The 72,089-nt window shown below is 34.5% G+C and overlaps 1 protein-coding gene and 1 non-coding gene across 2 annotated transcripts; one reads left to right on the forward strand and one right to left on the reverse strand.

The window, feature by feature from the left end:
* The first annotated feature begins 26,124 nt into the window (after positions 1-26,124).
* LOC133039082 (uncharacterized) lies at positions 26,125-27,312 on the forward strand. Its single transcript, XM_061117881.1, has 3 exons — positions 26,125-26,401; positions 26,547-26,878; positions 26,986-27,312. The coding sequence occupies exons 1-3, from the start codon at positions 26,125-26,127 to the stop codon at positions 27,310-27,312; spliced, it is 936 nt and encodes a 311-aa protein (XP_060973864.1).
* LOC133039538 (small nucleolar RNA R71) lies at positions 26,392-26,499 on the reverse strand. The gene has a single exon (XR_009688677.1). It is a non-coding gene; the product is annotated as a small nucleolar RNA R71 (small nucleolar RNA).
* Positions 27,313-72,089: the final 44,777 nt, after the last annotated feature.

Raw genomic sequence — 72,089 nt, forward strand, 5'->3', positions numbered from 1 at the left:
ATAAATATAGTTTCTATTCATTTTTATAATGTACTTTGTTTTATTTTTGGTTTTTGTAAATTATTTTTTGGATTTTTTTAATTTTAATAGTAATATTGTTGTGTTGTATGTGTATAGTGCTTGAATTTTTTACGGAATTGCTCGTCGGTTGGCGGTTATTTGGTAAAACTTTAAAGCTCAATATATAGTATATATATGTATTTTTATATTTTATTGAATATGTGTGTATATAATTTGTGTATATATTAAGTGTATAGTTTAGAAATAAAAATTTTGAAATTGAATTAGTGTGGGAAATAATTTTTTTTTTGAGATAATAGTGTGAGATATAATTGATTATATATATGTATGTATAATTTAGTAACTATGTAACTTGTTACTATTTTTAATAACTAGTTATAAGTAATGAAATAATTAATTTTGCAATTTCGCTGTATTTGTTTATATTGTAGGTTCGGCATAATTTTGTGTGTAGCGTATTTGAGCTTGCATTGATAGTATATACTTTAACTAACTTTTTCTTATTATATAATTAATTATCAATGCATGTTAGTTGAGTTTGAATATCTTAAATATTCATCCGTAGTGAAGTAGGTTCTGCGAATACATGTACTGCGGTCGGATGGGTGGATAAATTTTGTATTGTTGATCTGTTTTGTTTGTTATTTTAAGTACTTTTAAAATTTTTTGGAACGTCCAATTACAGTCGTTATGCTGCCGAAATTTCGGTAGAATTAGGATAAATCTTACTAAAAAAATATTAATAATATTTACATAACCCAAAGAACTAATTAATTATAACATAGTAATAAGATGTTAGGTCACGTAAAAAATAATCTAACCATTTGCTATGTGAGCTTACTAATCTAGTGAAAATGATGACCTCAATTTTTAAATTTCTTTCAAAATTGGAATCAAACATGTCCAAAAATTCATCTTTGCCATAACTAATGAAAACAAAAATAAATCCCAATATCATTTCAATCATCTTTCTTTTTGGGTATAGTTGATGACCATTGTAATGATTAGCTACATGGTCCACAACATGTTTAACACTTTACTAAAATCACAATCCTTAAGCTAAAAGCCATTCATCATTACACATAATAATAGTAATTAAAAAAAAAGTTACTTTAATTTTGGAAGAAGAATACAAATGCAATAACAAATAAAAATAATAAAAGTAAATTAAAGCAAAAAATACATTTCTTATGCTTAAATCATTGATTCATTGTTCTGTTAAACCTAAAATAGAAACCCAAAGAAACCAAACAAGACTTACTTCCATTAACTTGATATATTGCTTTAAATTTTGTTTGTTAATGGTGTGGATATGACCAACTCGGGATCAGGATATGATTCAGGCGCAGAGGCAGAGTGTCCAACAGTAATACCTACACGAGGGCCTACGCAGATGAATGAAATATCCAAACTAATTGATCAAGGTAAAAGAGTGGCCCTCGAGGTTAATGACAAAGGACAATACTGCGGAAAAAGCTATGCCAAGCTCGTATCCACTCTAGGAGTCAGATGTCGGCAGACGATAGGGTTGTCCTATAAAAACTAGAAAGAAGTCAACCCGACTCTGAAAAATAAAGTTTGGAAAGACATACAAGTAAGCTATTATTTGTTAGAATTTTGATTTATTTTTCTATTAATTCAAATGTTCACTCTAACCGTGTTTGTTTTCCTTCAAACTAGACGGGGTTTATTGTGCCGGACTCTTTCAAACATGATTGTCTCATCCTAGCTGGGAAGTTAATGAAAGACTTCAAGAATAGGATGACAAAAGACATCATAATGCCCGCTTTGCAAGAGAAGGATCTGGGACGACTGGCACAAGTCTGTAACACCCTAACTAACATAGGCGTATTACGTGATTTTTAAACATGCTGTGCAGCTCGTTGCTAATCAACGAGGTTTATGGAAAAACGTGATTAATTAAAATTTTTGCTTTTTAATTAAACTTATAAAATAATATTACAAAAGACTCGGGATCCCGATTATAAAATCATTTACAAAAAGATTTAACTGTTTAACTGATACACAAAATAAATGTCGCCTAGCGACCAGTTACAAAATCAGCCTCGCTGTCCCGAGGATCGTACTCTCCAGGCCTAACCGCCCCGACATGTACAATCTTCACAAGCTCGCTCACGGTCCATCAGCTTTAGCCTTGCCTTTACCTACACATAAACGTAGAACTGTGAGTCGACAGACTCAGTAAGAAAAGCATAATAATACTCATACATAATCCCGGTTATGATCAGACGCCCATACCCCTGATCATAACCCTAACTGCCGTGTCCAACACGATACTGAGTCCCGCTACTGCCGTGTCCAACACGGTACTGAGCCACTACTGCCATGTCCAACATGGTACTGAGTTCTGAACGTTCATAGGGACGGTACTATTGACACGTAACAACCTGATCGGTCGAACCGGTCATACTCCGGCTGCTGGTCATACTCCAGCCTGTACCGACGTGTTACTATATCCTCCTGATCGGTCGAACCGGTCATACTCCGGCTGCTGGTCATACTCCGGCTGTGCGACGGATACGTCAATAGTACGGAACCACCAACCAAGTGTCGGCTGATCGGTCGAACCGGTCATACTCCGCCTTGGTCATACTCCACTCGTACCGACGTGACAGGGTTGGATGGTTCGAAGCCAACATACATAACTAATGTAATCTAATAGGCTTCCTACATGCACGCTAAACATGTAATCTACATATGCATACTGTTATACTAATCTTACCTGGATTCCGAATTCAGGTGTGCCGGTCAACCTGACTGGAACTTTAGCCGAGCTTACGGACATGTGCTCCTAAACCATAGAAATCACAACACTATAAGTGACACGCTAAATCACTTCCTGGGGACTTAAACTAGGAACTAAAAGTTTCCCTATCGATAAAAAGCATGGCAATACCCCCTAAAACGCAAAAACGAGGAAAACTAGGGTCCCTGAATTTTCCCCAACCGGTAGACCGGTTGCCCAACCGGAATTCCGGTTCTGGAAAATTCAGAACCCTCATCCGGAATTCCGGATGCCCAACCAGAATTCCGGTTCCTCGCAGGCAGCAACAATCAAAAATTCATATCTTGCACAAATCAACCCCAAATTGATTCAAACCTTCCAGACCAGTTCTATACCTCCCCTAGAACATTTCAAAAGCATCAAACCTACCCAGAATGCACAAAAACAAAAATCACCATTGGAGCTCAAGCTTTGAGTTCTAAACTCAAACTTGAGCAAATCTAAACAACATGCATTCAAACCAGCTTAATTCTACTTAATCAAGCATAGAATAACTTCAGAAAACAATAACAAACATCAACAACATTCCAGCAACAAAACATAACCATTTCTTTCAAAAATCACATAATTTACATAGAAAAATCAAAGCTTTACTCAACCTAACTAACATGCTTCCAAAACAATTTAAATAACCCTAATCTAACAAGCTTTACACCTCTGAAATTAAGGACAAATTCACAGCAGCAACAACAACTATAACTCATGCATGCATCATCATCTTTTCACACATTTTCTAAAAAAAACAAAAGGAAAAGAGTTAGAAACTTTACCAAGGTTGAAGAACACTTAGAATGAAAGAAATTAGCTTGAAAATTCAGAAATTCCAGCCCTAGAATCACCCTACCAGCCGAGAGAGGAAGAGAGGAAAAGAGAGAGCCTTTTGCAATTTTTTTTCTATTTTCTAAGTTTGAATGAAAAATGAGTAAAAAGAAATCTTTAAACATTAATTTATTTCAGCCAAATAACAAATAAATAATCATTTATTTTCAAATAATAAAATCACATAAATCATACTAAAGGGGTATTTTTGGGAAATTCTAAATTCCCGGCCATTCCCGACATTCCCAATGTCTAATAACCCGCCCCAAGCAACTAACATACTAAGTTGTGATTTCTACTGAGCCAAACGCCGAGTTCCAAAATATCGGGCACCGGAAATGCAAAATATGAAAACTACTGAATGACATAGCAATGCATTTCTGAATTCCATAAATAACAGTATAATAAATTATTTAAATAGCTATAAATAATTTTCATAATTAATGATAATTAACTGCTAATTTCCAAATTAAACTAAGCAGGCTTTACAATTATCCCCTCCTTAAAAGGATTTTGTCCCCGAAATCTAACCTGAATAACTCTGGATATTGAGCTCTCATATCTGACTCTAGCTCCCAGGTGGCTTCCTCCACCTTGCTGTTTCTCCAGAGAACCTTGACCAATGCTATGGTCTTATTCCAAAGGACTTTATCCTTTCTAGCCAGGATCTGCACTGGTTGTTCCTCATAAGTCATGTCTGGCTGTAGCTCAAGACTCTCATAACTGAGTATATGAGAGGGATCTGAAACGTATTTTCTCAACATCGAGACATGGAATACGTTGTGAACTGCTGATAAGGCTGGAGGCAATGCTAACCGATATGCCACTTGACCTATCTTCTCGAGAATCTCAAAAGGTCCTGTAAATCTAGGGCATAACTTGCCTCTTTTCCCGAAACGTTTGATCCCCTTCATCGGAGATACCCGTAAAAACACATGGTCCCCTACTTGGAACTCAACATCTCTGCGTTTCGGATTTGCGTAACTCTTCTGTCTGCTCTGTGAGGCAAGCATTCTAGCTTTTATCTTCTCTATTGCCTCATTGGTCCGCTGCACTGACTCTGGACCAAGGTATTTCCTCTCCCCTGTCTCATCCCAGTGGATGGGAGATCTACATTTCCTACCGTATAACAGTTCGTAGGGAGCCATCCCTATTGTACTCTGGTAACTGTTGTTGTAAGAAAATTCTATCAACGGTAGATACTTATTCCATGAGCCTTCAAAGTCCATAACACAGGCTCTCAACATGTCCTCCAATATCTGAATTGTCCTTTCGGACTGACCATCTGTCTGAGGATGGAATGCTGTACTGAATTTCAGCTTTGTACCCATTGCCCGTTGCAAACTTTGCCAAAATTTGGAGGTGAACTTCGGATCCCTGTCCGAGACTATCGACTTCGGTACCCCGTGAAGTCTCACTATCTCTCTGACATACAATTCTGCCAACTGATCCACTGTAAATGTTGTTCTAACCGGCAGAAAATGAGCAGATTTCGTAAATCGATCCACCACTACCCAGATGGAATCAAACAAACCCGTGGTCCTAGGTAACCCGACCACAAAATCCATCGTGATATCTTCCCATTTCCATTATGGTAGGGTTAGAGGCTGCAACAACCCTGCTGGTCTCTGATGTTCAGCCTTAATCTCCTGACAAGTGAGGCATCTCGATACGAATTCTACCAAATTCTTCTTCATACCGCTCCACCAGAAGTACGGTTTCAAATCTTGGTACATCTTAGTGGTGCCGGGATGCAGAGAATACGGGGTAGAATGAGCCTCCTCAAAGATCTCATTCCTAAGTTCCACACTATTCGGAACACAAACCCTGGCTTTATACAAAAGCATCCCACTGTCTGACACTGAAAAGTCCTTGGCTTGACCAGCCAACACCTCATCTCGGATCTTCACTAACTCTGGATCTGTCATCTGAGCGACTTTTATTCTTTCCAACAGATCAGATTGCAGCGTTAAGTTGTGAAGCTGACCTACGACAAACTCAATGCTGGATCTAACCACATCCTCTGCTAACTGAGGTGAGATCTGAACCATACTAGCTACTTGCCCGGGACCCTTTCTGCTCAGGGCATCGGCCACTACATTGGCTTTTTCGGGGTGATAGAGGATCTCACAGTCGTAATCTTTCACTAACTCCAACCAACGCCTTTGTCTCATATTCAAATCCTTCTGAGTAAATAAATACTTGAGACTTTTATGGTCGGTGTACATTTCACACTTTTCCCCGTAAAGATAATGCCGCCAAATCTTCAATGCAAAAACCACTGCGGCCAACTCTAGATCATGAGTCGGGTATCGCTGTTCATAATCCTTTAACTGACGGGAGGCATAAGCGATGACCCGATCAGCTTGCATCAATACACACCCCAAACCCTGTTTGGATGCGTCACAATAAACTACGAACTTCTCCTTGTCCGAAGGCAAAGCTAGCACTGGAGCGGCAATCAACCTCTGCTTTAGCTCCTGGAAACTAGCTTCGCACTTATCTGACCAGATAAACCACTGATTCTTCTTTGTAAGCTCGGTTAGGGGCATTGAAATTTTAGAAAACCCTTCCACGAACCTACGGTAGTACCCAGCTAAACCTAAGAAGCTTCTGATCTCTGTCACTGTCTTCGGTCTCGGCCAATCCCTGACGGATTCAATCTTCCCGGGATCCACCTTGATCCCATCTTTGCTCACAATGTGCCCTAGGAAGGACACCTGAGATAGCCAGAATTCACATTTCTTGAACTTGGCATAAAGCTTATGTTCTCGAAGCCGTTGCAGTACCATCTGAATATGTAACTCATGCTCCTCTTCTGATTGAGAGTACACGAGGATGTCGTCGATAAACACAATCACATAGATATCGAGGAAATCCTTGAATACTCTATTCATCAAGTCCATGAATGCTGCAGGAGCATTGGTTAGTCTGAATGACATAACCAGAAATTCGTAATGTCCATACCTAATGCGGAAAGCCGTCTTCGGAATGTCCTCCTCTCGGATTCTCAACTGATGATAACCCAAACGGAGATCAATCTTAGAAAAGACCGTCTTCCCCTGAAGTTGATCGAACAAATCATCGATCCTAGGTAATGGATATTTATTCTTCACCGTCAACTTGTTCAATTCTCTGTAGTCGATGCACATCCTCATAGATCCATCCTTCTTCTTGACGAATAAAACCGGGGCTCCCCAGGGTGACACACTGGGCTGAATGAACCCTATGTTAAGCAACCCTTGGAGCTGAATCTTTAATTCCTTAAGTTCAGCTGGAGCCATTCTATACGGGGCTTTGGAAACCGGTTCCACCCCTGGTGCCAAGTCTATCACGAAGTCAATCTCTCGCTGAGGTGGTAACCCTGGAAGTTCTTCGAGAAAAACATCCAAAAATTCTCGAACCACTTTGATCTCCTCTGGCCGAATGGTATCTGCCCGAGTGGTGTCCACCACCACGGCCAGAAACCCTAAGCATCCGCCGTGCAACAATTCTCTAGCTGACATAGCCGAGATCACCGGGATCCGAGATCCCTGAACTGAACCAACAAAGATAAATGGTTCCTCACTTTCCGGTTGGAAGATCACCATCTTCCTTTTACAATCAATGCTCGGCGAATATTTAGATAGGAAGTCCATTCCTAAAATAATATCGAATTCGACTAAACTCATCTCTATCAGATCAGCACTTAACTCTCTACCATCTATCCTGATCGGCATAGACCTAATCCATTTCTTGGAGATAACCAACTCTCCGCCAGGTAATAGGGTTCCAAACCTTGATTCATATCTATCGTACGGTCTATCCAATTTACTAAAGACTCTGGCCGCCACATAAGAATGTGTAGCCCCAGAATCAAACAACACTGAATACAGCGAGTTATTAATAGAAAGCTGACCTGTGACAACTGATGGGCTGGCATCTGCATCAGCCTGAGTGATAGCGAGCACCCTTGCTGGAGTGGGTATCGCTGGAGCTCTCGGTGCCTCTGATCGGAGCTGGGGACAGTCCCTCTTGAAGTGTCCGGGCATGCCACAGTGAAAGCATCCCTGACCTTTGCACTCACCCCGATGGTGCCTCTTGCAGCTAGGGCACTTGGGATAGGAGAATCGGGTCTCAGTACCACCAGGACGACTCCCTCTGTTCTGGTTCCCCCGGAACCTCTTGTTCTGACTCGAGCCACCGGAAGCAGTGGGTGCTCTCTTCCTCTGATCAATGGCCGAACCACTACTCCCCCTGCTAAACCTGATGCAGGAGGGGTAGGAGCCCCGCCACTCACCGGAGTACTGGCTGACTCCGACATACACCCAACTGCGCCCTCAGCTCGCAGTGCCTTCTCCACCATCTGAGCATAGGTGGTGCTGTCGTCCGTGGTAATCATCAAGTCATGCCTGATCTTGGCATTCAACCCGTCCAGATACTTCTCCTTCTTGCTGAAGTTGGTCGGCACAATTCCCGAGGCTAACCTCGCCAACCGATCAAACTGAGTAGTATACTCAGTGACGCTCATATTCTCACGCTGGGTCAGGTGAGCGAACTCTTTCCTTTTGGCGCTTCTGACCGCCTCATTGTAGTACTTCGCGTTGAAGAGTTCCTGGAACCTTTCCCAGGTCATGGTGGTGACGTCATGGATCTGAGACACCATGTCCCACCAGACCAGAGCGTCCTCCTGGAACTGGAAAGTGGCACACACCACTCTGTCGTTACCGGTGACACCCATGAAGTTCAAAATCTTAGTAATCACCGTCAGCCACTGCTCGGCTTTCATCACATCCGGACCTCCCAGGAAAACTGGAGGTGCTTGCTTCCGGAACCGTTCGTACAGAGGTTCCAATCTATTGGCCGCCACCACTATCTCGGCCTGGGCAGACGGGGTAGGTGCCACTGGAACTATGGGCACTGGAACTGCAGGAGCACCCTGCTGTCTCAACCTCTGAATCTCGAGGTCTTGCTCTTCAATCCGGGCTTGCATTTCCGCAAACCGAACTTCCCAATTCTGGGCTCCCTGATCGGCTGGGGGAGCCTGGGCAGCCTGTGGTGGGTTCTCATCACCCCGACCACGAGCCCTGCCTCGGGGACCTCTACCTCGGCCCCTAACAGGTGGGGGAAACTGAGCTCCTTGTCCTTGGTTCGACCCTACTGAGTTGCCCTGACTCCTGGTAGTCCGCCTGGCGTCCATCTGATTAGAACCGCCTGCGAAACCAAGAGTTGGCATATCAGGTCGTATTCAAGGAGAGCTTACTAATGCCGCTTAATTTGGAAATTAAAACGAAACATGCGCCTATTCTACTATCAGGCTACTAACATGCTTCCTAACAGGCTTTTCTTTTTCATAACTGAATAAAATAAACTACTAAAGCAATAAAGGCTTACTGAACCGTGAAACGAGCTAACTGCTGATGATGATTGTACATGTCGTGACGATCTTCAGAAGACAACCCGCGCTACGATACCAAATTGTAACACCCTAACTAACATAGGCGTATTACGTGATTTTTAAACTTGCTGTGCAGCTCGTTGCTAATCAACGAGGTTTATGGAAAAACGTGATTAATTAAAATTTTTGCTTTTTAATTAAACTTATAAAATAATATTACAAAAGACTCGGGATCCCGATTATAAAATCATTTACAAAAAGATTTAATTTTTTAATTGATACACAAAATAAATGTCGCCTAGCGACCAGTTACAAAATCAGCCTCGTTGTCCCGAGGATCGTACTCTCCAGGCCTAACCGCCCCGACATGTACAATCTTCACAAGCTCGCTCACGGTCCATCAGCTTTAGCCTTGCCTTTACCTACACATAAACGTAGAACTGTGAGTCGACAGACTCAGTAAGAAAAGCACAATAATACTCATACATAATCCCGGTTATGATCAGACGCCCATACCCCTGATCATAACCCTAACTGCCGTGTCCAACACGATACTGAGTCCCGCTACTGCCGTGTCCAACACGGTACTGAGCCACTACTGCCATGTCCAACATGGTACTGAGTTTTGAACGTTCATAAAGACGGTACTATTGACACGTAACAACCTGATCGGTCGAACCGGTCATACTCCAGCTGCTGGTCATACTCCAGCCTGTACCGACGTGTTACTATATCCTCCTGATCGGTCGAACCGGTCATACTCCGGCTGCTGGTCATACTCTAGCCTGTACCGACGGGATACGTCAATAGTACGGAACCACCAACCAAGTGTCAGCCTGATCGGTCAAACCGGTCATACTCCGGCTGCTGGTCATACTCCAGCCTGTACCGACGTGACAGGGTTGGATGGTTCGAAGCCAACATACATAACTAATGTAATCTAATAGGCTTCCTACATGCACGGTAAACATGTAATCTACATATGCATACTGTTATACTAATCTTACCTGGATTCCGAATTCAGGTGTGCCGGTCAACCTGACTGGAACTTTAGCTGAGCGGCGGATTACAGGCTCCTAAACCATAGAAATCACAACACTATAAGTGACACGCTAAATCACTTCCCGGGGACTTAAACTAGGAACTAAAAGTTTCCCTATCGATAAAAAGCATTGCAATACCCCATAAAACGCAAAAACGAGGAAAACTAGGGTCCCTGAATTTTCCCCAACCGGTAGACCAGTTGCCCAACCGAAATTCCGGTTCTGGAAAATTCAGAACCCTCATCCAGAATTCTGGATGCACAACCGGAATTGCGGTTCCTCGCAGGCAGCAACAATCAAAAATTCATATCTTGCACAAATCAACCCCAAATTGATTCAAACCTTCTAGACCAGTTCTATACCTCCCCTAGAACATTTCAAAAGCATCAAACCTACCCAGAATGCACAGAAACAAAAATCACCATTGGGGCTCAAGCTTTGAGTTCTAAACTCAAACTTGAGCAAATCTAAACAACATGCATTCAAACCAGCTTAATTCTACTTAATCAAGCATAGAATAACTTCAGAAAACAATAACAAACATCAACAACATTCCAGCAACAAAACATAACCATTTCTTTCAAAAATCACATAATTTCCATAGAAAAATCAAAGCTTTACTCAACCTAACTAACATGCTTCCAAAATAATTTAAATAACCCTAATCTAACAAGCTTTACACCTCTGAAATTAAGGACAAATTCACAGCAGCAACAAAAACTATAACTCATGCATGCATCATCATCTTTTCACACATTTTCTAAAAAAAACAAAAGGAAAAGAGTTAGAAACTTTGCCAAGGTTGAAGAACACTTAGAATGAAAGAAATTAGCTTGAAAATTCAGAAATTCCAGCCCTAGAATCACCCTACCAGCCGAGAGAGGAAGAGAGGAAAAGAGAGAGCCTTTTGCAATTTTTTTTCTATTTTCTAAGTTTGAATGAAAAATGAGTAAAAAGAAATCTTTAAACATTAATTTATTTCAGCCAAATAACAAATAAATAATCATTTATTTTCAAATAATAAAATCACATAAATCATACTAAAGGGGTATTTTTGGGAAATTCTAAATTCCCGGCCATTCCCGACATTCCCAATGTCTAATAACCCGCCCCAAGCAACTAACATACTAAGTTGTGATTTCTACTGAGCCAAACGCCGAGTTCCAAAATACCGGGCACCGGAAATGCAAAATATGAAAACTACTGAATGACATAGCAATGCATTTCTGAATTCCATAAATAACAGTATAATAAATTATTTAAATAGCTATAAATAATTTTCATAATTAATGATAATTAACTGCTAATTTCCAAATTAAACTAAGCGGGCTTTACAAAGTCCCTGAAAAGCACCCCGAGATCGACACTGCTGATTGGTGCACTTTTGTTGAAAGTCGACTAACTCCTGAATTTCAGGTACGGTAATATATTAACACTAAGATAAACTCTTAAATACAAGTACATGTATCTAATGTATTTTCTTGGCATTGTAGGAATTGAGTAAGGTGAACCGTGAACGTTCCTCGAAAATCCAATCCAGACATCGAAGTGGTCGGAGTGGAATGGTGAACGTACGGGAAGCTGTGGTAAGTAATGCTTAAAATTTAATGTGCTATAATGTGCTATAAAATTTAATTGGTACTCATTTAATTGTTATAACGTGATGTAGAAAAAGGATCTCGAAGTTGCAGGTCCCCCCCGCCACCGTGTTTGGATTAAATCTCGCACCAAGAGTCAAAAACTTGTCACTGATTACGACAAGGACATTGCAGAGAAGATAGTAAGTATATATTAATCCTTAATTGAGTTCTACTCATGAGTTAGTGTATATAATTTATATACTATTTGCTTGAATATATGCGTGCATCAGGCTCAATTAGAGGAGAAGCTTAGTCAGGGACAAATTCAGGTCCAGGGCCAAAACGATATCCTGACGCAGGCGCTCGGGACACTAGAGCATCCTGGACGTGTCAGAGCTGCTGGCTATGCTATTACTTGAAATGGCAAATAAAATCATAGCTAATTTGCATTTTATGTTGAGGAGTTTATTTCCCTCAACGACCAAGGTCTCCTGTACAATTTCGATGACCATGCGGCCCTTAATCAGCAAGTACATCTCTGCTCTGACAACATCGACAACATTGTGGCCCGAGGGTATTTGTACGAGTATGTTGGTAAAATCACTATTCACTGCTTGGACTACAATGATTCACATGCCCGAATTCTGGTTTTGAAAATCCTGCAAGAGGACGCTGAAATCCCAATCCCAATTGAAGGGCTAAGATATGTTAGGGACGTATCACAGATGTTCCTTCCTTGGCCTAAACACTTAATTCTAACAACCGAGGTAACTTCTCTTATAAATTAATTATTAATGATTAGTGGAGTTTGAATATCTTCAATATTCATCCGTAGTGAAGTAGGTTCTGCGAATATATGTGCTGCGGTGGGATGGATGAACAAACTACTGTTATATATGTGTTATTTGTCGTTATACAGGGATGTTTAAAATTTTTGGGGGCATTCAATTACAACCGTTATGCTGCCGAAATTTCGGTAGAATTTGGATAAAATTTGATATATTATGTTCCGTTTTGTTTAGGGTCCACTCGCTCTGTAGCACCCCGATTTCCCGAGATGTCACATAGGATAGTCCGTATAAAACAATTTAATAAGATAAAGACAATCAAATACTTCTTTATTGAAAAATATCCAAGCATGAGATCACATTGTTTAAAACAAAATACTTTTAGTACTGTAAACTTAAATAAGAACTAGTTAAGTCAAAAAATAGTTCCAAAATGTTTAGCAGTTAAAAAAAAACATTAAAAGCAAAATACTGTGCCAGCCCCCTAACATGCGGTCCACGCCTCGAGCTCTTCATTCTCACTGCTTAGCCTTACCCTTACCTGCACACAGAGTACCCGTGAGCTAACGCCCAGTAAGAAGAGCTATGTAGGACATAACCCTCCTAACTAGTTACTTGACATAATTTACTCTTTAATATTAATCAACAGTAATTCACATTCCATAAATATATCCACAACGCATGTTGTTCTCACATGCACACATCAAGTCTCATACCACACATTATACTCACATACGATAATCAACTATTCTCTCATGTTGATCAGACATGAGGTAACCTACCCTGCCTTGTGTTATTCTCACACTTGGCATCCAACAGGGCAATTAATTACCATAAGTTGTACTCACCCATGATAATGTTATAACCTGCAAGTGTTATGCTCACACAAGCAGCAAGACCCTAATATTATTCTCATGCTAACGATGCTCACAAAATATAAAGAAATCACAACACAATCAAATTAAATAACAAACCAACCCAAGTTGTATGCATAACATACACCCTGTGTACAGATGTCTACTCTTCTTACCTCAGTTGCCAAGACCACACTTGCTACCTCGAGCACCTCAACGAAATTCCTTGTTGAGAACAAGATCCTAAACATTCATTAACACAATAATACACTCAAAATACATTCAAGTATGAATCTCCAAACTCATACAGAAACTTACGTAAAAATACGTAACACATAGGTCCATTTCACTTGCATGACACACCATACATAAGCATTTATTATTTTGATTCTCACAAACATATTGCATGCACTCAAACAAATATTCTTAACGTAAAACATGAATTCATACAACACCTTTTTACGTAAAATTTACTAAAATACTACTTATTCTCATTAAAACCCAAATAAATAGTTAATTAATCACCAATAATTATAATAAATACCTACAGCAACTAATAAATAATAAAACCTATTCCTTTTGATATCATAGGCAGTAAATGGTATTACAAAAATATATTTTACTATTTTAACAATACTTATCTATTTTTCATAATTAACTTAAGCATTAATTATGTAAATTCATGAAAAATACCAAAATTGATTAAAAATCGAATCTAACTCTTCTAACACAGTTTATAATCTGTACTAAGTCATAAATAATTTTCTTTGAATTTTCTAAGCAACCTAGGTATTTTTCATAATTAAAATAAGAAATAACATCAATAATTCATGAAAAATACATAATCGCCTGAAAATTCAATCTACCAATTTTATGACATTTTATATATTATAGCCCATCATATAAAATAAATCTAGATTTTTCTGAGCAACCTAAGTATTTTTCATAATTAATCTATGAATTATACTAAAAAATTCACAATAATTCCAAATAAATTCAGAAAATTATGAAACTTCACCAAGCACCTTAGAATAAAATAAGGAATCAAAATATACAAAAATATCTAAGAAAAACACCTTAGAAATGGTCAGAACACGGTCGCCGGCGTTCTCGTCGGTTTCGTCGCCGGTAAAGTGTAACTTTGTCTCCGATTGCTCTTGAAGCGTCCTTTCGATTGGGGAAGCTCTCCACAATGCTTAGGACCTCAAAACGATCAAGAAAAGTGGTCCGAGAAGGCAGATCGGGGTCGTCTTCTTCGTTGGCGGTGTACCGTCTTTAATGGAGTCAAAATTTTGGATTTTCGTTTTGGACGTTAAAGCTTCATTTTCTTACGTCAAAAACAATCCTTAGGGTCCCATGCACTCAAATATAACCTCCCTTGACCCATGAACAAGCTTAAACACGTTCGAATTCGAGTCCGTAACTAAGCCGCACCTTTGAAGCTTCAAAAATGGCGAATCTTAAAACGACAACTTCTGCCCCTTATACCACGTTAAAAAGCTTCCTTAGGTCGTATATAAGTGAGCCCAAACCCCCACGTTCACCCAGGTTGCGCCCCGCTTGAAGAAACAAAACTTTTCGGTATCGTATACGCCGTATATGTGCTCTCTCTCTCGCTCTCTCTCTCTCTCGTTGGTTCTCTGTTTTGGGTGTACGAAAATAGAGCTTAAAACCTAATTTCTATCGTGTTTAAACCCAAGAAAAATATCTCTTTGAACCGAAGTGGAGCGATTCCCATTCTACCAAAATAGGCGTTCTGTTCGTGTTCCGTTCGTGTGTATATATATCGCATATACGTTAATGTTAATAATAGTAATAATATTGATAATAATAATAATAATAATAATAATAATAATAATAATAATAATAATAATAATAATAATAATACGTTAATAATAATAATAATAATAATAATAATAATAATAATAATAATAATAATAATAATAATAATAATAATATACTCATATAACAATATTCAGACATAAATATCTATTAGGCATTATGCACATGCCAATAAAATTAAATATTATATCATCATAAAAATAATCCCATACATATTTAAATCCATAAATATGTAACTTAATAAAAATACTCTCAGCTAAATAAAATTACAAAAATACCCTTTCGGAGTTAGCGGATATTACAATTATCCCCCTCTAAAAGAAAATTATGTCCCGAAATTTTACTCAAATAATTCTGGATATTGTTCTCACATATCAGACTCTAGCTCCCAAGTAGCTTCCTCAACCACGCTGTTTCTCCATAGGACTTTCACCAGGGTAATTGTCTTATTTCTCCAAAATCCTATCCTTTTGATCAAGAATCTTTACCGGACGTTCATTGTAGGACAAATCTTCCTGCAAACCCAGTGTTTCATAGCTCAAAACATGCGATGGGTCTGACACATATTTCCGGAGTTGAGATACATGAAATACATTATGCACCCCAGATAATGATGGCGGTAAAGCTATTCTATAAGCTACACTGCCCACTCTATCCAATATCTGAAATGGACCAACATATCTAGGACTTAGTTTCCCTCTCTTACCAAATCTCTTCACCGAGAGTCCTTTTCGTGGTGTCACTCGAAGGAACACATGATCACCCACTTCGAACTCAATGTCCCTCCACTTTAGGTCTGCATAAGATTTCTGTTTGCTCTGAGCGGTGATCATTCTAGTCCTGATCTTCTGTATAGCTTCGTTGGTGTGCTGAACTGCATCTGGCCCTAGGAGTTTGTTCTCTCCCAACTCATCCCAATGCAGTGGAGACCTGCATTTTCTTCCATACAACATCTCATAGGGTGCTACCCCGATAGTAGACTGATAGCTGTTGTTGTAAGAAAATTCAATCAAAGGCAGGTATTTGCTCCATGATCCTTGGAAATCTATCACACATGCCCTCAACATATCTTCCAAGATCTGATTTGTTCTCTCAGTCTGACCATCTGTCTCTGGATGATATGCAGTGCTGAACTTCAATCGAGTTCCCATTGCTCTCTGTAAGCTTTCCCAAAAAGATGAAGTGAACCGAGCATCTCGATCACAAATAATAGAATACGGTGCCCCATGTAATCTCACAATCTCATTCACATAAAGTTCAGCAAAATGGTCCATGGAGTAAGTCATGCGTACTGGTAGAAAATGGGCAGATTTTGTATACCTATCGACGACTACCCAAATGGCGTCATGTTGCTTTGTAGTCTTAGGTAACCCAGTCACAAAATCCATGGAAATCTCTTCCCACTTCCATTCAGGGAGCTTCAGTGGTTGTAACAATCCCGCTGGTCTTTGATGCTCTGCTTTAACTTGTTGAAATGTTAAGCATTTGGCCACAAATTCAACTACATCCTTTTTCATACCAGGCCACCAATACAATACTTTTAGGTCATGGTACATTTTAGTGGTCCTGGGATGAACTGAATAAGGTGTAGTATGAGCTTCTACCAATATCCCCTTCTTGAGCTCATCATTATCGGGCACATAAATTCGTCTCTTGAACCGAATTAATCCCGTGTCTGATATTTCATAATCTTTGGTGTTACTATTCAAAATTTATTGCTTTAGTTCACTGAGCTTTTGATCTGTCGTCTGCCCCTCCTTAATTATTTCTAACAAAGTGAATTGAAGTGTCACCTTTGCAAGTTGCCCTGTAATAAACTCTATACCAGCTCGTTCCATGTCTTTCACTAATTCCCTTGATACTCCTTGTAAAGTGGAAACTAGTCCGGGACCTCTACGGCTGAGTGCATCCGCTACCACATTGGCTTTACCGGGATGGTACATTATCTCGCAATCGTAGTCTTTGACTAGCTCCAACCATCTCCTCTACCTCATGTTTAACTCCCTCTGGGTAAAAAAGTACTTTTAACTCTTATGATCGGTGTAGATTTCACATTTCACTCCATAGAGATAATGACGCCAGATTTTTAGTGCAAAAACCACTGCGGCTAACTCTAGGTCATGTGTCGGGTATCTCTGTTCGTATTCTTTTAGTTGCCTTGAAGCGTAAGCAATTACCTTCCCTTCTTGCATTAGAACACAACCCAACCCTTGTTTAGATGCATCATAATATACCGCAAATTGTCCCTCTTCTGTTGGTAAACTGAGGATTGGTGCTGAGATAAGTCTATTCTTCAACTCTTGGAAGCTTTGCTCACACTTGTCTGACCAGGAAAATTTTAGATTCTTCCTAGTTAATTCTGTTAAGGGTGTGGCTATCTTTGAGAACCCCTCAACAAACCTTCTATAATAGCCTGCTAAACCCAAAAAGCTTCGAACCTCTGAGGCGGTCTTTGGTCTAGGCCATTCTTTCACTGCAGCAACCTTGGCAGGATCTACTTTTATTCCCCCGTTAGTGACAATGTGGCCCAAAAATGCAACCTCGGACAACCAGAACTCATATTTTTTGTACTTGGCATACAATTGATGTTCTCTCAGTCGCTGCAAGGTCAAGCGTAAGTGCTCCTCATGTTCCTCCTCTGTCTTAGAATAAATCAGTATATCATCTATGAATACAATGACAAACTGATCCAGATATTCGTTGAAGACTCGGTTCATGAGGTCCATAAAAGCTGCTGGTGCATTTGTAAGTCCAAATGACATCACCATGAACTCATAATGCCCGTATCTCGTTATGAAGGATGTCTTCGGTATGTCTTCATTTTTGATTCTTAGTTGATGATATCCTGAACGAAGATCTCTTAGAAAACACCTTTTTTCCTTGAAGCTGGTCAAACAGATCGTCAATCCTCGGTAGTGGGTACCGATTCTTTATAGTCACCTTGTTCAATTCTCGGTAATCTATGCACATTCTCATAGTACCGTCTTTCTTTTTAACAAATAGAACTGGTGCGCCCCACGGAGAGTAGCTAGGTCTGATAAACCCTAACTTAAGCAATTCTTCCAACTGTATTTTGAGTTCTTTCAATTTAGATGGTGCCATTCTATATGGTGCGCAGGAAACTGGTGCTGTTCTGGGCACTAACTCTATCACAAATTCGATTTCTCTGTGTGGTGGTAACCCGGGTAACTCCTCTGGAAATACATCAAGAAACTCAGCAACTACCCGTGTTTCCTCCGGCTTTCTTTCAATTTTCTTGGTGTCATCAACCACATTAACTAGATACCCTAAGCACCCACGCTGCAATAGTTGCCCAGCCTTCATTGCCGAAATAATAGGAGTGCGGGGTTCTTTCCTACCCCCCTGAACTCGAAAGTCTCTCCATCTTCTGGTGTGAAAACAACTTTCTTTTGCTTGCAGTCAATTGATGCTCCATATTTGGTAAGAAAATCCATGCCCAAGATTACATCAAAATCAAATAAATCTAATACAATCAGGTCTACAAATAATTCTCTACCATCTATCCTGACAGGTATACCCCTAAGCCAACTTCTAGAGATTACAACCTCCCCAGATGGTAACATGGTCCCGAACCCCACAGTAAATAATTCACTCGGTGCATTTATATGATTTACAACTGTGCTAGCAATAAAGGAATGAGTTGCACCAGAATCAAACAAAACTTTACAAGTGGTGTTGGCCATAGGAATCTGACCTGATACAACCGAAGGACTGGCCTCAGCTTCTGCTTGAGTGATGGCAAAAACTCTGGCTGGAACATAATTGTCATCTTTCTTGGGTTCTGCTCTGTTCCCAGTCTGTCCCCACGGTGGGCAATTGCGTTTGATGTGTCCTTCGTTTCCACATTTGTAGCATGCTTTTGCGCGACACTCGCCGAGATGACGTTTGGTACATTTAGGGCATTACGGAATGTTTCGCCCACTTCGCCATTAAATCGTTGGTCGTTATCACTTTTGTACCTCTTGTCTTGACTTGGCTGCCCGGACTGGTCCTGTCCCCGTTTCTTGTGGTCATTAGAATTGGCTCCACCTTTCTTAGATTCTCTCCTGGCAGCATTTTCCTTCCAAATTTTGTTTTCACTCCGCTCCGCCGTAAGAGCCATTTCGACAACTTGAGCATAACTGAATTGGCCCCTTGACACAATTTCCACATCTCGAGCAACCATTGGTTTCAGGCCTTCCACAATCTATGCGCTCGCACTCTATCAGTAGGTACCAGATCTGGAGTGAATTTTGCCAATCTATCAAATTTTTGTGCATACTCAGTCACAGTAAGACTCCCTTGGACTAACCCAGTAAATTCATCGACCTTTGCTGCTAGAACTACTGAGTTATAATACTTCTCATTAAAGACCCTTTTGAAATCATCCCAGTTCATGGTATCTACATGCTTTGTTTGTTCCACCACCTCCCACCAGATACGAGCATCTTTTCTCAGCATGTAAGATGCACACTTCACTCGGTCATTCCCATCGACCCTTAGCATCTGCAAAATGCTTTCTATGCGACTTATCCACTGCTCAGCCACTACCGGGTCTATGCCTCCCTCAAACTCAGGTGGGTGTTGTTTTCGAAATCTCTCTGCTAACAACTCATGTCTAGCCTCTGTAGCAGGATATACCACTGTAGCTGGTGGGTCTCTATTTTCTGCATCCTGCCTTATTTGGACTGGCGGCTCCGGTTGACGTCTCAGCTAACGAAGTTCTTCATCCTGCCTCTGAATGATTCCTTCCAGTGCGGCAATGCGCTCTTCCCATCCCTGTGGTGCTTGAGGTGGTTCATTGATCCCTCCATCATCTCGGCCTTGGCCTTGGCCTCGACCTCGACCTCGACCCACTCTAACTAACCTTCTAGGAGGCATTTCTAAACTCCTGAACCACACAAACCAATACACATCAAGATCATTTTGATCATCAATTTTACATGAAAATAATGTTACCCTCTCGCATGCAAAAATTTAAGGCAACTTAATTATAAGTAATAACTACTTACAGTACAGTGAGTCGAGCTCGTCTCATGGCGGTGAACTTTACATGTTAGGGCTAACCACATTCTTTAGGACCGTATTGCTCTGATACCATTTGTAACGTCCCCGCTTCAAGCCTCCATTGGGCCCTTACACCCACGGACTAATGGCTCTTATACACGAGTACGCCACTCTGGCTGCTTCCTGGATTGATGACTGACCCTACAGACCAACACGAGTGTTTTCAGCGTGCTTTGTCTTCACTCACACACATCCTGGGAAAACTTCCCAGGAGGTCACCCATCCTTGAAATTGCTCCAGGCCAAGCACGCTTAACTGTGGAGTTCTTTCGAGATGGGCTACCGAAAAACAAGATGCACCTTGTTGATATAGGTAGTACCAATCAATCCATTTAAGCTCTCTTCAACTGTGTAGTCCCATACCTACACAGTCTCAGAAGCATCCCACTTGACCTTCCTCAGGAGATGTGGGATTGCAAAGCTTACCCGGTATTTCCCCTCACAGATCACGGGACTACTGACTATCACAGTAGTCCTCAAGACGTCATGCGTCGAAGGGGAAAGCTCCGATACTTTCTCGACAAGGCGATGGTGCACGAGAAGATGACTTGTTCTTGGAAGAGAAGATGGTCTTGAATCCTAATTCGCTAAAATGGATGATTCGTGAATTCCTGAGGCTCAAAGATAAATGTGATATAATCACAATTCCTGTCCCCCGAGGATTCATTGCACCGCGTACCCAGATCACGTTATCTGGAGAGGATTTGCAGCAGGTTGCTACGTGTGACTTCATCGGCAACCAGGGAATGCTGTTTGGAATGATGTATAGTCTTCTTTAATCTAATTAACCTTGTATATCAAATTCTAGTCAAATTATTATAAGACACTAACACTTTTTTTGGCAGGCACATCTGGGAGAGCATCAACGGTATGAGAAAAATTTTCAAGTTTTAAGACCCAGAGCTTCTCGTAGTGCATGGGAAAATCGATGAAGAAAAGAGTTAGTCTTTTGACGATGCGGCAAGACGATTGGCTGATTGGTTATCATTAATGAATAACAACCACCAAATGTTCTTTATTCCTTGGAATATCGGGTAAACCGCTATTTAATTCTTTAGTGCTAATTGTTCATTTCTATATTATGACTTCAAATTATTTTTATACTATCTTACTTATATTCCAATTTAATTTTTTAGTACACATTGGACGCTAGTGGTGGTTACGCCAAGGAAATTATCCATTTAAACCCTGTACGTGGCTGCCCAATTCGCGAAGAAATTACTCAAATGATCGGAAGGTAATAATTTAATGACTTCTTATGTAATAAATTTAAATTAAATAACAAATTAAAATGCTAATATAATTTTTTAAAACAGGGCATTCATGTATATAGGGGATGCACATGAGTATCTTGGCATGTGACTAGGAATTAACCAAGCAAACTGTCCAAGAGAACCTAAAAGCCAAGAATGTGATTTTTATGTTTTGAAATATATCACTGACATCGTCGCACGTGCAAACCCCAGCCGTTACATACAAGATCAAAAAGCGGTAAGTTTTAATTATTGATTATATTTATTATAATATACATATATATAAACTAATATAAATTTTTAATTTTTTTAACAGTTTGGGGGTAAGAAGCAATACGATCCAAAAATTGAATTGTTATCATTACAACGAAAGTGGATAGAACGATTGATGGCGGTGATTCACGGTGACGATTGAGGTTGAAAGGTCCAACAATTTTTCTTCATTATGTAATTTTTATAGATTAACTTGTAGTTAGATTTATTAACTCATTAATATTTTTGACTAATTTTACATTAGTGTTTGTGTAATATTTACTTACTTTTATGAAATGAAATTATGTATTTTACCCAAATTTAAATAATATTTAATTTACATTTTAAAAAATAAATATGTAATTTAAATTAAATAAAATAATATATAAATTAATAAATATATAATTAAAATGTAATTAAAATTGTATAATTAAATTAAAAAAAATTTGAAAAAATTGAAATGCTCTTGCTTTTGGCGTCGGTTGCTACGACACATATGGCGTCGGTTCATATAAACCCTTTAGCGTCGCTCTGATCAGTGTCGGTTGCGAATTTCGCAAAAACTGACGCTGAAAGGGCTTAAAAACTGCCTCTAAAGGGGGGTTTTTGTAGTAGTGTTTATTAACCAATAAAATGAAAGAAAAATAGAGGTTCCCACTCCAACTGTTGATGTTTTTATTGTAAATTCTTAAGTGATCCAAATCACTTTGTCATAATAATAATAATAATAATAATACAGCGTAATATAATAGTCAAAATTGATTAAAAAAAATGACTTGATAAAAAAACCCCTAAAATTTATTGATGAATAAAAGAAAAAAAAATTTCCCAACAAAAAAAAGGAAAAAAAAAAGGAAAATACACTAGTTTAATATATCGAGTGAGAAAAAAATTAGAACAACAATAATATTGGTGCAGATTGTCAAGATTTACATTAGAGTTAACTTAAAAAAAATAATAATTCAAATTAAAAATTAATAAAATTTTTAATTATTAATATTATTTTATTTTTTAAAATACATATATAATTAAATATTATTATAATATGTAAAAAGTTTTAATTGTATACAAGCAGTCCTATTGTAAGAGTATATACCTTCTATCTTAATAACCACATGATCTAAAATCAATGATCCAAAAAAGTTCCCTACCGGTAGGAAACTTTTGTTAGGTCCTACCATAATCTTGCCCTATTTATATATTTTAAACTTTAAAATTACTTATTAGTTTTATGAAAATAAGACATAAAAATAATTTTGTTTTTTTCTAATTTTACATTAATATTTTATATTTGTAAGTGAATTAAAATATTGAATGAATTACATTAATAAGCTTGTAATTTAAAAGTAAAAAGTATATAATATTATATGCTTAACTCAAAGAAATAAAAATGTGACAATCCATCCTTCCAAAAAAATATGACAATACATATACATTCACAGCAATATATATATATATATATATATGTAACAATATATATCTAATACCAATAAAAAATGTTATTAATAATTCTAAAATTTACTTATTTATTGTTTTTTTTGAGAGAAAAAGAATATTGAATTCAAAACTATTTTTATATAGCAAAAAAAAAAAAATAATGAACAAGACGGCAATAACTCGTATCAAGAATAGTTAAATATTTAGGTGGTGTTTGATAAAATTAATTTTTATTTTTAAAATTGGAAAAATAATAATATTTTTTAAACATATGTTTTATAAAACTATTTAATAATTTTTAGTTTTTTAATTGAGAATCAAAATTTTAAAAATTTTGAAAAAAAAAATTACTTTCAATATTTTTTTAAACAATTTTTTAATCAATATTTTGGACTCCGACCAGACCCAGACCCAAACCCGGTCCTGGCCCTGGCACCGAACCCAGCCCCGATCTAGTCCTGGATCCAGACCCGATTTAAATAAAGCAAAAAATATAAATAAAAGTGAACTTTACATTACATATTTTTGTTTTCTATTTTGAAATTTGAAAAGCAAAAGTAGTTACAAAACGCATTTTTGTTAAAACAAATTTTTAAAAATAAAAATTATACTTTTATTTTTGTGATTAAAAAATTAAAAAATAATATTAGTATAAAAAAATAATAGCAAAATTCGTAAGTAAAATTATTTTTCAAAAAATAAATAGCTATTTAAAAATAATTCAAATTAAATCAAAAAATAATAATAATTCAAATTAAAAATTAATAAATTTTTTAATTATTAATATTAGTTTTATTTTAAAATAAATATATAATTAAATATTATTATAATATGTATAAAATTTTAATTGTATACATGCAGTCCTATCGTAAGAGTATATACCTTATATTTAACGACCACATGATCTAAAATCAATGGTCAAAAAAGCTTCCCTATCGGTAGGGAACTTATGCTAAGTCCTAATATAGTCTTGCCCCTATATATATTGGTAGGACTTAGCATAAGTTCCCTACCGGTAGGGAAGCTTTTTTACCATTGATTTTAGATCATGTGGTTGATAACTCTAAGATTTAGAGTTATTTTGATATCTTTAAACTTGACTTTTAAGCTAAATAATAGAGTAATTAGTGTCTATATTATGTAATTGTGTTTAGTTTGTTGTGTCATTGTAATAAATGGAAATGTGTGTGTTAGTAAGTGTTAAATAGACTTATGTTGTTGTTTTTATGTGTATTAATCAGAAAAAAATACGAAAATAGGTATTTGGAAATGTTTGTGACAATAAGGAAAAGGAGCACAAAAAGGCTTATTGCTGACTGGCATTGCTATAGCAATCATCCCGTAGCAATTTGCCAGCCTAGTAAGTGTATTTTGGCAGAAAGTCGAGCTGGCGTTATTGAAGGAAAAAAGGAGCTGAGGTGGCGAAAATGTGGCCAATGACTCAACAAATATGTCGAAAAATGAAGGGCAAGTGGACCATGGCTTGGATTTCCAATTAGGATAAACTTTAGTACCCTAATTCAGGAGCAAAAAAGGAGGATAATAGAAAAGGGTGGCTGCACTTGAAGAAAGAGGGGAGTACGAAATTTCAGAAAAGAAGTACAGAGAAAGAAAGGAAAGGAAGAGAGTACAAAGAATAGAAGAAGAAGATTAAGAAGAAGGAGAAGAAGGCAACCTCCAAAGAAAAGATTTGAGCACACAAACTCCTTTCTCTTGCTCTCCTCTTCCATTTTGTATCATTTTCTACTCTTTAGTATTCTCTTAAACTCCATGAACATGTCATTTTCTGGTTTTGAGTTTTTAATTTCATCTATGAACTAAAATCTTTGAGATTTGGGTGGTTATGAACCCTTGTATGGACTAGTGCTTTGATTTGAATGATTGAGTAATCTTGTCTTTGTTCAATTAGATGTGATGAAATGTTAATTGAATGTTAATTTTTGGCCAGCTTTAACATTTAGAAAGCTAGATCTTACTTGGAAAAGTAAGACCTAGTTGAACCCCTCTAATTGATGCATGATTTTTAACCCTCTTTTAGGTGTAAATTAGTAGTGAAATAGGCATATTTTACTACCATGCATAACTAAAGATTTGATGCTATATTGGACTATTTGTGATCTAATTTGATGTAAGAATGCATTGTTGAGATTATGAATGGTTTATTTTAAGTTTTGGAAAAAGCTTGCTGGTTTTTTGAAATCCGTTAACTCTGCCAGGATTGCTGAGTCATTGCTGGATCATTGCTGTATCAACTGGGACATACTAGTGGAAATTAATCACCCAAGTCTATTTTCCAAATCTGAAATTATCACCACTCTAATCACTTTTAGCTTCTTATTTTTAGTTTATTTAGTTTAAAATATTATTTCTCGACTCTAGAATTTAGGTTATAATTTTTTCTGTTGAATTAATTTGTTACTTTGTTTTATTTTTATTAGAAATTTTGGAATTTCTTTTAGTTGATTTTGCATTATTTAGTAAAAACTCCATGTAGAGACGAACTTTGATTACTTATCATTGTATTACTTGTTTGTGATTGTGTACACTTGCGCAATTATAAATCAATATAAATTTTTAAAACAAGTTTTTGGCGCCGTTGGCGGGGACTTTAAGTTCTAAATTTTGTTTTATCAACTATTTGACATTCTAATAATTTTTGTGTTTTTAATCTTGCTGGTTTGTTCTTCAAAATCTTAGGTATCTATAGTGTATGAACCAACAAGAGGATTTTGAACTTGCTCCCATTGACCCCGAGATTGAACACACATTCCGACGAAGAAGAAGGGTTCAAAAGGCTAAGGGCCGAGACATCATGGCTGAGAATCTTGATGATGATGGGATTGCCCAACAAATTGTTAATCCCATGATATTGGCAGATGATCGAGCAAGGGCTATACGACAGTATGCAGCCCCCATGTTTAATGAGCTCAATCCAGGCATTGTGAGGCCTGAAATACAAGCACCATAGTTTGGGCTCAAGCCAGAGATGTTTCAAATGCTTCAAACCGTGGGGCAATTCAGCGGAATGCCAACTGAAGATCCTCACCTCCATCTCCATTCATTCTTGGAGGTGAGTGATTCTTTCAAGATACAAGGAGTGAGTAAAGAGGTGCTAAGGTTGAAGCTATTCCCATTCTCACTACGAGACCGAGCTAGATCATGGCTCAACACTTTGCCTCCTGATTCTGTCACCAATTGGAATGATCTTGCTGAAAAGTTTCTGAGGAAATACTTTCCTCCTACTAGAAATGCAAAATTCAGAAGTGAGATCATGTCTTTTTCAGCAACTTGAAGATGAGTCTACAAGTGATGCGTGGGAGAGGTTTAAGGAACTTTTGCGAAAGTGTCCACATCATGGCATTCCACATTGTATACAGATGGAGACTTTTTATAATGGTCTAAATGCAGCTCGAATGGTGTTAGATGCATCGGCCAATAGTGCTATTTTGTCGAAGTCTTACAACGAAGCATTTGAGATTTTGGAGACCATTGCAAGTAAGAACTACCAATGGTCTAACAAAAGAGCTCCAAGTAGTAGAAAAGTGGCGGGGGTTCTTGAAGTGGATGCAATAACGGCTTTGACAACTCAAATGGCTTCCATGACGAATGTTTTAAAGAATTTGAGCATTGGGAACTCTAAAAATATTCAGCCAGCTGTTGCCAGTCAAAGTGATGATGTCTCATGTGTGTTTTGTGGAGAAGGGCATGTGTTTGAGAAGTGTCCCTCTAATCCAGAGTCCGTTTGTTACATAGGAAATCAAAATTTTAACAGAAACAATGGGGCATTCTCGAACTCTTACAATCAAGCATGGAAGAATCATCCTAATTTGTCTTGGGGGGTGTCAAGGAGCAAGCTCCCGCACCAGCCCAAGGAAGACAAGAATATCCACCGGGTTTTTCACAACAATCGCGACATTCACAACATGCACAAAATTCTCAACCGAGTTTTTCGGAGAGTCTAATGCGGGATTATATGGCCAAAAATGATGCGGTGATACAAAGTCAGGCTTGTTCTCTTCGAAACCTTGAGTTACAACTTGGACATTTGGCCAATGAATTAAAAGCTAGGCCGCAAGGTTCTTTGCCTAGCAACACGGAAAATCCAAGGAGGGATGGGAAGGAACAATGTAAATCCATTCAACTAAGGAGTGGCAAGCATCTGAAAAAATTCTGAGGAGGAAATAAAGGGTAGTGGGGAGCCCACTTCAATACAAACCGACAAAAAATTGAGTAACAAAACTGCCAAGGAAATTGCTGAAACTAGCCCAGTTGATACAACAAAGGGTCAGCAACCTGAAAGTCAACAATCCGCACCAGTATGTTCTAGTCCTAAACAACCCCTTCCATTTCCTCAAAGATTTCAGAAACAGCAGCAAGATGGGCAATTCAAGAAGTTTTTAGAAGTGTTGAAGCAGCTCCATATCAATATTCCCTTGGTGGAAGCATTGGAGCAAATGCCGAATTATGTCAAGTTCTTAAGAGATATTTTGACAAAGAAAAGGAGGTTGGGGGAGTTTGTGTTGGGTTTTATGCCCTAATTAAAACTCATTACAATCTGATTAGTTATCAATTTAGAAGTGAAGTATGTTTACATGTATGTTACATGTTTATGGTTTAATACATATACTTGATATATGCAAAAAATCAGTTAAATCCAGAACATATAGTTATTCACAATTACAGTATCGTCAATACAGTGGAATGTGATTGTGATTATATGATTCAAAAGATTTGGTCCCTGTTCATCAGTGTTTTGGATTTACACTGATGTGATAATCAGCGATGAAGCATACTTACTCTTGGAGTAAGTGTTATGTTCTTTCCAGAACATTGGCAAAGTATACTGGTTTAGAATGCATGGAGTATGCATTGGACTAGACCGATATTGAACTTGGTTAAAGATATTGTAAACTTACCGTTGTATCTTTCCAAGTCAATGTCAGAAGTTGATCTTAGATTAAGAGAATCTAAATCCTGATATGCTTAGGCTCAATCTCAGGAGTGCTATTCTTGTTCTTTGATTTATTAGTTAAAGCCTGTTTTGAGTCAGGATAATACATATATTTTGGGAACATGATAGCATAACTGAATAGGGAGTGCTAAACATAAATATGGAAATCTATAGCTTCTACTGGTGTATAGAAGTAAAGTGATGATTCCTTTTGAGCTTAGTTAAATAGAAGTAAATGGATGAGCTCTTGTTTCACTGACTATATATTAGATCACTAAAACATCATTTACAGGTAACTAAGTGTTCAAATAGGCAAAATACATTGAGGGGTGTAAACGGTAAATTAGTCCCGTCTCGATGTAAATCATCTATATAGAGGATCTCTAAATCACATTAAGATTATAACAATGGTTAAATGAGATAGCATATTGATATCGTGAAACATATGATATGCTCTATATAAGTCTGAGAGTGCAATTCCAAGTTCTAAGAGTGGATTCAACGAGGAATTAATAAGTTAGGGATTTACTTGGTAAATCGGTTCAACTTATTGGAAGCTCAGAATATAGATCCATGGTCCCCATTCTAGTTGAGACTATACTATTTGTAGGACTCTATAATTGATTTATGATTAATCAATTATAATTCTAAAAGTTAGACTATGTCTAATTTGTGAATTCTCACAGTTTAGGGATGAAATTGTAAATAAGAGGGTTTCTAGGTTTAATTATTAATTATGAGACTTTGCATGTCTAAATTAATAATTAATTTTAAATGGCAATATTATTTAATAATCTATTTTAGTTATTAAATAATTGATTTTGGCATTTAAATGATTAGAATTGGAAAAATGGCATTTTTGGAGAAATAGAAATAAAATTGAGGAAACTGCAAAATCAATGTGAGGCCCAGTCACACCATGGCCGGCCACATTATTGCCTTTTCCCAATTATTATTTTTCAATTTAATTTGTCATTTAATTGCTAATCAAAGCCTAGTCTAAATAGGACAGTGGTGAATCACACTAAATAAGGCAGTTATTCAATTACACAGTAAAAGAGGAAACTGTTTATTTGGAAAGTTGTGGTCTTCCCTTTTCCTATTTATAGTAGCCCCTCTCTTCTCTTTGTATGAATGAATGCATGAGTTTGCTTGAGAAAACTTTGCTCTGCAAAGTGTATCACACGAAATCAAGAGAGAAAAAGAAGAGAGTGATTTCGAAATTCCCTAGTGAGAGAGAAGTGCCCACTCACATCATTCAGTATCTCATCATAGTTTGGAAGACTGTGAAGGATCACATCCAACTGAAGAACTTTCGGGCTCAGATCTTGATTATACTCTGCTACAGACAGGAATCAAGGGTTAGAGATCTGAGTGGAAGGAGACATTAATTCCGCTGCAATCACTGTAAGTTATTCTTAACTTTTATGTGTTTAGTTCATCGTTTTAGAAGTTCAATATTAGGTTGTTAAATCAATATACTTGCAGGGCCGGCCCAAGCATTGGGCAGCTTGGGCCATTGCACAAGGCCCCCATTTTTTTAAGGCCCAAATTTTTTTTTTTTCAAGAAAAGACTTATTTTTTTTTCCTATTATATACACATAAATAAAAAATTTATAATTGAAAATTTATGAATAAATTTTTAAAAAAAAGTTAGTAATAAAATTGTAGTTTTAATGTACACGGTTTTTTTTTTTTTTTAAAAAAAAGAAGGCCCAATTCTAAAATTTTGCACGAGGCCTCCAAAATGCTTGGGCCGGCCCTGTATACTTGCAAATAGATCTAAGATCCTGGATAAATATAATACCAACAATTGGCACCAGAGCCATGGTAATTGATTTGCTTGCAAGAAATTTGGACTTAAAACGATTTGCTTGTGATTTGGATGGTTTCATGTTGTGTCATATTGATGTTTGATTGATGTTTGTGAATTCTGGGAAAAATAATTGATTGTCTGTATCTGGAATTATTTTTATTGGATAGTTTGGAAAATTCTAAGCAATTTACCTTTTTACAGAACTCGATTTCGATTTAATTTGAATTAGTTATGAATTTTTGAAAATCAGGAAAAACCTAGGTGGTGAGCACCTCCCCTACGCGCGCGGAAATCATGCGCAGGGGTGCTTGCGCCCAGATTTCTGGGCTGTGGCTCCTCTCCCACGCGCGCGGACAGCATGCTTTGCATGCTGTCCATACCACCTGCTATTTTCTTCGTTTTCTTCGATTTTTCATGCTATTTCATGGAATTAAATTCCGATTTTTTGTGTAGTTTTGTATGTTGATTTTTGTTTTTCAAATTTCAAATCTAATTATCAGAAATAAATTAATTTTAATTTTTAAAATTAATTTTAGATATTAGTGCAATTTGATTTTGAAAATGGGAAAAATCAAGTTTTGCTTACCTCTTTTCTTATTTCCTTTTAAAATTTGATTATTTTATTTTTTTTTTAAAGTCAGATATTATTTTTTTTTTTTTGGTAACTTGACCTTAATTAAAATAAGATCATAATAATCATGGTAATTTTAAAAGAGGAAATAAGGTATTTTTGTTAACTTTTAAATTTTGTTATTTTTCAATTAAATTAAATTGTAAAATAAGAAAAGGGTATGTATTTACCATTTTCTATTTTATTATTTAATTTATTAAATAACATGAAATTTAAAAGGAAAGTTAATTTTGAAATGCATTTAGGTTACCCAAAACCTAATTTTTCAAAATGGTAGGTTTAATTTTAATATTATTTTTCGAAATATAGATTTAAAATTAAATAAATCCTACATCCAACTATCCAGATCTAACCTTGTTGCAGGAGTATGTGTTTTAGATTGTTTGTAAGTTTTTCTAAAACCTATTATTACTTGATCTAAATTGCCAGGGTTAACTTATTGACAGATCAAATGATCTGAGTTTAACCCATGGTTCAATTGATGATATATCAAGTAGATAATTTGTAACAGGTAATTTTTACAAACTTCTTTCATCTGTCTATGACCTAGTAACATGATAGGATCCATCCAAATCTGTGTGCCTGTGTGAGCCTATATGTTTAATTTCTATTATAGATACATATAGGTTGTTGTTGCTAAATAAAATGTCATAACCTGATAGATTTTATTTAGGCTCATTTAGTTAATGGGCCTATTCAATTAATAACAGTTGTTCATTTTAAGGTTAAATTCCTCTCTTTTGGGCCTTGTGTGAGAGTTGGGAGCCTTAGAAGTGGGTGCGACATACTGGACCCAGCTCCCCCTCACATGAACAACCCCAATTGTGAAGGCCCATTTGCCTGATTTGGATAACTGTGCTAGGTTAATTATATTAGTTTGACCTAATAAAAATTGAATAGAACATAATTAATTTCTTCGAAATTAATTTAAGAAAAACATAGTTTAATGAATTTCATTTCTGGGTAAACTATTTGTATTTTTCTTGCATTTAATTAAATAAAGAATTTTAACTAACTAGATTCTTTCTGAAACTTATTTTATTATTTCATTAAATATTCTTATTTAAGTTATGAATTAGTAATTACTAATTTTTTTAATAACTTAAATTTGAATATATTTTGATAATAATATTAAGCTGAGGAATTCTAGGAATTAGTTATTGAAGATTCTTAGAAGATATTATTTTAAGTTGGTTTTAAACTTAAAAAAAGGGAATATCTTTAAATTAGGTAGTCACCACCTAATTTTGATATTTAATTAAATGATGTTTGGAAAATTTTAAGTTAGTAAATTATAGATTCTTTCTATAATAACTTAAATCAGATATTTTTCAAATCTTGAAAAGATACTTAGTAGAATTGAGATATTTTCTAGATAGTCATTTCCATACTAATTATTATTTCTAATCTAGGAAAATATCATTGATTGTGAAATTAATTGGTTAATAATTAATTTTGGTACAATTCAATTAAGGATATTTTTCCTTGTATTAAATTGGAAATTAATGATTAAGCCTTCTCTATACTTAATTATTTATTTCCTGAATTTAGTACATTTAATTAAATTGAAAATTAAATGTCTAAGTTGATTTTCATAATGACACTTGGATATTGATATTTTCATGATATTTAATTAAGAAAATTATTTTAAGTTGGGTATTTCCATAACAACTTAAATTTGAATAATTTTCATAATATATTTTATTTATTTTATTAATCATTTTTCAAAATAGCATTTAATCATGCAAGGTGATTTTGAATTTATCTTGAAAGATAGATTGAAGTTGTAAATTAATTATTTTAATTAATTTTGAATCAACTTAAATCAATGATCTTTTCATTTAATGATTAATTTAAAATAAAGGGACTGAAATATATTATTAGAAATTGGATTAATTAGTCATGAAAATCTAGATAGATAATATTTTTTGCTTGAGGTATTTTTTCTAAGTAAAGTTTGATTTATTTTAAATGTATTTCAAAAATCGTGTATTTTTGGAAATACAATATATATATATTTGTAGAAAATTTTAATTTGAGTTGCAAATTAATTTAAATTAATACAACTTAAATTAAGTAATTTTCTTAATATTTGTTGGAAAATTAACACTAAGATGGAAATAATTCATTTTATTTTCTTAACCATCTAAGTTTAATTTTACAAATATTAAATTAAATTTTATTTAGATTCTATTCTAAATTTAAAATTTAATAAATATATATATAGATTTAAAATAAATAAATAATAGAAGAAAATACAATTTAAATAATGAGCTTTATTATTTTTGAGATATTCGATCTCCATTGTTGGTTTTACATAGCTATTGTTTTAGTGAGTAATCCTCCCTAATGGAGGAACGTTCATTAGCAAGTTAGCGCCGTTTAATCTCGAAAGATAAGTATGTTTGTAAGTGTTTTATATTAGTATTAACCACCCTAATGGTGGGTACTGTATAAGACTTACAAACATATGAAACAATGGTAGAAGCTCATGAAATAAGAATGACCTTGACTCTCGCCTAAACGGGACAACGTCAGATTCTCTTTTCGATCGAATAAAAGGTTGCTAGAAGGTTTGCTATTCTAGATGAGCTGACAACTCTATTCAATAAATGATAGCTTTGACTCTCGCCTAAACGGGACACTGATATCAGTTTGTTGAAAACCTTAGAAATTATTTAGGATTGAATTTTTTTGTATTTTCTCTAGTCATTCCTACTTGCTGTATGCTGATAATTTCTGAATGAGATTTTGTGATAAACCATAACTGATATCTATGTATTATCTTGTAGTATCCTGAATTGAAATGTCAAATCCCATGTTGTCACTCTTAACTGAAAATAAGCTAAATGGGTCTAACTTCCCAAAGTGGAGAGAGAACATTCATATTGCTCTCATAGGTGAAAGTTCCTCGTTTGTGTTGACTGAGCCGTCCCCTGAGCAGCCAAGTGACAATGCAACCAAAGCTGTAAAAGAGAAGTTCGAGCGTTGGCATAATGCTAACAATAAAGCTCGTTACTTCATGCTTTCCAGCATGGTTGACACCTTGAAAACAAGGTTTGCAAACACTGTCACGGCTGCAGAAATCATGACGCAGTTAACTGAGCTATTCGGTATGGCATCTATTCAGTCTCGTTTTGACGCGACTAAGAAATTTATCAACGCACGGATGGAACCCCATCAGAATGTGCGTGATCACCTTCTCCAGATGGCTAGTTATTTCCAGGAACCCCAGAATCATGGTGCTGAAATGGATCAGACTACTCAAGTGAGTCTCATCTTGAATAGCCTGACTCCAAATTTTCTGCCCTACACATCAAATTATGTCATGAATAAGAAGGAACAAGACTTTCATACTTTAGTCAATGACCTTCAGACATATGAAAATTTGATTGGAGGTCCCAAGAAAAGAGGGAATAAACCTCAGAATTCTGGAAATGGTAGTAAGACTAGTAATCCTGAAGCACTTGTTGCTTCTACTTCCAAATCCCATCATAAGAAGAAGTGGAAAAATGCCAAGAAGCGAGCTCAAGCTGCGAATGCAGCTAGGAACAAAAATGCTGGAGCTTCTGGCAATACACAAAAAGGAAAATGTTTCTACTGCAATGAGAAAGGCCATTGGAAATCCCAATGTCCTAAGTATCTCGCAAAGAAACAAGGTATTTTTTTTATAAACTGATGTGTTTTTAGTGAATTATTATCCTTTTGGATTAATAATTCTGGACTACTAACCTTGTTTATTACTCTTCTTATAGCTAAAGCTTCTTAAACTCGGATGCTGTCTTAGCGAGTTGGATTAGAAAGCTGGATGGTGGATGGAGATTGTCTACAATAAAGAAGAAGCTATTTCATTTGAATTAATTGTTTAGTTTTTCAAACAATTTGGATTTCAAGTTTGGGATCTTAATTCCCTGTTTGGTTCTCATAAATATTGCAAACAATTTTTTAATTTATAATAAAATATCTTTTTCAATTATATTGCAATTTTTGAGTTGAGCTTCAGTTCTTTATCTATTACCGATTATTATATTTATTATGTGTGAATGTGTATGTCTTTTTATTATTGATGCAAATTCAAAAGTATTTAAACTCTTTACAGAGTTATTACTACATAAACACTTGAAGTTATTTCTATGTTTATGAATAATTGTTGGTTTCAAAAACAATTATTTGAGAATTTGTTTAATAAAAAGATCTTTTGATCTGATAGGGGTGGAGAAAAGTTAAGAATAATATGCAGTTCAAACGATTTTTTATATCTAATGAACTCTGGATTATATTCAACTCCACAGACTCTCTATCACACTTAGAGATTTACAACCTTTAGGGGTGGACCATAATCTCTATAAACTTAGGGGTGGACTTTATTCTACAGTACCCTTTGTGACACATAATTTTAAACATGTAAATAATATAATAAATTAGCTATTATCAGAATAAATCCTTGATCTTGATTATATGTTCCAGTTTAGATTTACTGTTGTAATAGTTATTGATACCATTAAAGTTCTTTGATAATGTTTCACATTACCTTGGTTGAGTGGGAGAATATTAAAATTCTTTACCCATCTTCGTTTGGTTGATAATTGTGATAAGGACTTAAGAACACCTCTGATAAAAACAAGTCTAACCATTCACATGGATAGAAATAACTTATCAGAATTATGAGAGTACGATAGAAGAATTCTTGCATAGTCTATTCGAAAGACTGATTCAAGATGTCTATTTCTCATAACATTTTATGGTATCTTGATTTGATTGCTTAAATCTCTAGCAAGTATTTTTTCACTTTAAATACTAGACTGCTATGTTGTTGAACTAATCTTAAAGAAACTTACAGTTTCAGCTTAAGATAATAAGTCACAATGAGATGTTCCCAGAAACAATAGTAAAAGGTTAAAAGTTACTAACCAGACATCTGCTATTGAGTGGGAGCCATCTGAGATGTAATCAAATGGGAACATTAAGGGACAATCAAGAAATATTTATAAAAGTGACGTATATGTTATTAAGGAACTATTCATTAGTGATCCTGATATGCACACCGACTCATTGTGAGATGGTGGTTACTCTGGGGGTGGAGGAATCATTATAGAAGAGTGTTAAAACCCATCTATAATTATTCAAGCTTCATCAGAGAAGATATAACTTTGTAAATTCAAAATTACCAGAAAGTTATTTTACTGAAGAAAATTCTACACTGCTTTATCTCAATTCCAAATTTTAAAATTTGAGAGATATGTCTTCTGATTGTTCAGATGTACTTAATGGGCAGTAAGGATTTCAGTATCCCTTGACGAGTAAAGCATAAGTTAGGGAAGGTTTCATGTGTCTCATGAACCTGATTCCAGATATATGGGTGGATTCAAAGATACTACACTTGATCAGAGGATCAAGACAAAAGATTGATTGTAATGCACTACTTGTTTTATGTTAGTGCAAGTGGGAGTTTGTTGGGTTTTATGCCCTAAATAAAACTCATTACAATCTGATTAGTTATCAATTTAGAAGTGAAGTATGTTAACATGTATGTTACATGTTTATGGGTTAATACATATACTTGATATATGCACAAAATCAGTTAAATCCAGAACATATAGTTATTCACAATTACAGTATCGTCAATATAGTGGAATGTGATTGTGATTATATGATTCAAAAGATTTGGTCCCTGTTCATCAGTCTTTTGGATTTACACTGATGTGATAATCAGCGATGAAGTATACTTACACTTGGAGTACGTGTTATGTTCTTTCCAGAACATTGGCAAAGTATACTGGTTTCGAATGCATGGAGTATGCATTGGACTGGACCGATATTGAACTTGGTTAAAGATATTGTAAACTTACCGTTGTATCTTTCCAAGTCAATGTCAGAAGTTGATCTTAGATTAAGAGAATCTAAATCCTGATATGCTTAGGCTGAATCTCAGGAGTGCTATTCTTGTTCTTTGATTTATTAGTTAAAGCCTGTTTTGAGTCAGGATAATACATATATTTTGGGAACATTATAGCATAACTGAATAGGGAGTGCTAAACATAAATATGGAAATCTATAGCTTCTACTGGTATATAGAAGTAAAGTGATGATTCCTTTTGAGCTTAGTTAAATAGAAGTAAATGGATGAGCTCTTGTTTCAGTGACTATATATTAGATCACTAAAACATCATTTACAGGTAACTAAGTGTTCAAATGGGCAAAATACATTGAGGGGTGTAAACGGTAAATTAGTCCCGTCTCGATGTAAATCATCTATATAGAGGATCTCTAAATCACATTAAGATGATAACAATGGTTAAATGAGATAGCATATTGATATCGTGAAACATATGATATGCTCTATATAAGTCTGAGAGTGCAATTCCAAGTTCTAAGAGTGGATTCAACGAGGAATTAATAAGTTAGGGATTTACTTGGTAAATCGGTTCAACTTATTGGAAGCTCAGAATATAGATCCATGGTCCCCATTCTAGTTGAGACTATACTGTTTGTAGGACTCTATAATTGATTTATGATTAATCAATTATAATTCTAAAAGTTAGACTATGTCTAATTTGTGAATTCTCACAGTTTAGGGATGAAATTGTAAATAAGAGGGTTTCTAGGTTTAATTATTAATTATGAGACTTTGCATGTCTAAATTAATAATTAATTTTAAATGGCAATATTATTTAATAATCTATTTTAGTTATTAAATAATTGGTTTTGGCATTTAAATGATTAGAATTGGAAAAATAGCATTTTTGGAGAAATAGAAATAAAATTGAGGAAACTGCAAAATCAATGTGAGGCCCATTCACACCATGGCCGGCCACATTATTGCCTTTTCCCAATTATTATTTTTCAATTTAATTTGTCATTTAATTGCTAATCAAAGCCTAGCCTAAATAGGAAAGTGGTGAATCACACTAAATAAGGCAGTTATTCAATTACACAGTAAAAGAGGAAACTGTTTATTTGGAAAGTTGTGGTCTTCCCTTTTCCTATTTATAGCAGCCCCTCTCTTCTCTTTGTATGAATGAATGCATGAGTTCGCTTGAGAAAACTTTGCTCTGCAAAGTGTATCACACGAAATCAAGAGAGAAAAAGAAGAGAGAGATTTCGAAATTCCCTAGTGAGAGAGAAGTGCCCACTCACATCATTCAGTATCTCATCATAGTTTGGAAGACTGTGAAGGATCACATCCAACTGAAGAACTTTCGGGCTCAGATCTTGATTATACTCAGCTACAGACAGGAACTAAGGGTTAGAGATCTGAGTGGAAGGAGACATTAATTCCGCTGCAATCACTGTAAGTTATTCTTAACTTTTATGTGTTTAGTTCATCGTTTTAGAAGTTCAATATTAGGTTGTTAAATCAACATACTTGCAAATAGATCTAAGATCCTGGATAAATATAATACCAACAGTTTGAAACTGTAGCTCTCACCGAAGGATGTAGCGCCATGTTAAAAAGTAAGATTCCACCGAAGTTGAAGGATCCTGGTAGTTTTACAATCCCTTGTTCTATTGGGGGACAGGATGTTGGAAGACACTACTACAAAAAAGGCTTTTTGCGTCGGTTTTTAAGTGACATATAAAGATATTACTTCGGTTGGTGTAACTGACACTATAACCGTAGACGCAAATAATGATATTTTTACTTCGGTTATAAACTGATGCTAATTGGTTTTTGTTTTGGCTTATAACCGAAGCTAATAGTAGTGTACCGACGCTAATTACTTTTTTGCTTCAGTTATGAACTGAAGCAAATGAAGCAAAAGAAAATTAAAAAAAAAATAAAGAAAATTAATATTTTCTATGAAAACATCTAAAAATAAATTGATAAGTAAATTATAATTGTTATTGGGATGACTTAAAAACTTTTATTAAATTTTATACAATGGATAAATTAATGACTGCTTTGTACAGACAATGCATGCAGAATATCTCATCTTTCCTTTGAATTGTGAAGGTTGTTTTCATGCATCATTCAACCAGGAAATTTCACATGTAGAAGCTTCATTGTTATGTGAGCATCAAATTGAACATCTGAAAGTGAAAACAAATACAAAGCAACAATTGAGTTATTTGACACCAACCATTTTCACTACTATGAGCAAAACCAACAGCTATATTTTTTAAGCAAACACTAAACCAATTTTCTAGAACAATAACAAAAATCCATTAATAGTGCTTCAGTTTAACATAGATTAGCTCAATAATGTCCTGAATTTAATCAATCGTTTCAAATTTCATGAGTGCACACAAACACATATGAGAATGTCACATAAGAAAACAAATTTTGTTATTAATTTGAAAAACAGAGAATTTTCACTATTTTTCATACTGAGGTGAAAAGATATTAGATTAGGAGTATACACGATTTCAATGTTTTGGATCTAAAATTGATTACAATAATAAGTGAGCGATAAAGAGAGAAAATACCGAAGCAATTGTCAAATGGTATGAGCATGTCACTAGAGTCGATCACCTGAGCACATAGTGAATCTTCATCGTCATCTCCATTGCCAAAGTGAATTGTCATCGAACGCCAGATGAATTGCCACCTCCATTGTATAACTAGATCATCACCGCGAAACAATCTACTTCTTCAAAATTAGATCCAAAAGAATCATAGGGAAAAATCAAAATTAAAATCAAAGACAAGAAAAAAAATTACTGATCAAAATACATTACAACCCATGGTGCCGAGGAGATAGAGAAAGAGAGAAAGCTGATAGTGGGTGAAGGACAATGTTTCAAAATGGTGGCGCGGCTCTGTGGGGTTTTGAAATGGGGGGCTCTGTTAGGGTTTTCGAAATGGGGGGATAGAGATGCTGAAATGAATTTATATTTCGTGAAAATTGATTTTTACAAAACTTAAATTTTTTTGCATCGGTGGATAACCGTGTAAAATATATTAACCTCACTTTTTAACCGAAGCAAAAACAAAATACCTCATTTTTCCACTAAAGCAAAATGTAAAAGACAATTTCTAAAATTTTCACTTTTTTCCTCGGTTGTTCTTTTAGTGTCGGGGAATGAGCTAACGCTAATTGGTATTTTTCAGCTCCAGTTATACACTGAAGTATAAAATCTTCTCCTATTTTTTGCCTTGGTCAACTATTTTGGTGAGACGCGTTGACTGACGCAAAAAGGGCTTTTAGTAGTAGTGAGAGCCTTATGTGATTTGGGTGCATGCATCAACCTCATGCCTATGTCGATCTTTAAGAAGTTGGGTATTGGTGAAGCACGTCCTACAACTGTTACATTGCAGCTTGCTGACAGGTCCATGGCCCATCCAGAAGGAAAAATAGAAGATGTTCTAGTACAGGTTGACAAGTTCATTTTTCCAGCTGATGATTTCGTCATCCTAGACTATGAAGCTGATAGAGATGTGCCTATTATCTTGGGTCGGCCATTCCTTGCTACCGGGAGAACTCTGATTGATGTGCAAAATGGGGAGCTCACTATGAGGGTGAATGACCAAAAAGTCACCTTTAATGTGTTCAATGCTATGAGGTTTCCGAATGAGATAGAAGAATGCTCCCGCATAAGTGTGATTGACTCTATTGTGGCTGAAAGATTTCACAAGGAAGCTTGGAAGGATGACAAGTTTATAAGTTCTTTTGATGCGCTTTAAAACTTGAGTGAAGATGAAGACAACCAAGTTGCTTGGGTGGAACTCGTGCAACCTATCCCTAAATTCAAGAAGCCCTTTGAATCTTTGGAGTTGAAGGAAAGTAATTTCAAGCCTCCAAAACCCTCCATCCAAGAACCACCGATGTTGGAGTTGAAACCCTTGCCAAGTCATCTGAAGTATGCCTATTTGGGGGAGAATGACGAGCTGCCAGTTATTATAGCAGCAAAATTGGAAGTTGAAGATGAAGGTGCCTTGCTAGAGGTGTTAAAAAAGTATAAAAATGCTATCGGGTGGACTATGGCGGACATAAGGGGCATTAGTCCAACGGTTTGCACGCATAAGATACTCTTAGAAGCTGGTTGTAGTAATTCTGTTGAGCATCAGCGAAGATTGAATCCCGTCATGAAAGAATTGTTGCGAAAAGAAGTGATCAAGTGGCTAGATTATGGTATTGTGTACCCAATTTCGGATAGCTCATGGGTTAGTCCAGTTCAATGTGTGCCCAAGAAAGGAGGAGTCACGGTGGTGGCTGATGAGCACAATGAGTTGATTCCTACTCGAACCGTGACTGGTTCGAGGGTGTGTATGGACTATCGGAAGCTAAACAATGCTACTCGGAATGATCATTTCCCGTTGCCATTTATTGACCAAATGTTGGATCGTTTGGCGGGAAAAGAATTTTATTGCTTGCTTGACGGATATTCGGGTTTCAATCAAATTTCTATAGCACCAGAAGACCAAGAAAAAACCACCTTCACTTGTCCATATGGCTCCTTTGCCTTTAGGAGGATGCCATTTGGATTGTGCAATGCTCCCCCTACTTTCCAAAGGTGTATGATGGCTATTTTCTCAGATATGGCTGAGAGTATTTTGGAGATATTCATGGATGATTTCTCTATTTACGGGGACTCATTTGGGGTGTGTTTGGAGAATTTGGAAAAAAGTGTTAGCAAGATGTGAAGAAACTAACTTGGTGCTTAATTGGGAGAAATGCCACTTCATGGTTCAAGAGGGTATTTTTTTGGGGCACAAAGTGTCTAGAAAGGGGATAGAAGTTGACAAGGCAAAGTTGGAAGTCATTGAGAAGTTACCAGCTCCTACCACGGTAAAAGGCATAAAAAGCTTCCTTGGATACGCGGGTTTCCATAGGCGCTTCATTAAAGACTTTTCTAAGGTGTCTAAACCCTTGTGTAGCTTGTTGGAACAAAATAGGCCATTTGAGTTTACCGCTGAATGCAATGAAGCATTTTTGAAGTTGAAGACAGCTCTTGTTACGACCCCCGTGATTGTAGCACCCGATTGGTCATTGCCCTTTGAACTCATGTGTGTTGCTAGTGATTTTTCCATTGGAGATGTTCTCAGGCAGCGGAAGAACAAGATATTTCACTCCATTTATTATGTAAGCAAAACTCTTGTTGATGCCCAAATTAACTACACCACTAGTGAGAAAGAGTTGCTGGCTGTGGTTTTTGCCTTTGAGAAATGCAGATCGTATCTTGTGGGGACCAAGGTTATTGTGTATACTGACCACTCGGCAATCAAGTATTTGATAGCCAAGAAAGATTCTAAACTGAGGCTCATTTGTTGGGTTTTATTGCTACAAGAGTTTGATTTGGAAATCCGAGACAGAAAAGGGACAGAAAACAAAGTGGCGGACCATCTATCTGTTGGGTTTTGTGCCCTAAATAAAACTCATTTCAATATAATTAGATTTACTTATTAATAAAGATCAGAAATAACATTTTATGTTGCATGGCTCACATGATTTATTTTATGATTATATATATAATGTATGAATTCTATTTAAGTCCAGAACATATGAATTTGTTAAAGATTATAGTGTTGTCAGCACAGCGGAATATAATCTTAATTGTATGTTCGAAAGTTTTTATTCCCTGATTTGTCAGTTCACTGGATTTAGACTGGCATGATATAATCAGCGATAGGTATTCTTACACCTTGGATAAGTGTTATGTCCTTTCCAGGGCATTGGCAAAGTTTACCAGTATCGGATGTATGGAGTATACATCGGAAGGGACCGATATTGAACTTTGATAAGATATATTAAAATTTACCGTAACATCTATTCAATTCAATATCACCTGTTGATCCTAGATCAAATGATCTTAATCCTGATATGGTTAAGTTCGATCTCAAGAGTATTATACATGTTCTTTGATTTGTTAGTTAAGCCTACTTTTGGGTCAGGGTGATACGTACATTTTGGGAACATGATAGTATAATTGAGTGGGAGCGCTAACATAAATATGGAGTCTATAACTTCTATAGGAATTTAGAAGTGAAACGATGATATCCTTCGAGCTTGGCTAAACAGAGATAAATGGTTGAGATCTCATTTCACTTCGCTGAAATATCATTTATACGGAGCTAAGTGTTTTAAGGATAAAATACATTGAAGGTGTAACGGTAATTTAGTGCCTATTCAATGTAGATCATCTATTAGAGGGTCATTGATCAAATTAAGATTATAACAATGGATAACTAATAGCGTATCTATATTGTGGAACATATAGAGCGTTCTATATGACTGAGAGTGCAATTCCAAGTTCTAAGTGTGGATTCAATAAGGAATTAATAAGTTAGGGAATTTACTTAGTAAATTCGGTTATATAGGCCCATGGTCCCCATACTAGTTGAGACCATACTGCTTGTAAGACTCAGTTAATTGATTTGGATTAATCAATTATAGTTCTAAAGTTAGACTATGTCTAGTTTATGAATTTTCACTAAACAAGAGCAAAATTGTAAAGAAATGAGATTCTAGGTTTATTTATTAATTAAGAGACTTTATATGTCTAAATTAATAAATATATTAAATGACAATATTATTTAATAATTAAATTTTAGTTATTAAATAATTAGAATTAGCATTTAAATGGTTAAATTGGAAAATTGGCATTTTTGAGAAAATGAGATTGAAAAATGACAAAATGGCAAAATTGCAAAGTGAGGCCCATTATCCATATCATGGCCGGCCACTATGCAAAGTGTTTTACCATTTATATTTTTTCTTTATTTTAATGCCATACAATTCAAACCTAACCCTTTGTGGTATTGTATAAATAGAAAGTGATGGTTTCAGGAAACAATGCACAATGCATCTCATTCCTTTCAGAGAAAACTTTCTAGCCACCTAACCCTGAGTTATGAGAGGGGTATTTTTAGGTTTTAGATAAAAGTGTCATATATTTTTTAGTTTGAAATGTATTGATTTAAGAATAAAATATTAAAGTTTTTTAAGTATAGAAAATCAAATTTCTCATTAGTTATTGTTGGAAATTATTTTACCAGGATCTAGATTTACTAACAAGTATGTTGGATTAACAACCTAATATGTATTCTAAAACAATGAAAATAAACACATATAAAGTTAGAAAACCTTACAGTGGGTGCAGCGGAATAATATGACTCCTTCCGTTCAGATCTCTAGCCCTTGATTCCTTTCTGTAGCAGAGCATCACCAAGATCTGAACCTGGATCTTCTTTTCTCCTTCTTTGATGCAGAAATTCCATAGTCTTCCATACTATGATTGAGATACCACTTGATCTGTGTGGGCACTACTCATCACTCAAGCATTTCGAAATTACAAAGAAGAAAAGAGAGAGAGAAGGTGGCGTGTGAGGCTTTTCTGAGAGAAACAAAAATGATCAAAGATGTGTGTCTTAGTTTCCTCAAGCCAACACTTTCTATTTATAGAAAACCCTCTAGGTTTAGGTTAGAATTGCATGGCATTAAAATAATGGAAACTACAAATGGGATTTCCGATGCAAGGGCCGGCCATACAAAGGGTATTGGGCCTCACTTTGCAACTTTCCCATTTTGTCAATTTTCCATTCCCATTTTCTCAAAAATGCCAATTTTCCAATTTAACCTTTTAAATGTCAATTCTAATTATTTAATAACTTGGAAATAATTATCAAATAATATTGCCATTTAATATATTTATTAATTTAGACATATAAAATATCTTAATTAATAAATAAACCTAAAATCTCTTTTCTTTACAATTTCGCCCTTGCTTAGTGAAAATTCATAAAGTAGACATAGTCTAACTTTTAGAATTTTAATTGATTAATTAAAATCAATTAACTGAGTCTTACAAGCAGTATGGCCTCAACTAGTATGGGTACCATGGGTCTATATAACCGAGCTTCCAATAAGTCGAACCGAATTTACCAAGTAAATTCCCTAACTTATTAATTCTTCATTGAATCCACACTTAGAACTTGGAATTGCACTCTCAGTCATATAGAAACGCTCTATATGTTCCACGATATAGACACGTCATTAGTTATCCATTGTTATAACCCTAATGTGATCAATGATCCTCTATATAGATGATTTACACTGTACAGGATTAAATTACCGTAATACCCTACAATGTATTTTATCCTTAAAACACTTAACCCTGTATAAATGATATTTCACCTAAGTGAAATGAGATCTCCACCATTTATCTTCGTTTGGTTAAGCTCGAAGGAAATCATCCTTTACTTCTATTTGCCAAATAGAAGCTATAGATTCCATATTTATGTTAGCGCTCCCCCACTCAATTGTATTACCGTATTCCCAAAATGTACGTATTACCCTGATAAAAAACTGGGCTTAACTAACAAATCAAAGAACACGAGTAACACTCTTGAAATTGAGCCTAACCATATCAGGATTTCGATCATGTGATCTAGGATCAACAGTTGATATTGAATTGAATAGATGTTTACGGTAAGTTTCAAAATCTAATTCAAAGTTCAATATCGGTCCATTCCAATGCATACTCCATGCATCCGATACTGGTAAACTTTGCCAATGTCCTGGAAAGGAAATAACACTTTTCCAAGGTGTAAGAATACCTATCGCTGATTATACCATGTCAGTCTAAATCCAGTGTTCTGACAAATCAGGGAATAAACTTTTGAACATATAATAAAGATTATATTCCACTGTGCTGAAAACACTATAATCTTTAACCAACTCATATGTTCTGGACTTAAAAAGAATTCATACATTATATACACATATAATCATGAAATAAATCATGTGAACCATGCAACATAAAATGTTATTTCTGATCTTTATTAATAAGTAAATCTGATTATATTGAAATGAGTTCTATTTAGGGCATAAAACCCAACAAACTCCCACTTGCACTAATATAAAACAAAAAGTGCATTTCAAATAATCATTAACACCTTGATATACCAATCAAGTGTAATAGTAGTAAACTCCTCGTAATGGGATCTGACAGGTTGAATTAAACACAACCTCTTCTCCACCATTACTCTTCCTTAATCACAAAATCCTTGATAATGTGAAATTCCTCTCTATATGTCTACTATTTTGGGATACTGGATTCTATACTTTTGGGCAACTACTCTTTTGTTATTCAGGAAGTAACCCTAGTAGTTGAGGCAAGTTGGAACACTGCCACAAATGTATAGAACTTTCCTTAGACTGAAAAAGTATCTTTCCTGCAACTTTTAACATTCAGTCTCTTTCTGGTAGACTAAGAGATTTCAGATAGGTTTTTACACTTCTCCAAAATCACTACTCCACCCCCAAAGTAATCACCATCTCATCAGCAGACTTTCTAGCACACAGGCAAGTCTCAAAATCTGATGTGGTGTAGTCTAAGAGTTTCAAAAAACCACCCTTATTGACTAACATATAGTTCCTCTTCTTAATCTTAAAATTTACTTGATTGTCTTCCAATGTTCTTCTCCTGGATTAATCTGATACCTACTCATTACTCCCACTCAACAGTAGGTGTCTGGTCTAAGGCATACTAAAGCATATCTGAGACCTCTCACTGTTGATTTAAGAAATTCTTTCATGGCTTTATCTTCTCTGGAATAGTTGAGACTTTTCCCTAGATAAATAAAATCTATATCTAAGAAGTTGTGAAGCTTCTATAGATTTCCATTGGAAAGAAAAATGCTCCACCATCTTATGCTTGCATTAGAGTAAGTAATTTCCAGGTATACCACAAGCCATAGGTTTAGATAAACTCAAACCTACAATACTAGGAACAGGAAGTTTTGTTAAGTCCATTGAATAGACTTATTAACGAAAATTTCCTTTCATGTCCTTGTAATAGAAAACTTTAGGTTACTCCATGTGAATGGATCAAACCATAGTTCTATTGGCTTTCTTCTTACTTTCTTATCTTGACAATCCATTACTTGTTTAAACTCACAATGGATTTTAATCACTAGTGTCTTCCAAGTTATAAGAAGGTGAGTTTCTAGAAACTCTCCCACTACAACAAGGTACCGTGAACTATGTCAAAGAAAACTAAATGGTATAGACCTCTTCAGTTGTGTTAAGACAACAGAGGCAGTGGGATCATCTTGTAAAATAAGATGATAGAACACTTTTGGAATCAAGAAAAAATATCTCCTTTATTTGCTACTTTACTTTCAGACTTAGTCATTTTCTTAGAAAAAGTGGTATTTGTTTAAACAAACACTTTCTTATCTAATGACTATGGGATGCTCCACCCCTAATCACTTAGAATAGCTAACAAACATGCAAACCAGGGTTAGCAGTTCTAGCTTTTCTTAAGATTTCGATTAGGTCATCCATGAATCTAGTAATGATTTACATTAAGTATACAACCATTACATCATTCTGAAATTTTATTACCATAGAAGGATTTAGGCAACTACTAGTAACTAATCATCAATATGCAACTCGAATTTCTGGGGAGGTAAGTTTGGATATAATTCAAAAATCAAATTAATGATCTTTGAACTGCATATCTACTAACTTTTTCTCCACCCCTATCAGTTCGCAAGATCTTTAACCACTTACCTTCACCATTGCTAGAAATTCATGAAAATTTTCAAACATTTTCAAATTTCCTTTGCATAAGGTAAAATCTAGAGTGATCGTTTTAAGAATACAACGAAAACTCATATCCACCCCTGAATGTACATCCATCTGCGAATGAGATGAACTTAATTTCAGTGGATATAGGCATATTAACTCTTTGCAGAGAATGATCTTGTCAAAACCACTATGAACAAGATACAAATGCCATAGATTTATAAAATATGTGGTTGTATCTTTTGATGACTTACTTTAGTTACATCAAAGAGTTCTTAGAATAGTGCAAGTGGATTCTGGTCACAGAATACTAAACTCATACAGTTTGAATCCATTAAAAGAAAATGGTTATTAAACACTTATGAAAGTGTAACTGTATAATTAGTAACTCTTTCTTGGACCACCACTACTAATCTAACTCTATGATTTGCCTATACAAGTAGGAGATATATAAGATTGAGGATTTATATCATTTAGGGATAGAATTCCGGGAATATAATCATATGCGTCATCTAATTTCTTAAGAGAAAATAAGACTTTATATGATTTATAGACCATTCATCCAATGATATGTCATTAAGCTAATTCGAAATGAATAAGCTAAGAGGAATTAGGATAATTTCGTTTTAAATAAGAATCCAACGATGCTCCGATTAGCGAGAGTCAAAGTAATCTTATTTATACAATCTTCTTGTTTCATATTGTAAAATACTAGTCTAGGGTGTCATCAATTGATGAACAGCTAGATGTTGCATACAATATTTATCTTTTGAGATCTAACACTATTATGTTAGTCTAATGGTGAAAATCCATTAGGGATTTATCTCATTAGAAAAACAAATCAAGTTAGACCAACAATGAAGATTCGAAATTAAACTACAATTTAATAACAGAAAATAACATGGTTCAATACAAATTCATACACAATTCAGAAATTATGAAGCACATAGCAAGTAGGAATGACAAGTGCAAATACTAAAACATACTATCCTAAATAATTTCCAAGGTTTTCAACAAACTGATATCAGTGTCCCGTTTAGGCGAGAGTCAAAGCTATCATCCATTGAATAGAGTTGTCACCTCATCTAAAATGATCAACATTCTAGCAACCTTTTATTCGATCAAGATTTGAATCCGCGTTGTCCCGTTTAGGCGAGAGTCAAGGCTATTCTATCTTATGAGCTTCCACCATTGTTTCATATTCTTGGAAGTCTTATACAGTCGCCACCATTAGGGTGATCATAAACTATATAAAAAACTTACAAGATTACTTATCTTTCGAGATTAAACGGTGCTAACTTGCTAATGAACGTTCCTCCATTAGGGAGGATTACTCACTAAAACAATAGCTATGTAAAACCAACAATGGAGATCGAATATCCTTATAATAATAAAACTCATTATTTAATGAAGGGTTGTATTTTCTTCTAATATTTATTTTAATCAATTTATTTTAAATATATATTTATTTAATTAAAATTTCCAATTTAGAATGAAAAATTCCAAATATAAATTTTAATTTAATATTTATAAATTATACTTAGATGGATAAATAACGTGAATTATTTCCATCTTGGTAATAATTTCCATAAATATTTAGAAAATTATTCAATTTAAGTTGTTTCAAAATTAATTTAAATTAATTTACAACTCAAATTTAATTTTCTATAAATATATATATTGCATTTCGAAAATGCTTTAAATTAAAATAAAATAAATCCTGGAAAATTACTCTAATTTTATGTTGGCCCAAAATTAATAAAAATTAATTTTTAACAAAAAATATAATTTCCCTATTTAATTAAATATCTAAGAAAAATTTCAAATATTTAAGTATCATGATTAAAAAATCAACTTAAATATTAATTTTCCATTTAATTAAATACACTAGAAAAATACTTCAAGCAAAACAGATAATATCTATCTAGACTTTTATAGACTAATTAATTCAATTTCTAATTATAATATATTTTAGTTCATTCATTTTAATTAATCATTAAATGAAAAAGTCACTGATTTAAGTTGGTCCAAAATTAAATAAATAATTTTCAACTTTAATCTATTTTTCAAATAAAATTCGAAATTTCTACATTAAAGAAATGTAATTTCGAAATTTTTGGAAATGATTAATAAAATAAAATAAAATATATTTTGAAAATTATTCAAACTTAAGTTATTCTGAAATAAGATTCCAAACTTAAAATAATTTTCAACTTTAATTAAATAACATGAAAATAACAATATTAAAGTATCATGATGAAAATCAACTTAGATATTGAAATTTTCAATTTAATTAAATGTATTAAATTCAAGAAATAAATAATTAAGTAAAGAGGAAACTTAATTATTAATTCTAGTTTAATACTAGGAAAATATTCTAAACTTAGATTGTACCAAAATTAATTATGAGACAATTAATTTCACAATCAATGATATTTTCCTATTTAATATTAGAAATAATAACTAGTACTAGAAATAACTATCTAGAATATATCATTGACTAAGTGTTTTTCTAAAATTAACTTTAAAATATTACAATGAAAAATAAATTTCATATATTTTAAAAGTTAATTATGTTGCTAATTCAATTTTAATTAGGTTAGACTAATATAATTAACCTAATACAATTATTTAAATAAGGCAAATGTGCCTTCACAATTGGGGTAGTTCATGTGAGGGGGAGCTGGGTTCAGTATGTCGTACCCACTTCTATGGCCCCCAACTCTCACACAAGGCCCAAAAGAGAGGAATTTAACCTTAAAATAAACAATTGTTATTCATTGAATAAGCCCAAATCTAATTGGGCCTAAATAAATTTTCTTATGTCAAAATTTATTTTAGCAACCTAGTCCATTTACTTAGTAAAAACTTAAATGGGCTCCCTATATGTATCTAAGCCCAAAAGCAAACATATAGGCTCACACAGGTCAAATGATTTGGATGGACCCTATCATGTTACTAGGTTTACACAGATGAAAGAAGTACAAAATTTACCTGTTACAAATTATTTATAAGATCTATCGTCAATTGGACTATGATTAAAATCAGATCATTGGATCATGATCTGTCAACAAGTTAATCATAGCAATTTAGATGAGATAAATAACAGGTTTGTTAAAAAGTTTTGAATAAACAATATAAATTAACAAACATTGTCCATGTAACAGATGTGAATCAAGATATTAATATAATTAAATTATTATTCTTAAACTAACCAAATAAAGGAAACTAATTTTAAAATATCTAGGTTTATTTGAATCAAATTAAATATCTAATAAGATCAATGATTTGAAAGGAAAGAATCTCCAATATCACTTTCAGATCTTATAATTTAATAAAATAAACCAATTTTAAAATAGATTTGGTTAAATAATAATTACCATAATTATATATCAAAATATCTCAAATTAAGCAATATTCAAATCTCTACAAAAATATCTATGTTATTTAAATATTTAAGATATGATTTATAAATTTCTAATAAGAAAAAAATGATATATATAGAAAAAATATCATTTTTATACTTATAATTTATAAATAATTAAATATTTAACAAAATAACAAATCTTTGAATTTGAAAAACATTATGGTAAGTATATCTATAAAAATATCTATGTTAATTTCAAATTTATTAATTATTTAATTTGCCATATAAGCAATTTTAATATAATATTTCAAATAAAAAGACAAAGTTATCTTTTAATTTAAAATATCTTAAATATCAAAATATCTAATCTTATAATTAAATAATAAATAAATATTAAAGAACTTAACCAATTTCAAAATCTGACCATAATAGGAAATATTTAAAAATTGGAAACAATCCAAAATAGAAATATTTAAAATTGGAAAGAATTCCAAATTGAAAATATTTAAAATTGGAAACATTTCAATTTAAAAATATTTAAGAAAGGAAAATTGAATTTTGGGAAACAATCCCATGAAAAAATTGGATTTTTGGAGAAAAACCCCAAAAATCGCAACTTTTGGGAAGCGCCTGCAGTGGGCGTGCAACAGGCTGCACGCAGCCTTCATGCGCGCGCGGATGGGGGGAACTGCCGAGAAATCTCGGCGCCTGCAGGGTGCCTGACCGAGAAACCTCGGTCAGCTGCAGGGTGATGGGCGCGCGCGTGCCTGGCTCGTCCGAGTGCCTGGTGCACTCGATGCACCCACTCGACAGCCATGGCATCCAAAATTCAAAAATTCATAACTTTCTCAATTTTTATCGGAATTGAGTTCCGTAAAAAACAAAATTGCTTAATTTTTCACAAGGAATCCAAATAAAATATTTTCAAAAATTGAAAAAATATTTTTCCTGGAAAACGAAACTGTACAACATCAACATTCATCAAACAACACATAAACCAACATGAAGCCATCCAAATCAACACAGAAACATGCAATCATCGTTTTAATTCATATTACATGAAAGTAAATCATTACCATGGCTCTGGTGCCAGTTGTTGGAAATTATTTTACCAGGAGCTAGATTTACTAACAAGTATGTTGGATTAACAACCTAATATGAATTCTAAAACAATGAAAATAAACACATATAAAGTTAGAAAACCTTACAGTGGGTGCAACGGAATAATATGACTCCTTCCGTTCAGATCTCTAGCCCTTGATTCCTTTCTGTAGCAGAGCATCACCAAGATCTGAACCTGGATCTTCTTTTCTCCTTCTTTGATGCAGAAATTCCATAGTCTTCCATACTATGATTGAGATACCACTTGATGTGTGTGGGCACTACTCATCACTCAAGCATTTCGAAATTACAAAGAAGAAAAGAGAGAGAGAAGGTGGCGTGTGAGGCTTTTTTGAGAGAAACAAAAATGATCAAAGATGCGTGTCTTAGTTTCCTCAAGCCAACACTTTCTATTTATAGAAAACCCTCTAGGTTTAGGTTAGAATTGCATGGCATTAAAATAATGGAAACTACAAATGGGATTTCCTATGCAAGGGCCGGCCATACAAAGGGTATTGGGCCTCACTTTGCAACTTTCCCATTTTGTCAATTTTCCATTCCCATTTTCTCAAAAATGCCAATTTTCCAATTTAACCTTTTAAATGCCAATTCTAATTATTTAATAACTTGGAAATAATTATCAAATAATATTTCCATTTAATATATTTATTAATTTAGACATATAAAATATCTTAATTAATAAATAAACCTAAAATCTCTTTTCTTTACAATTTCGCCCTTGATTAATTAAAATCAATTAAATGAGTCTTACAAGCAGTATGGCCTCAACTAGTATGGGGACCATGGGTCTATATAACCGAGCTTCCAATAAGTCGAACCGAATTTACCAAGTAAATTCCCTAACTTATTAATTCCTCATCGAATCCACACTTAGAACTTGGAATTGCACTCTCAGTCATATAGAAACGCTCTATATGTTCCACGATATAGACACGTCATTAGTTATCCATTGTTATAACCCTAATGTGATCAATGATCCTCTATATAGATGATTTACACTGTACAGGATTAAATTACCGTAACACCCTACAATGTATTTTATCCTTAAAACACTTAACCCTGTATAAATGATATTTCACCTAAGTGAAATGAGATCTCCACCATTTATCTTCGTTTGGTTAAGCTCGAAGGAAATCATCCTTTACTTCTATTTGCCAAATAGAAGCTATAGATTCCATATTTATGTTAGCGCTCCCCCACTCAATTGTATTACCGTGTTCCCAAAATGTACGTATTACCCTGATACAAAACTGGGCTTAACTAACAAATCAAAGAACACGAGTAACACTCTTGAAATTGAGCCTAACCATATCAGGATTTCGATCATGTGATCTAGGATCAACAGTTGATATTGAATTGAATAGATGTTTACGGTAAGTTTCAAAATCTAATTCAAAGTTCAATATCGGTCCATTCCAATGCATACTCCATGCATCCGATACTGGTAAACTTTGCCAATGTCCTGGAAAGGAAATAATACTTTTCCAAGGTGTAAGAATACCTATCGCTGATTATACCATGTCAGTCTAAATCCAGTGTTCTGACAAATCAGGGAATAAACTTTTGAACATATAATAAAGATTATATTCCACTGTGCTGACAACACTATAATCTTTAACCAACTCATATGTTCTGGACTTAAAAAGAATTCATACATTATATACACATATAATCATGAAATAAATCATGTGAACCATGCAACATAAAATGTTATTTCTGATCTTTATTAATAAGTAAATCTGATTATATTGAAATGAGTTTTATTTAGGGCATAAAACCCAACAGTTATTTCTAACTAATTTTATCTATCAACTTAAATTTGAATATCTTTTGAATGTCAAAATTAAGTTGAGGAATTATAGGAATTGGTTATTGAAGATTCTAGAGACATTTTTTAAGTTGTTAAACTTAAAATAGAATATTCTTAAATTAGGTAGTTAAAACTTAATTTTGATATTTAATTAAATTTTATTTGGAAATTTTTAAGTTGGTTATTTTAGATTCTTTCTATAACTACTTAAATTAGATATTTTCTAAATTTTGAAAAGATACTCAGTTAATGATACATATTCTAGATAGTTATTTCTAGTACTAATTATATTTTCTAATATTTAATTAGGAAAATATCATAGATTATGAAATTAATTGTTTAATAATTAATTTTGGTACAATCTAAGTTAAGTATATTTTCCTAGTATTAAACTAGAATTAATAATTAGGTCTCCTCTATATTTAATTATTTATTTCTTGAATTTAATACATTTAATTAAATTAAAAATTTAAATATCTAAGTTGATTTTCATCATGATACTTATATATATTATTATTTTCATGTTATTTAATTAAATAGAAAATTATTTTAAGTTTGAAATCTCATTTCTGAATAACTTAAATTTGAATAATTTTTCAAAATATATTTTATTTTATTTTATTAATCTTTTTTCCCACAATTTCGAAATTGCATTTCTTTAATGCAGAAATTTCGAATTTTATTTGAAAAATAGATTAAAGTTGAAAATTATTTATTTTAATTTTGGACCAACTTAAATCAATGATTTTTTCATTTAATGATTAATTAAAATAAATAAAGTAAAATATATTTAATTAGAAAATGAATTAATTAGTCAATGAAAGTCTAGATAGATATTATCTGTTTTGCTTGAAGTATTTTTCTAGTGATATTTAATTAAATAGAAAATTAATATTTAAGTTGATTCTTAATCATGATACTTAAATATTTGAAATTTTTCTTAAATATTTAATTAAATAGGAAAATTATATTTTTGTTGAAAATTATATTTTTGTTGAAAATTAATTTTTATTAATTAATTTTGGGCCAACATAAAATTAAGATAATTTTTCTAGGATTTATTTTTATTTTATTTTAGCAAGCAATTTCGAAAATTGTATTCTTAGATACTTCAATTTTTTGATTAGCAATATATATTTATAGAAAATTAAATTTGAGTTGTAAATTAATTTAAATTAATTTTGAAACAACTTAAATTGAATAATTTTCTTAATATTTATTGGAAATTATTACTAAGATGGAAATAATTCATGTTATTTTCATATCCATCTAAGTATAATTTATAAATATTAAATTAAAATTTATATTTAGAATTTTTCATTCTAAATTGGAAATTTTAAATTAAATAAATATATATTTAAAATAAGTAGATTAAAATAAGTATCAAAGAAAATACAACTCTCTAAAATAATGAGCTTTTAGTTATAAGGATATTCGATCTCCATTGTTGGTCTGACAATAGTTAAATGTTTTCAATATAACCTCGAGACGCTAGACTTCGACCCCCTTATGGATGGTTATTCGTTGAACGCATTTAACACCATAAGATCTCATTTGATAAGTGTTTTGTAAGTTTTCGTCTCTATTAGACTCTCCCCTACGGTGACTACTTAGAGATAAACTTATAAAACATGAAACAATGGTAGAAGCTCATAAAATGAGAATAACCTTGACTCTCGCCTATCAGGACAACGTTGGATTCTTATTTTGATCGAATAAAAGGTTGCTAGAATGGTTTGCATTTTAGATGAGCTGACAACTCTATTCAATGAATGATACTTTGACTCTCGCCTACCGGAACACTGTATTAGTTTGTTGGAAACCTTAGAAATTATTTAAGATATGCTTCTTTTTGTATTTTCACATGTCTTTGTTATTTGCTAAATGCTTGATAATTTCTGAATTGTGTGTGAATTTATATTGAACCATGTTATTTTCTATTATTAAATTGTAGTTTAATTTCGAATCTTCATTGTTGGTCTAACTTGGTTTGTTGTTCTAATGGGACAAATCCCTAATGGATTGTCAACCATTAGACAAACATAATACTGTTAGATATTGAAAGATAAATATTGTAAATGCAACATCTAGCTGTTCATCAATTGATGACACCTTAGACTAGTATTTACAACATGAAACAAGAAGATTGTATAAATAAGATTACTTTGACTCTCGCTAATCGAAGCATCGTTGGATTCTTATTTAAATACGGAATTATCCTAATTCCTCTTAGCTTATTCATTTCGAATTAACTCAATAACATATCATTGGATGAATGGTCTATAAATCATTTCATGTCATTCTATATTTTCTCTTAAGAAATTAAATGACGCATTTGGTTATATTCCCGAAATTCTATCCTAAAATGATATAAATCCTCAATCTTATAAATCTCCTACTTGTATGGGCAAACCAGACTTAGAGTTAAATTAGTAATTAATGGTGGTCCAAGAAAGAATTATTCATTATATTTGTTATAAATTTAAGTCTTTGACTTTAAATTTTAGATTCCAAATAAATAATTTTTTTTAATACAATACAGTTTCACTTTCACAAGTGTTTAATAACAATTTTCTATCAATGGATTCAAACTGTATGTTAGTAAGGAATATGAATTTAGTATTATGTTACCAGAATCCACTTGCACTATTCTGAGAACTCTTTAATGTAACTAAACCTGAGTCATCAAAAGACACAACCATATTTTATAAATCTATGGCATTTGTATCTTGTTCATAGTGGTTTTGACAAGATCAATCACTACAAAGAGTTAATATATCCACTGAAAGAAAATTCATGTCATTCGCAGATGGATGTACATTCAGGGGTGGATATGAGTTTATCGTTATATTCTTCAAACGATCACTCTAGATTTTACTTTAAGCAAAATAAATTTGAAATGTTTGAAAAATTTCATGAATTTCTAGCAATGGTGAAAAACCATTAGGGTAAGTGGTTAAAGATCTTGCGAACTGATAGGGGTGGAGAAATAGTTAGTAGATATGCAGTTCAAAGATCATTAAGTTGATTTTGAATTATATCCAAACTTACCTCCCCAGAAATTCGAGTTGTATATTGATTAGTTACTAGTCGGTGCCTAAGTCCTTCTATGGTAATACAATTTCAGAATGATGCAATGATTGGGTACTTAGTGTAAACCATTACTAGATTCATGGATGACCTAATCAAAATCTTAAGAAAAGCTAGAACTGTTATCCATGGTTTGCATGTTTGTTAGCTATTCTAAGTGATTAGGGGTGGAACATCTCATAGTCAATAGATAAGAAAATGTTTGTTTAAACAAATACTAATTTTCTAAGAAAATGACTAAGTCTGAAAATAAAGTAGCAAATAAAGGAGATATTTTTTTCTTGATTCCAAAAGTGTTTTATCATCTTATTCTACATATGATGATCCCACTGCCTTTGTTGTCTTGACAAAATCGAAGAGGTTAATACCATTTAGTTTTCTTAGACATAATTCACGGTACCTTGTCGTAGTGGGAGGGTTTCTAGGAACTAACCTTCTTATGACTTGGAAGGCACTAGTGATTAAAATCCATTGTGAGTTTAAACAAGTAATAATGGATTGTCAAAATAAGAAACTAAGAAGAAAGCCCAGAGAACTATGGTTTAATCCATTCACATGGAGTAACCTAAAGTTTTCTATTACAAGGACAAGAAAGGAAATTTTTCGTTTGTAGGTCTATTCAATGGACTTAACAAAACTTCCTGTTCCTAGTATTATAGGTTTGAGTTTATCTAAACCTATGGCTTGTGGTTTACCTGGTTAATTACTTACTCTAGTGCAAGAAACTTACTTTAGTAAGATGCTGAAGCATTTTCTTTTCTAATGGCAATCTATAGAAGCTTCTCAACTTCTAGACATAGATTTTATTTATCTAATGAAAAGTCTCAACTATTCTAGAAAAGATAAAGCCTTGAAAGAATTTCTTAAATCAACAGTGAGAGGTCTCAGATATGCTTTAGTATGCTTTAGACCAGACACCTGCTGTTGAGTGGGAGTAATGAGTAGGTATCTGATTAATCCAGGAGAGGAACATTGGAAAACAATCTAGTAAATCTTAAGATTAAGAAGAGGAACTATATGTTAGTCGATAAGGGTGTGTTTAAAAACTCTTAGACTACACCACATCAGATTTCAAGACTTGCCTTTGTGCTAGAAAGTCAGCTGATAAGATGGTAATTACTCTGGGGGTGGAGTAGTGATTTTGGAGAAGTGTAAAAACCTATCTAAAGTCTCTAGGTCTACTAGAGAGAGACTGAATGTTAAAGTTACAGCAAAGGTACTTATTCAGTCTAAGGAAAGTTCTATACATTTGTTGCACCATTCCAACTTATCTTAACTACTAGTGTTACTTCCTGATAAACCAAAAAGTAGTTTCTAAAAGTATAGAATCCAGTATCCCAAGAGAGTAGACATATAGAGAGGAATTTCACAATATCAAGGATTTTGTGATTAAGGAAGACTAATGGTGGAGAAAAGGTTGTGGTTTATAGAACCTGTCAGATCCTATTACGAGGAGTATACTACTACTACACTTGATTTGTATATCAAGGTGTTGAGATTATTTGAAATGCACATTTTGTTTTATATATATTAGTGCAAGTGAGAGTTTGTTGGGTTTTGTGCCTTAAATAAAACCCATTTCAATATAATCAGATTTACTTATTAATAAAGATCAGAAATAACATTTTATGTTGCATGGTTCACATGATTTATTTCATGATTATATATATATATATAATGTATGAAATCTAGTTAAGTCCAGAACATATGAATTTGTTAATGATTATTGTGTTGTCAGCACAATGGAATATAATCTTAATTATATGTTCGAAAGTTTATTCCCTGATTTGTCAGTTCACTGGATTTAGACTGGCATGATATAATCAGCGATAGGTATTCTTACACCTTGGATAAGTTTACCAGTATCGGATGTATGGAGTATACATCGGAAGGGACCGATATTGAACTTCGATTAGATATATTAAAATTTACCGTAATATCTATTCAATTCAATATCACTTGTTGATCCTAGATCAAATGATCTTAATCCTGATATGGTTAGGTTCGATCTCAAGAGTATTATACATGTTCTTTGATTTGTTAGTTAAGCCTACTTTTGGGTCAGGGTGATACGTACATTTTGGGAACATGATAGTATAATTGAGTGGGAGCGCTAACATAAATATGGAGTCTATAACTTCTATAGGAATTTAGAAGTGAAACGATGATATCCTTCGAGCTTGGCTAAACAGAGATAAATGGTTGTGATCTCATTTCACTTCGCTGAAATATCATTTATACGGAGCTAAGTGTTTTAAGGATAAAATACATTGAAGGTGTAACGGTAATTTAGTGCCTATTCAATGTAGATCATCTATTAGAGGGTCATTGATCAAATTAGGATTATAACAATGGATAACTAATAGCATATCTATATCGTGGAACATATAGAGCGTTCTATATGACTGAGAGTGCAATTCCAAGTTCTAAGTGTGGATTCAATAAGGAATGAATAAGTTAGGAAATTTACTTGGTAAATTCGGTTATATAGGCCCATGGTCCACATACAAGTTGAGACCATACTGCTTGTAAGACTCAGTTAATTGATTTTGATTAATCAATTATAATTCTAAAGTTAGACTATGTATAGTTTATGAATTTTCACTAATCAAGGGCGAAATTGTGAAGAAAAGAGATTCTAGGTTTATTTATTAGTTAAGAGACTTTATATGTCTAAATTAATATATATATTAAATGACAATATTATTTAATAATTAATTTTTAGTTATTAAATAATTAGAATTGGCATTTAAATGGTTAAATTGGAAAATTGGCATTTTTGAGAAAATGAGATTGAAAAATGACAAAATGGCAAAATTGCAAAGTGAGGCCCATTATCCATATCATGGCCGGCCACTATGCAAAGTGTTTTACCACTTATATTTTTTCATTATTTTAATGCCATACAATTCAAACCTAACCCTATGTGGTATTGTATAAATAGAAAGTGATGGTTTCAGGAAACAATGCACAATGCATCTCATTCCTTTCAGAGAAAACTTTCTAGCCACCACTTCCCTTCTCTTTTCCTCTTCAATTTCGAACCCTAGTGATAGAGTAGTGTCCACACACATCAAGTGGTATCTCAATTATAGTGTGGAAGATTGTGAAGAATCCAAACAACAAGAAGGTAAATCAGTATCAAAGGAAGGAGAGAAAGAGATCCTGGTTCAGATCTTGATTATGCTCTGCTACAGAAAGGAATCAAGGGCTAGAGATCTGAATGGAAGGAGTCATTATATTCTGCTGCACCCAATGTAAGGTTTCGTAAACTTTATATGTGTTTATTTCATTGTTTTAGAATTCATATTAGGATGTTAATGAAACATAGATGATAGTAAATCTAGATCCTGGTTAAATATTTCCAACACTATCTAGGTTGGAAACTAACAATCACAGCAACCATTTAGAGGGAGAATTACAAATCCGAGACTCATTCCCAGATGAACAACTGCTGGTAATAGAGCAAGCACGGGTGCCATGGTATGCGGACATTGTCAATTACCTAGTTGGAGGTGCCCATCAACCTGATTTTACCAAACACCAGCTCAAAAAGTTCCTTCATGATAGCAAGTTTATTTTTGGGGTGAGCCATACTTGTACAAACAATGTCCGGATCGTATAATGCGGAGATGTGTGCCGGCAAATGAAGTTAGAAGCATCTTGGAGTATTGTCATTCAGCCCCATATGGTGGCCATTTTGGTGGACAACGCACGACTGCCAAAGTTTTTCAATCGGGGTATTATTGGCCTTCAATATTCAAGGATGCCAATGATTTTTTTCAAAGATGTGATCCCCACCAACGAGTGGGAAATATTTTAGCAAGGAATGAAATGCCACTAAATTGCATTTTGGAAGTTGAATTGTTTGATGTTTGGGGCATTGACTTTATGGGGCCATTCCCTCCATCTTTTGGGAATCTTTACATATTGGTGGTCGTAGACTATGTGTCCAAATGGGTGGAAGCAATAGCTAGTCCAACAAATGATGCTAAGGTGGTGATGAAATTTTTTCATAAGAATGTCTTCACAAGATTCGGAACGCCGAGAGCATTGATTAGTGATGAAGGGACACACTTTGTGAACAAAGTCTTGGCTACCCTTTTAGCCAAGTATAGCGTGAAGCACAAAATAGCCACCGCTTATCATCCACAGACTAACGGGCAAGCTGAAATTTCCAATAGAGAAATCAAGAGAATTCTTGAAAAAGTGGTGAATCCTAGCAGAAAAGATTGGTCCCAGCGATTAGATGACTCACTTTGGGCCTACCGTACGACATTTAAAACTCCTCAAGGCATGTCTCCTTATTGCCTAGTTTATGGGAAGGCATGTGATCTTCCCGTGGAGTTGGAACACAAGGCATTTTGGGCACTAAAGAACCTGAATTTTGATCTTTCAGCTGCAGGAGAGGCCCGAAAATTGCAACTAAATGAGTTAAATGATCTATGCTTGTTTGCCTATGAAAATGCAAAATTGTACAATGAAAAAATAAAGAAGTGGCATGATAGTAGAATCAAAGAGAGAGTTTTTGTGAAAAATCAGCAAGTATTGTTGTTTAACTCAAGATTGAAGCTATTTCCGGGGAAGCTTAAGTTCTGTTGGTCGAGTCCATTTACGGTGATGGAAGTGTATCCTTTCGGGGCTGTTGTGGTGAAAGATGAAAAATTGGAAAGAGAATTCAAGGTCAATGGACAACGATTGAAGCACTATTGGGGGGAAGAGGTCAATCGAGACAAGACCTCTATCTTCTTGAAGGATGCTTGATGTTTGTAATTAGGGGGTGCCAAAAGAAAAGAAAGAAAAAAGATTGAATTGAAAAAAAAAAGAGAATGAAAAGAGAAAAAAAAAAAAGAGAAGAAAAAATTCAATAAATGCACCCCAAGAAAAAAAAACAAGAAAAAAAAATAGAATTTGTTTTTTTTTTTTTAAAAAAAAAAAGAAAAGAAAAAGAGTAAAAAAAGAAAAGAAAATATATATATATATATATATTATATAATTAGTTTAATTACATGTCATGGTGAAATTGAGAAAGTGTTTCTTTTTTTTGTGGAGAGAATCAAGTGAAGAAGGCTGTGGAAGTGAAGAAATTTTAAATTGGGCAAAAGAATTAAGTTTGGGGTGGAAGAATGCTATCCAGTTGCTATAGCGAGGGCTCAAAAATTTTATTTGGCAGCAAAAGTGTTCTAATATCATGGTTTACGAAAATGAGTATTGGTCTGAAAAAAAAAAATTTGGAGCAGAACACGTGATTGAAAAGTTGTTGAATGAAGCAATCATTGGGTACAAATTTTGTGTTTAGTCCAATCATTTGGGCTAATGTACTTGAGTTGACTATCTTTTACCCAGAAATGCCAACCTGATATAAACAAAGACAAAAAATACAAATTGAGTTAGTTTTTTATGGGGCTTCAATTTGTAGTGAACATGGCCCCATCATGTTGTTGACTCAGCCCAATTGATCAATGATTAGCCCATTAGCTAATTCCAACCGTACCACCATCACTGTCATATCCCTCCTCACAATTCCCAGCCGCCTGCCTTTCAGTTCACCATCTCAGTTCACCCATCACCATTCGAACCACAATAACCCCTGCGCTCCACCCTAACCATTGGACCGAGCCCAGCACCAGAGTCCACTTCAACAACCTTCAGTCGAACCTCCTACTGACTTCGAGCAACCCAATTTTGTCCCTGCACCAACCCGAAGCATCATCCTTAATCACCATTCTCTTCAACGTGAACCAAAACCAACGCGACCCAGCTCGCACGATTCAACACCAGATTTCACCAACCCAGAACCCATATTCAATTCAAACCAGCAACCTGAACTTATAACAGCTCCACCGAAGCCTTCTTCACCCAAATCGCACCTCACCATTCAACCACCAGTTTCGAACTCACCCCTGCACGAACCCAACAGCAACCCAGCAACCAAACCTCCGTCTCTCCAAGCCAAGACTCCAATCGACCTTCACCAGACTCACGAGCGGTCAGTTTTCCCAAATCGATCACCTTCAGCAACCTCCGAAAGCCAGCTGACTACATTCATCACTCCACACTCACTGGTTTGTCAAGAGTGAGCTGTTAGTTTTGAATTTTGTATTTGGAAAATTTCTTGGCTGTCGCGTAGTGAGTGGTTATGTGTGGATGTTTGTTTTGGATAAAATTGAATTTGGAATTGTTGAAGTGGTTCAATTGGTGGTGTAGTTCTTTGATTTGGAATTGATATTTTGGAATGGTGTAGTTCATAATTGGTGGTGTGGCTTTGCAATTTTTCTGGAGTGACATTAGAATTTTGGTGTGACTTTGAACCAGGGGCTGCTTGTTGTGATTATTTGGGTGAATTGGAATTTGTTGTAGTGTTAAAAGTGTTGAAAGCTTGGACAAATTGGTGGTGTGAGACAAATTAGATATTGATTGGTTTACACAGGAAAATTTACCAAGGCCAATTGATACATGGAGTGTGTGTGTAATATGTAAAAATTTGACTTAGTGTATGGTGTAAGAATTTTGGTGTGAATGCTGTGAAAGTGATTTGGTGTGGTTGGTCAGATTGGGGGATTTTTATGCAAGATTGGATCATTGCTAGAGTATTGTATTGTTGGAATTAGGGGTGTGGTGCTGGATAGTTGTAAAGAAGACAAAGCGGAGAAGAAATTTGTTGTGTTGGGGTAGTGTGCAATTGACAAAAAGAAAAAAAAAGATGAAAAAAAAGAAATAAGAGAAAAAAGAAAAAACAATGTCTCATCGCCCACTTGACCTTTGAGGGAGGAGTAATGGCCTTCGATTGATTGTAACCCTAACAAGTTGTGATTTCTTCAGCTGAGAATGATACCGGTACTTCACGTACATGTTGGGTTTTATACCCTAAATAAAATTCCATTTTAATGTAAACTCTATTATTCAATTTCAATAAAGAAACATAAGTATTTTTCATTCATTTGTGTGTTATTTGGTTCATGTTATCAATTACTTATCTATTTGATTTATAAATTCATCCAAACCCATATCACATTTATATTCTTGTTTATTGTGTCGTCAGCACAGTAGAAAGTAATCAAGATTATGTGATTAAAGATATTCTTAGATTTATCAGAACACATGGATTTACTGATATGACAATCTACAACATAGTTTACTTACATCTTGGATAAATGCTACGTTCTTTCCAGAGCATTGGTCAAAGTAAAGCTTGGGTTGGATGCATGGACTATGCATCGAAAGGACCGATATTGAACTTTGATTCAGATATATTAAACTTACCGTAATGTCTATTCAATTCAATTCCACCTAGTTGATCCTAGATCAAATGATCTTAATCCTGATATGATTAGGTTCAATCTCAGGAGTATTACATATGTTCTTTGATTTGTTAGTTAAGCCTACTTTTGGGTCAGGGTGATACGCACATTTTGGGAACATGGTAGTGAAAATTGAGTGGGAGCGCTAAGCATAGATATGGAATATATAGCTTCTATCTGGCAAATAGAAAGTGAAATGATGATTTCTTTCGAGCTTGGCTAAACAGAGATAAATGGTTGAGTACTCATTTCACTTCGCTAAAATATCATTTATACGGAGCTTAGTGTTTTAAGGATAAAATACATTGAAGGGTGTAACGGTAATTTAATCCCTATACAATGTAAATCATCTATATAGAGGATCATTGATCAAATTAGGATTATAACAATGGATAATTAATAGCGTGTCTATATGGTAGAACATATAGAGCGTTCTATATAACTGAGAGTGCAATTCTGAGTTCTATGCGTGGATGCAACGAAGAATTAATAAGTCAGTGAATTTACTTGGTAAGTTCTTGGTCTGCTTATTGGAAGCTCGGATATATAGGCCCATGGTCCCCATACTAGTTGAGACAATACTACTTGTAAGACTCATTTAATTGATTTTGATTAATTAATTATAATTCTAAAATTAGACTATGTCTAGTTTGTGAATTTTTCACTAAGCAAGGGCAAAATTGTAAAGAAAGAGTTTCTAGGGCACATTTGATAATTAAGAGAATTTGGTTAGTCTAATTAATAAATATGTTAAATGACAATATTATTTAATAATTAATTTTAGTTATTAAATAGTTGAAATTGGCATTTAAGTGGTTGAATTTTAAAATTGGCATTTTTTGAGAAAATGAGATGTAGAAATGATAAAACAGCAAAATTGCAAAAGTGGGGCCCAATATCCAAAGCCTTGGTCGGCCACTTATGTAGGCTTTTATCATTTATTTTTTCATTATTTTAATGCCAAATAATTCTAACCTAACCCTAGGTGGCATACTATAAATAGGTAGTGATGGCTTCAGAAAAAGATGATGCATCTTATTTCCTTCAGAGAAAAACCTGAGTGCCTTCTACCTAACCTAGCCGCCACCTCCCTCTTCTCTTCTTCACTATTGAACCGAACCCCTTGAGTGATAGAGTAGTGCCCACACACATCAAGTGGTACTTCAATCATAGTGTGGAAGATCGTGAAGAATCCAGATTCAACAGAAGGACATTCAGACTCAGATCTTGGTGATACTCTGCGACAGAAAGGATACAAGGGTTAGAGATCTGAGTGGAAGGAGACATATTATTCCGCTGCACCCAATGTAAGGTTTCCTAAACTTTATGTGTTTATTATCGTTTTAGAAGTTCATATTTAGGATGTTAAACAACATACTTGTTAGTCAATCTAAGATCCTGGTAAAATAATTCCAACAGTACAATCACTTCAGTCGGCCATTCTTGGGACAAAAAATTGGCGTAGAATTCTTTGACAACTTCTATATCTGCCACTAATCCTCGCTCCATATAAAATTCTCGACTGTCCACCTTATCGTAATACTTAGTCTCGGCTGCCTTGCAATGAAATTTGGGAATTTCATGAAGTGACTTCTGTTTTTTCCAGTTGGCAACCCGATTTGAGCCCAAGTTCCCGCCATTCCCTCAGCAAGTTCTCGATTCGTGGGCTGGGTCATCAACTTCGAATCCGGAGGAGCCCCATGAGGACTCCGAGTAGAGGGAGTTTCCTAATACGTAAGCTATTTTATATTTTTCTATTATGTGTCGTTTTTAGTTCGTATTGTGCTAATTGTGTGTTGTCTTTTGTGTTTTAAAAATTTTATTTCATGTCATTTATGTGTTTGTTAGTTTGACAGTGAGAGATTTAAGAGTTTTTCTGTGGCCTAGTGTTCTGCTCGATGATGATATTTGCCGCTCATTCCATTTATGTTGCTGCCTAATTTTATATGTAGCCTTTGCATGTTTAATTGTTGGATATCATGGATGTTAGTTCTCCTTAGTCTCTCCTCAATGATGTATACTTTTATTTTCCCACCATGCTTTGCATTTTTCATACGTTTGCTTCATATATACTTTTAGCATCTAGAATTGGTTAGTGCATCTCCTTGAAGCGAAATCCTAGCTTGACTTGTCCCTTAGAAATGGTTTAGGTCATCTTTGGACGTTTGAGCCTTTCTAACCTTCCCTATAAAATAAATTTTTCCCTAGTCACCCAAGTTTGAGCCGTTTAGCCTATTCTTGTTGTGCAACCCGATCATACATATCACATCAATCCTAACTTGCATTTCCACACATGTCCTAACTTAATTGCTCACTTGTCAAGAGCCAAGTTTCACATTAAGTTTGGGGTGAGTGCGGTAAGTGTAACTTGTGGCGAGTGTTAGGCTATTTTTATCCTACTTTTTGGGTCACTTTTTATAGTTATTTTCCTTCTTTATTATTATATTTGGAATAGAATTACGCTTGTTTTCTTTGGTTTCACACTTGGAATGTATAAATTGATCAAATTTCGGAAAACAACTATCTATAGAATAGAGAAAATTCTGCAAGAAAATAAAGCTGAAACTTCAAGCTTAAATTTGACTATGTTCTGATCAGATTTTGGAAAAAGTCAAAACATAAAAGTTTTATATTTCTTTTTTGTCTTTCCAATGCATCTTGAATCAACTCATTTGGAGTTTGTATGTGAAAGTTATGCACATTTTACTGAAAGATGCCGAAGTTGTCAAATTTTGCTTCAGTAGTCGCGACCACCACTTTCCATGATCGCGACCATGGTCGCAACTAGGAGCCAGGCAGCAAGCATATTTTTTGTATTTTGCCTATGGTCGCGACTAGACTTTATGTAGTCGCGACTAGGGGCGAAAAACGAGATTTTTGGGCAATTTTTGACTTTTTCAAAGGTAGCAACCCTAATTTCTATTAAGGGGCTCGTGTTTTAGAAGAAAAGGAGGCAGAAATTGGGCCCAAAAGTGAAAGAAGGACGCAGAGGAATCAATGGTGGCGATCCGAAATGCAATCACCAACTAGTTCTTTCTTAAACTCTTAATTTTTATGTTAATTTCTGTTTTAGTTTTGATTATGGATGTTATTATGGATTTTATGAACTAAACTCCTATTTAGGGAGATGATGAATGTTGATTGAAATTACGTTTGGTTAATAATAATTGCTATTTCTCCTTTCTTTATAGTGAATTTATCCATATTTGTGTTTAATTACATGTTTAAGATTGATCACCTTCTACATGTTTTATGATCCTAATTCAAAATCTGAAAAGTGAGAATTAGGAATGCTAAATTGGATAAACTAGGTTTTGATGTGAAACGAAAGTATTTGCATAGCCTTTGTGATATTTAGATTATTGCTTAATGCTGATTATATGTTAATCTATCTCAGAGATGATTAGATAACATGTGATTTAGGACCTAAAAGATCTGAAAAGAGTTAGGTTAATTTTTATAATCTGTCATTCACATTGAGAAAGAGAATAGTAATTAGCATTAACAATTGGGTAATTAAATCAATATGATTCTTTTCCCTAAATATTCATGCATAATTAATTACACTTTTTATTATTATTATCCTGCTTTTTAATTTTTAGTTATTTAATTATTCAACCTTATTATTGATTCTACCAAATATAAACAAGAATTCAATTGATTGGTACTTAGCTACAGTCCTCGTGGGAACGATCTCACTTACCTGAGTATTACTTGTTAAAACGATACGTATACTTGTGTGTTAGATTTATCACAACAAGTTTTTGGAAATTACCTAAGCCTTGAAAAGACCTAATGATTCCAAAGAATACTGTCAACATTAGAGGAGAAAGATAAGCATGCAAGCTTATGAGTTATCGGACAGTGGAACTGTTGGAAAGAGTAAAACTTTTATAACAATGTTTCACATTTGAATAATTTTTTTTGCAGTTTTACATAGTGTTATGAATTGAGCATCTGAGTTAATTGTTAGAGTTAGTAGGATCGAAATTCTAGTTTATGCAAGGAAGAAAACAGAGCATGAGTCAGCAGCGTAGTGATTATCTGATAGCGTAGTTAGTTTTTTTACCTTACTCGGGGGCGAGTAAGAATCTAGTTTGGGGGAATTTGTTAGGTTATATTTAGCCTATGTTTCGGGTCTTTAAAGTTAGCATTTTCTCGTCTATTGGTGTCTTTTGGAGCAGTTTTACGGTTGATTTTCATTGTTTCAGGTTCCCGGGGTGTTAAAGTTCAAATTCAGTCAAATGGTGAAAAACTGGGACAAACTAGAAAAAAATTGGAAAATTCGGCTCCAGACGCGTCAGTAGTCGCGACCACGAGAGAGCCAGGTAGCGACCCTTTTTCCTGGTCGCGACTCTGGTCACGACTTCGAGATTTGGTAGAACCTCTGATTTTCAAGGTTTGCCTGTAGTCGCGACCAGCTTAAATGCTAGTCACGACTAGGTACGGAAATCACAGATTTGACCTAATTTTTATTTTTCCTCAAATTGGAGGCACACCTCCCATCCCTATATAAGGAATACGACACTGAAGGTCAAGGGAAGCAGAAAAAGACCTAAAAAGTGGATGAAGGTGGAGAGGAAGCTATCTTGAAGACCCGGAGCGATATCACCTTCTAGTTTCTTTCTGTTACGCTTAATTTCTTCTTTTATGTTTAGTTTTGTTTTTGAATTAATCATGGATGTTTTTAAAGGTTTTATGAGCTAAATTTCCCATTAAGGGAGGATGATTGAGGATTAGGAATGCTAAAATTGGATAAACTAGGTTTTGATGTGAAACGAAAGTATTTGCATAGCCTTTGTGACATTTAGACTATTGCTTAATGCTGATTATATGTTAATCTATCTCAGAGATGATTAGATAACATGTGATTTAGGACCTAAAAGATCTGAAAAGAGTTAGGTTAATTTTTATAATCTGTCATTCACATTTAGAAAGAGAATAGTAATTAGCATTAACAATTGGGTAATTAAATCAACAGGATTCTTTTCCCTAAATATTCATCCATAATTAATTACACTTTTTATTATTATTATCCTGCTTTTTAATTTTTAGTTATTTAATTTTTCAACCTTATTATTGATTCTACCAAATATAAACAAGAATTCAATTGATTGGTACTTAGTTACAGTCCTCGTGGGAACGATCTCACTTACTTGAGTATTACTTGTTAAAATGATACGTATACTTGCGTGTTGGATTTATCACAACAAGTTTTTGGCGCCGTTGCCGGTGACTGTTTTAGTTAATATCAATATAGTTGAATTCTATTCTAATTTGGTTTCTTTTTATTTAAGTTTATAGATGTTTTACTAAATGTGTTTGACCTGGAAGGTAAATCTCAATGTTATACCTTGTGAATTTTGTCTAATAGCATAATGAGCCATTCTATTCTGCTTGGGAGAGATTTAAGGAGCTCGGGGAGAGATGTTATTCCAATTTCTCAAGTGGGTGTTTTACTATATTCTTCTATAATGGACTTGATGATGAAACAAAAAGTTGGGTGGATTATGGAGCAGAGGTTACTGGAGAGCCTTTCTTAAGGAGAGGCCATGAAGCAATAAATCTGTTGAATGATATGGCATATTTTGATTACGATTGGCATTGGGATCCATCACTTCAAGGTTGGAGTCACCAATACCCTCCTTATTGTCCAAACTCACCCCAACCAATTGAAGAAGAGGAGGATATACTATCACTTTCAAAAGAGATTAATCGCTTGGCGAACATGGTAAAAGCTCTATGTGACAATATAATGGCGCATGATTCAGAGAGTTTTAAGGATAATAATTCAAATAACGAAAGTTATGAGAGTTGTTTGAATATAGTAGAAGCACCATCAGATGAATACATAGAAGAGACTGAGCCTTGAATTGAAGAGAAAGAGTCCTTTGAAGTGGTTGAAAATTTGGATACATTGGACGCTTGCTCAACAAATGATGATCTCAGTTTGGTGAATGAAGAAACATCCATCCTCAATGATGAAATTATTGAAGATCAAATCAGAGTCAAGGATGTGGATGGTCATGAGGAAACTGAACAACCAATTGAGAGGTTATTTGAGAAAAGCAAGAAAGAGGTGCCATCGGTGGCAGAAGAATCACTTGTAGTTGTTGATTTGAGGTTGTCAACACCACTATATTATGAACCACCAATGGACCCTTATTTTCCACTAATGCCGCATTCTCCATATTGTATTCTCTTCGAGTTACCAAAGGCTTCTCCCCAAGCTCATCATCCAAGGTCTTTTGTTGTTGGTGCAGATTTTGGTTCAAACTCATTACATGCCAAGCTTGAGGGCATCTTCAAAAAAAAAAAAACTTTCAAGTTGTCTTGCATGACGTTTATTATGGGCGTCAACCGCTTGTTGATGTGACATGGACCTAACGTAAGCTTTCTTCTCTTTAAGTTTTATTTTCACATTGGGAACAATTTGAAAAATTAGTTTGGGGGAGGGGCTTAATTTTATTTTTTTTATTTGTTTGATTGGTTTAGTTGTTTAGTTAGTTTTTTTTTCTTAGTTTTCGTGGTTTAGTGTGTTGTTAATTAAGCCAAGATCAATTTTGTTGCTATTGTTAATTGTGATATGTCCTGAAATTTTGAAACTGTGTGCTTGATTCTGTTAACTTTTTGGATTAGTTTGGATGCTTGTAAAACTTGTGTATGAATACAATTTGACGATCTGTGAAATATGTTATAATTATTTTACTGTGGTTTGTGGTAAGATTGATTGAATAGCTTAGAACTTGCATGTCTTATTCTTTTGAGGCGAAATCCTTGACAACATTTACTAGGAACATGATTTAGGCAGTTTGTTTGGATAGTTTGAGCCTTTCAAGCCTACCATAAAATGAATATCCTTAGTGAACCCTTTTGAGCCTAAACCTGTTTCGTTTCTTCACCCATTGAACTAAAAGATGTATCCACACTGTTATTTTTGTCCTCATTACATTTTGAATGGTATCATAAGCCTTACAATAAGTTTGGGGGAGTGAAATATTTAGTGTGTGGAAGTATTGAAGAAAAGAAAAAAATCTTGCGTGATTGAGAAACATGTGAAAAAAAAGGAAAGAATTGTAACTCTGCATCACTTGAAAAAAAAATGAAAAAAATCAGAAATAAAAGAAAATTTCATTGATGTCTAGTGATTGGAAAAAAAAAGTAGAAAAATCTCAATCACGGTTAGTTGTGGGAACACTTCGGGAAATTTTAAAATTATGAGAAACTTTTGGGTTCTTTTGTGCTTATGATATCTTTAGCCAAAATTGTCTTTCATTTTCCAAATATGTAAGCCATAAATTCTAACCTTAAAAAGTCCTTTTGATTCCGAAAAGAATGTTGTCAACATTAGTGGAGAGAGGTAAGCATGCAAGCATATTGGCTATTGGTTTGTGGACTAGTTTGATAGAGTGAAACCATTATGACATTATTTCAACACTAAAGTTAGTTTGTATCTCTGTATTGTGTGATAAAATGAGCATCCTAATTAATTGTCAGAGTTTTTAGAATTGAAAATCTAGTTTAGTTAATGGAAGGAAATTTCACATGAGCCAGCAGTAATATAATTATCTGATAGCTTAGTTAATCGAGTTTTAGTGTAAGTCTTAGTCTTACTCGAGGGTGAGTAAGAATCTAGTTTGGGGGAATTTGTTAGGCTATTTTTATCCTACTTTTTGGGTCACTTTTTATAGTTATTTTTATTCTTTATTATTATATTTGGAATAAAATTACGCTTGTTTTCTTTGGTTTCAGGTTTCACACTTGAAATGTATAAATTGATCAAATTTCGGAAAATAACTATCTATAGAATAGAGAAAATTCTGCAAGAAAATAAAGCTGAAACTTCAAGCTTAAATTTGACTATGTTCTGATCAGATTTTGGAAAAAGTCAAAACATAAAAGTATTATATTTCTTTTTCTTCTTTCTAACGCATCTTGAATCAACTCATTTGGAGTTCTTATGTGAAAGTTATGCACATTTTACTGAAAGATGCTGAAGCTGTCAAATTTTGTTTCAGTAGTCGCGACCACCACTTTCCATGGTCGCGACCCTTTTTCATGGTCGCGACTAGGAGCCAGGCAGCGAGCATATTTTTTGTATTTTGTCTATGGTTGCGACTAGACTTTATGTAGTCGCGACTAGGGGCGAAAAACGAGATTTTTGGACATTTTTTGACTTTTTCAAAGGCAGCAACCCTAATTTCTATTTAAGGGGCTCGTGTTTTAGAAGAAAAAGAGGCAGAAATTGGGCCCAAAAGTGAAAGAAGGAGGCAGAGGAATCAATGGTGGCGATCCGGAATGCAATCACCAACTAGTTCTTTCTTAAACTCTTAATTTTTATGTTAATTTCTGTTTTAGTTTTGATTATGGATGTTATTATGGATTTTATAA

This window comes from Cannabis sativa, chromosome 6 (assembly GCF_029168945.1).
Source record: "Cannabis sativa cultivar Pink pepper isolate KNU-18-1 chromosome 6, ASM2916894v1, whole genome shotgun sequence".
NCBI lineage: Eukaryota > Viridiplantae > Streptophyta > Magnoliopsida > Rosales > Cannabaceae > Cannabis > Cannabis sativa.

What these genes read in the sequence shown, in the direction of transcription:
- LOC133039082 (XM_061117881.1), top strand. Translation starts at nt 26,125, where the DNA reads ATGTTTCAAATGCTTCAAACCGTGGGGCAATTCAGCGGAATGCCAACT. An exon ending in TAGAAATGCAAAATTCAGAA is followed by an intron (nt 26,402 to 26,546) that starts GTGAGATCATGT and finishes GTCTAAATGCAG; the next exon opens with CTCGAATGGTGTTAGATGCA. An exon ending in GTCCCTCTAATCCAGAGTCC is followed by an intron (nt 26,879 to 26,985) that starts GTTTGTTACATA and finishes GGGGGTGTCAAG; the next exon opens with GAGCAAGCTCCCGCACCAGC.